This window comes from Prosopis cineraria, unplaced genomic scaffold, assembly GCF_029017545.1.
Source record: "Prosopis cineraria cultivar Desert tree isolate PC_DT_omini unplaced genomic scaffold, ASM2901754v1 PC14, whole genome shotgun sequence".
Lineage (NCBI taxonomy): Eukaryota > Viridiplantae > Streptophyta > Magnoliopsida > Fabales > Fabaceae > Prosopis > Prosopis cineraria.
In genome coordinates, this window is record NW_026555345.1 from 8,339,328 (window position 1) to 8,411,416 (window position 72,089).

The following is a 72,089-nucleotide window of genomic DNA, read 5'->3' on the forward strand; positions in this document are numbered from 1 at the left end:
AATATTTAAGTATCGTTTATGATCCTTTAACTAAAATTCTCACCTTGAAATTCATCTACAAGCTTTTGGCAAAAAAAGAAAAAAGAAAGATATTCATCTACAAGCTCAAGGTTCTTAATTGAAACTAAATTTTAGTTCAATTACTTAAATACCCTTGTTCAATTAGGGGGGGAAACACTTCTCCACCATCGCCACCGCTAGCAGACAGATCACGGCGGGGCGGTGGCTCGACTATTGCTGCCCACTATTGATGGCCAATTCTACGAAGGGACCAATGGGGTTTAAAACCATACCTTTTGGTTTTTCGAAGCATTAAAGACAACTTACCCAATTAAACCTTTTAAGTTTTGTTTCCAAGCTTTTTCATGGGTGGTCGGTTAATTCTATGTATTGTTGTTGAATGACTTGTCAATATTTAAACAGGATTTGTTAATATTTAAAAATAAATTGTCAATTTCCAACCACTGTTATTAGAACCAAATCGAACTGGCCGGTTCAACCGAAAACCGATCACCAATTCGGTCCGTTCATCACCAAAAACCAAAAATTTCAAAAACCGGTTAAAAATAGGCAAAACCGGCCAAAAATCAGGAAAATCGGCCAAAATCGGGTAAGAACTGGTTAAGTTATTTTTTTCATTTTTAATTCATATTTTTAAATTATAATTTATACATATTTATACTTAATAAGCATTATGAAATAAAAAATGCAAAAAATATGTATGAATTATGCATATGTGTATATATTTTAAAGTTATAAATTATGAATTATGAAATATTTATATATATTTTGGAAGAAAATTATGTAATATTAATGAATGTTATATTTTTTGTTGTATATTATTTTGTTTGAAATTTAGACATTCATTTTTGTTACTATATGTGATTATTTCTTTACATTTTAAATATATGATATTATAATATATTAATCTATTTATGATCAGTTGAACCACGGTTCAAACCGCGGTTCGATTATTGAACTGTGAATCAGTGTCTTGACCAGTTTAATGACCGGTCTGATTCTCATAACATTGTTTCCAACAACTAATTTGTTTAATCTTTTACAACTTGTGTCTTAATATTGAAAAATTATCAATATTATGTTAAATATATATATATATATATATATTATAAATTTAGTTTACAAGCATTTTCATAAATCATTGTTAATTCTAAATGAATTGTTGTTAATATCCAAACGATAATTTGATAATCCACAAAAATAACTTATCAATACTTAATAAATAAATTGTCAATTCCTAAACACTAACTTCTTGTTTAAAAATTTTGATAAGTAATCAACATTACATGATATAAAATAATATGTATTATATAAATTTAATTTTCAAGTATTTTCATAACTCATTGTTAACTTTTGATGAGTTGTTAATATCCAAATAATAATTTGTCAATATTCCACATGACTTGTTAGAATTCTGGATGATTTTTAGGAAGTTTGTATGAAAAATAACTTGTCTATGTACATGAAGAAGGATACGGTGAAGTTACACAATCAATCCTTCATATAAAATTGAAAAAAATTAAACACCACAAAAAAGAAGGGTAGAATTACAAAAGTGAAAAGCACATAATCAAAACTCATTTAACGTTATAATGTAAGTTATAAAGTATGTTATTATTTTTTTCTAATTGCATCTTAAATCTTTGCATCGCATAAGGGTCGACGGCTCTACTTATACATGCATGCATATTACAAGTATCTAGATGATAAATTTTATTAATAAAAACGTTTTAGCAACATTCAAGTTTTTTTTTAACCAGCAAAATGCATTTTATTAAACTAAAACGGGAATACAGGAAGCCAAAAAACCAGAAAACGAAAACCAAACTTGTTCAAAAGCAAGAAAAACAAAGAAAGCAGAGCATCTAATAGACAAACAAGAAACTCAACCTATGCCTTCTCGATTCGCTTTCTGGAGGTGCTGGTCATTATCAAGTTGATTCACCTGCTTCTTGAATGCTATATTCAAGCCAATGCAAGGCCTTCCAAAAGCATTTGTGTCAACAATTTAAATGAGATGCCATCCACTAAGCTATAATTAACCATAATGTATCCTTGTATACATATGCTTAAAACAACTTCAAAAAATGAAAAGTACCTGACCCACAATCATATGAGAAAATCATTAACAATATGACAACAATTACAAAAAAGCAGATCCAAGTCAACCCATTACGATCTCCAAAAACAGAAGAAACCATCATCCGTCAAAATCTTGACTCGGCTTCAATATAATGAGATTAAAGACTCTCTCGAGCTCCCTCATTTCATGCTCATACTCATCAACCTCGGCAAGCCGTTGGTCATCAACCAGCTTTGAGGCTCTTTCAATAGCATCCTCAATCTTCTTCTTGTTTGCAGCAGAAAGCCCTGAGCCAATCGCGTCAATATTTACAGCAGCCCTGATTTTGTAGATATAGTCCTCCAAAGCATTCTTTGCTTCAGCTTTCTTCTTGCACCTCTCGTCATCGGCCTTGTATTTCTCCGCTTCTTGAACCATCCTTTCAATGTCTTCCTTTGATAGTCTGTCTTTTCCTTTAATTATTGTCATCTGATTCTTGCTCCCTGATTCAGTTTCCTCAGCCGAGACACTTAAGATACCATTCACATCAATAGAAAAACAAATTCTGAACCTAGGAACACCCTTTGGTTCTGGGGGAATAGTGAGGTAAAACGTATCCAGTAAATTGTTATCCTTTGCCATTGCTCTCTCACCTTGATAAACATTAAAACTGACTGATGTTTGGTTGTCATACACACTAGTATAATTATCAACCCACATCGTTGTAGGAATGCTAGTGTTCCTCGGAATTACTACTACCATGAGACCACCATGTTTCGAAAACCCCAAAGACAATGGGGTGACATCTCTCAAGACAATCCCTTGTAAATCTCCATTTCCTTGCCCACTTAATACAGCAGCTTGAACAGCAGCACCATAAGCAACAGCCTCATCAGGGTTGATGCTCCTGCATAAATCCTTCCCATTAAAGAAGTTCTGCAATAGCTGTTGAATTTTAGGGATTCTTGTAGATCCACCAACCAGGACAACCTCATCAATACACCTCTTGTCCATTTTAGCATCCGAAAGACACTTCTCTGCAATTTCCAAACATTTTGCGAAGAGGTCTTTGTTCAATTCCTCAAACCTGGCACGAGTGATTGTTGAATAAAAATCAATGCCCTCATATAAAGCATCAACTTCAACGATTGTATCAACAACAGATGTGGATGAGAGTACTCTTTTTGCCCCCTCACATGAAGTTCTCAACCTCCTAAGGGCTTTTGGACTATCACTAATGTCCTTCTTATGCTGCTTCTTCAACTCTTCCACAAAGTAATTGACCATTCTATTGTCAATGTCCTCTCCCCCAAGGTGAGTGTCACCGTCAACTGCTTTAACTTTGAAATCACCCTTGTTTATTGCAACAAGAGAGACATCGAAGGTACCACCGCCAAGATCAAACACAAAAATGTTTCTCTCGTAGTCATAACTATCTTTCTTGTCTAGACCATATGCAATTGCTGCGGCAGTGGGCTCATTGATTATTTGCATTACATTAAGGCCAGCAATTGTGCCGGCATCTTTGGTTGCTTGGCGTTGAGAATCATTGAAATATGCAGGCACAGTGACAACTGCATCTTTAACCGTTGAGCCAAGATATTTCTCTGCAATCTCAAGCATCTTTGCTAATACCATGGATGGGATTTCTTCTGGCAAAAATTGCCTTTCTTGTGATTTTAAGTTCACAGCAATTTTGGGCCTATCATTTTCACCGCAAATGACCTTAAACGGCCAAAGGTTTATATCACTCTGAACATGGGTATCACTGAACCTCCGACCAATTAACCTCTTGGCATCTGTGCGAAATGCGCAAAGTATTAATAATTAATAATGTAAATAAAAATACATAGTATTGGCCCCATTTTCTATAAGGAAGTACATAAAGTAAGTTAAATATATGTACTGCACACCATCATCCATAAAAGAAAACGATCCTGTCAGTTGAACTAGAAGTGAATAAATTATATGTAAGAGAGAGCCAAAACGAACTTGCAAAAAAAAAAAAAAATGAAAAACATCATCAAACAGAAAAAAATTAAGGAGATTTCCAAAGATAGTGTTAGTAGGGTTATGTGCAGCCTGGTTTTTTGCAGCATCACCGACCATTCTTTGAGTATCAGTGAAAGCAACATAGGACGGCGTCGTTCTGTTGCCTTGATCGTTCACAATTATCTCTGCTCGACCATGTTGCCATACTGCAACACATGAGTATGTAGTTCCCAGATCGATTCCGATGGCTAGTTTCTGGTGCAACTTATCGCCCATCCTCTTCTCTTTCAAGGCAGTCGAGTTTAGGGAGACTAAATCTGAGAAGAGTTCTTGGAGATTGGGAAGTAGTTGGAACTTGCAAGTTATAAGTGGCTAAGATGCTTATAGTAACAACGCAGCGAAACTGACCATCATGGTAAGTTGTCTGTTCAGTTTTGAAGCTGTTTCGAAAATCGAAGTGGCTGAGATTAAAGCGGGGGAGACGGAGACGTGGGAATCAAAGCGGCGGCAATCAATAAAATAAAAAAAAAAAATTGAAAATACAAGAAAACTATTCGAAGTACCATTCATCCCTTAAAAAATATAAAATATTTTTAATTAAATTTTACTAAAAATAAAATAATTATTTATTTTTTAACTAATTCTATTTTTTTATATTTATTCTTATTTAATGAAATGTTTCACACTAAAAAAATATAAAGTGATCTATTCAATAAGAACATTTAAAAAAAAGTAATTATTATACTTTAAAAGATTAAAAATATTTTATATTTTTTAATATTTAATCCTTCAAAAAATGCCTTACATTTTTGAATGAAGTATAAATTATGATATTGACTTTAATCTTAACATTATTGCAATCTTAAATTAGTTAATTAGCTTCAATATATTATAATCAATCAAATGAATATATTATATTATTATATTAAATGATATTATAAATTAGCATAATTAATAAATTATTATCATTTTAATACATTATTACATAAAATATTATAATCAAAATTAATTATAAATATAGTAATTTATAGTGCTGAATTTAATAATCATCAATATTATTTTAATTTATAAATGATCTTTACATATTAATCACGATATTAATTGTAATTGGACTTAACTAGAGTTAACTATATAAGTTATTATTTATAAATAACGGTAAGATAATAACTATGATATCTTTAGTTAATTAAACTTATCACTGTTATAGTAATTTTTATTTAATTTATATTGGTCAATGTTTGTTTAAAATTGTTTATGTCAACTTATATAATGATGATGATGTTGACGATGATGGTACATTAATTAATTAATTATATTTATAACTACAATAATAGTAATTTCAATTTAATTTAATTTAATAAATCACTTATAGTGATATTCATATAATCATCAAGCATGATATTAATATATGATTATTCATAATTATAAAATTTGTAAATAAATAAAATGATTTTTAAATATAATTGTCAATGGATAATGCTCAAGAGGTTACAGACACTCTCAAAGGTCTAATAATAAAGTTCATATGTTTGCCAAGTCACCTTAATTTATAATAATTAATTAATAATTAATATTTAATCTAAATAAATTAGATAAACATGTTGCATGTGTGTTTGTAGTTTTGTCAACCATTAGCATCCAAAAAGTCAATAGCCTCAATGGTCCATATCCAGAAGACAAGTTATAAAAGGTGTCAGGCAATTTATTTTTCACCTAAACTTTGGGATAAAAAATGTAATAAACACTTACTAATATTGATCAAACACCAATGCTTTAGACTTATTGAACACGCAACAGAGTCAAAATGGCCAACAGGTTTTAAAGATATAATAATCAGATCTACACATATATGAGACATGCTAAAGTAAACAAGCAATGCAGAGACCGTTATATATATGCATCAGGTGTAATGCAGCAAAAAGTTTCCAAAATTACATTCCTTCATTAGCAGAAAGATTTAGAACATTAAAATGCAACAAAACTCAGATCTTTTACGTAAGGTAAGTATTAGAGTCCTAGAACTTGAAAGTTTTTAAACCCAGTTTCTACCATATGCATGCATTATTTTTGGAAAATCATCTACCAAAAATTCACACATCAAAATGCATCGTGTTTAGGTAGAGTGCAATGAGGTGAAATGAACTATGCGATTGCTGATCAATAATATTATAATAAAGATTTGTTTTACAAAATAAAAATAAGAAAAAGATTAAAGATTACTAAAATTAATCGCAAGTGATGAAAAGAATGCTTGATATATATTGAACCAAACCCTCCAAATATCAGATAACTTGAACTAATCCTTCCAAATAACGAGAACCAAAGTAGATTGCTGCGAAGTTCAGTCAAACACCATTTTCAACTTTTTAAGAACCAAAAATTATTATCAGTTATGCCCCATGAGCAGGATAATTAACTCAAATTTGATGGTGATACTTTCTATATGTTTATATATCCTATTTTTTCATAGTTCAATTTTTAAATTTTTAAAATAGATTTTCTATGGTCCTATTATATTTAAATTCCTCTTAAAACTGCTAATATACAAAAACAAAAACAAAGAAAAAGAAAGCTACTTAAAGGTTTTGTCATGTCTTTAAGGAAATGACAGTGTGCTTTGACATTGAAAAGAAAGATATTGCAGCTCATCACTAAGTGGGAAATCGAGGTTAAAGTTATTATTCAAAGTCAAATATGAATATTAATTCCTTTAATCAAATAAGATTTCAAATTAGATTATTTGACAAACTTGTATACACTTGTATGAGTGAGTTGCAACCATCCCATGATTTTATTTGCATGCTTAAAAAATGTGCTGTGTAGAATAAAAGGCTTGTATGTCACTCAGACTTAACCCATCCTAACTCCATTATCGATTTTCCTTCAACCATTATTTATCAACATTGAACTACACCAAGCCTTTTTTTTTTTTTGGGATATTAACTACACCAAGCTTTTGATAGTTTTTAAATGATCAAACACACTCGTCACTTACCCTTCATGTATTATTCCGCTGCACACCTAGACAGAAATAAGGCCCTGTTTGGTTCATCGAAATATTTTGAACGAAATGGAACGAGAAAAGGAATTAGAATTGGAACAAGAAAAGCAACTGGAATCTAGTTTAAAAGTATATTTGATATGACGTAAAATTTGAATGGAATCTCTGTATTGAGTAATCCACAAGTCAAATATCCTCAATTTCTGACACGAGGAAAAGGAACAGGAATTGGAATTGCTGACACAAGAAGCATCCTTGAAAGCAAGGCATAGACTAATCCACTAGTCATATAAATATGCTCAATTTCTAAGGACTCATACATATCGCTAGATGCCCACTTGGTTATCTTCTTAATAATGTTCTATAGGAATAATATCGCTTGATGTGCTATAAATAATATATTATTATGGTTCCCAACAAGAAATTATAACTTACCATTGTGAGAGAAAAGTGGCGATGAAGAACAACTAATTAGTCAAAAAGGAAATAATTGAGACACTAGACCCCCAATCATAGAATTTTATTAATAATGCTCATGACATGGTATATGGGCCGCAAAGAGTTTCTTGTTCAGAAGAGGAAAGAATAAAATGAATATGTAAAAATGCATGGGAATGGGGAAGGAGTTAATCGCAAATGCAGAGTAGTGGGGTCAAGACATGTTTAAATATGACAGTAAGGGACCACCACCATACATTTACACAGTGCTATTTACAAAAACATACTGTATTGTTGGTATTGCCATATGGCCTCCTATAACTCAAGACAGAAATCATGCATCTGGCTTGCTAGATATTAGACACTATACATGCAGAGAAGAAAGGAAAGGCACAAGTTTGGTATATTATGACGAATAAAAAACAATATGTAACATGCTATCCATATTTGTATATTATTATGAAGAACAAAAACCTACCCACCAAAAGAAGCACAAGTGGACCCACGGAGAAAGCTACTAAAAAATGCTTACGGGAACTTCAAAAAGAAAAGGGGATATCAGAATAATCACAGAGCAATACAACCAATCAAAGCAAAAACATAAATAAAACAGAAGATGACATAGCTATCGACAATACAAAGAGCCGAAGAACCCGAATGAAATGGCAAAAATAGATCAGAGTAGCAAATAATCCTACAAGCAACGCCCGAAGCTCAGAACGAAGAAGAGAGTAGACGAAAGGAGAACAACGCAGCACGACGAACAATGAAGGAGGAGAAAGTGAAGTGATGATGGAGACCCAGAATCTAAAAGCTGCCGGCGATTGGCGGGAATGAAGAAAGGGGAGGGAAATTTCTGTAAGAGGGAAAGTATCGGGTTTCAAGGGTTTTGACCAAATACGGGCCAAAAAAAAAAAATTAATTTTAATATAATATAAGTAAAATTGTAAATAATAATTTGGGGAAATGACAATTATAAACTGCACAAAAACATTAATTACTATTATATATACTAAATTTCAAAGTTTTAAAAATTGGACCAATTATTGCACCGAATTAGCTACTGGTTCACAGTTCATTATTTCAACTGTGAAGTCAAACGGTTGATATTAAATTAATATATTTTTAATTTATGTATCATAATTAAATAACAAATATATGTAAATATTTATATTTTTCAAAATAATATTAATAAATGCTTGATAAAATGATATATTGTTGATGAATATATTATTAATATTAATTATTCTTGGTTGTTCTTTGTTTTAATTAATTTTTAAACTAATTCAGATCGGCTTTTAAGGGAATTGGTCTGGTTTTCAATCGGTTTTGTGAGTCATTGACTGGTTTCCTTACTGTCGGTTTTGAGGGTTCAATCGAATCAGACCAAAAGCCATTTCAATTGGTTCAACCGATTGGTTTAATTTGATTTTTAAAACACTACTAAATTCCAAAAACACAAGGGTTCTTACTTGTATTTTTTGTTGATTTGCTTAAAATTTATAATTGATTTTTATAAAATTTAAGGCTTATCATTTATAATTGAGTTTCTTAAATTTTCAACTAATAAATATAATTTAATCTATTTATAAAAACTAGGATCTTTATTTATCTAATAATAAATTTATAAGCCAATTCAATGAAAATAAATTTATGAGAAGATTTGATTATAAAATATCATAATCATGATATGGTTAAGATTAGATTTAGAAAAAATTACATATAAGTCTTATAGAACTAATTTATTTATAAATAAATCTCGTAAAATTTAAAAACTATAACTAAATTCCTTGAAACATGAGTGTAATTTAAAATTAAGATAAAAAGATAATAATGTCCCTATTAAAATTATACACACACACACACACACACACACATTACATCAGTCATAATTTACAACTACTTTATTAACAATTTATAACTATAACTTTAATTTTTTATAATTATAACTTTATATATTTAAGAATTAATGATCAATTTAACCATTAGATATGTGAAATCACAGTTATAAAAAGTTAAAGTTATACTTGTGAATTACTAATAAAATAGATGTAAATTAATTATTTAATTAATGTAAATACTTATTGTCTATAATAAATTGCAGCTTCATCGGTATAAGGATCATGTAGATTTTTCTTTTTTTGTCAAACTTTTTCTTAAAATTTAAAGGGGCATGTGAAGACAAAGGAACGAAACTACGAAAGTCTATAAATTATAATTATTTTTCTTTTTTTCTCTATTATTCTCCTTTTATTTCTTTCTCTGAATTTTGGAATATAGTTATCAAACTTTTGAGTTGACTTTACGAGCTTAACATTTTTACATTTTGAGCTTATAAATTCATGTCAATTTACTCATAAACTTGGACTAGATATAAATTAGGTTAAACTCATAAGTTTACCTTCGAGTTTACTGTTTTTACGTTTCTAACTTACAAAATCGCATCAACTAATTTATAAACTCGGATTAAATGTAAGTTTGATTAAATTTGTTAAACTCATCGATTTTTTTTCTTTTGAGTTGAGCAAGTTAAGTGTATAATATGAAGAATTTAGCTCATAAAAGTTATAATACCTGGTTCAAAAAAAAAACTTAAAATGTAAAAACTAATATTAATAAAAAAGAAAACAAAAATATCAAAAATAAGTTTCCCTATCTTAAAATGTTTATGTCTTGTATGTGATAATTTATCAATGTAAATGTATTTAATTTCAATGATTTATATTTTTAATACATTTAAATTAAATTATAATTATATTTTAATAGCAATTTTTAATACATAATAGTTTGATATACGAGTTTACATTCCTATCATGAATTTACTTAAACTCACAAGCTTAATAATCTTGCTTTGGAGCATTTATATACAGGGGCGGAACCAGCAATGAAACTAAGGGGGCCATATTTTTTAAAAAATATATGTGTATATGATTTTTTCTATTAAAAAATGTAAAGTATTTTTAATCTTTCAAGATGTAATCATTACTTTTTTTTAAACTTTTGGAAAGCTATTATAATCAATGAGTAATAACCAGAAGGCCACTTAGGAAACCAATTAGTTTCCAAGAATAATGAAGATACATGAAAGAGATTTGGCCAAAGCGTGACTTTTGGCGTGGTGAGAAAGTTTTTAGACTTATTTGAGTGGTCTAAATAAATTTAAAATAAAAAAAATTTTAAACTTTTAAATTTAACCTTAAAATATTTGGATTTGTTCAAGCTCAAAGTTCTGAACTTGGCTTGAACTCTCACCTCTACTTTTATATAAACTTTTGGCCAATAATAAAGAACAATTTTATATGTTTTTATTCTTTTAATTTAAATTTTTAAATATTTATTTGAGACTAATTAAGTTTAATTAGATATTATTTAATTTTATTAACCAATATTCAGTTTTAAAATTTTAACTATCTAAATTTATAATTTTAAAATATAAATGATATCTTTAATATTTCTGCACAGGTGCTATTTAATTTAATTTTATTTGTGCAGATTTTCTAAATTTAATTTAAAAAATATTGATAAATAATATTTTGGTTGAGAAAAATCTAGGCATACTTAGAGATAAAATCAAGAATTAAATCTTTAAAATTTTATTTAGATTTATTTTGAATTATTTAGTATAATTTTTAATTAGGGTTATTTAAGATAGTTTTATCTTTTTAATAAATTATTAATTTTTATTAGGAAAGAAAGAAAGGGAGACGCAGGAGAAAAGAAGAAAGACAGAAGCGACGGCAGGAGCGGAGGAGGAGAGAAAACAAAGAATCAGACTTTGTTTTTAGTTCGATGGGGAGCTAAATTTTTGGTGTAATTAATTATAAATTACGATTTTAAATTTTAATAAGAGTCTTAATAAGAGTCTTTATTTAAGAAAGAATTTATTTTAATTTTATTTTAATTTTCTCTTCTTCTCTCTACTTTTAAATTTTATGCTTTAATTGCTATTGCTAATTAGAGTAGTTTTATTGTATAATTTTTGGGTTATAAATTTTATCTAAGGTTTTTACTTACTATAATCGATTGATATAGTAACTTAAAAGTAATTTAGCTTGACTTAAGTGATTACTCATGCTTTATTTTTGATGTGGCTAACATAAAACAGTTGTGAGGTCGTGGGTTAAGAGAAATTTTAATTAATCTATAACTTAATTTCTTATTTGATTCTTGAATGATAATTTGAGAAATATATAATAAAATCAGAAAAATAAAGTTAAATAAAATTAATTTAATTTGTGGATGAGAAAGATTAAGTTTAAGTGACTAGGTTATGATTGATTGCACTGCTTGTGCTTGATAATTTTTTTAGTTAAATTTTCTCTATTTATTTAATTTTAATTTAGTTTTAATTTCATCATAAACCCCTTATTATTTATCTTTTCATAATCATAATTCAAATAGTTACTTTATTAAATTTTAGAGAGATGATATAGGTTGTGCTTTACTGCAAAATCTAGCTTTTATTAATTTTAATACTATTTAACAGTAGTGTCAGTTTAGTTTCGGTGCCACGATTTGGTAAAACACCTCCACAACATAAATATTTACACCGCATGATAAGCCGTTAAAAAAAAAATGGAATTATAAATATATAAATTAGCCATACATGACGAGGCTGATTCTGATATCGTCTTACTTGTGCTCTGCTCAATCCTATCATTTGTTTTTCCAAAAAGAATGAAGATCAGAAGAAAGCTTCAAGATGTTATTTTTCAGATCATTCTCTCCTGTCTCCATATGAAGCCAATGATCGGTTCATCAGTTTCCAACTCAACCGTCTAGTATGGTTGAGTTTTCTCTTGTCATTTCTAAGATCAACTCTACACTCAAACAAATTTCTAGATCTAGACAATGGGCTTATGAATGGAGCATGGCCCTTCAAAGATACTGAATCAAGACTTGACCGTTTAAGACCAATACCAAATTTACTTTCTAACATCAAAGTACACACGCACGCACGCACATATTTAAGATTAATTAACAATCTGATGACAATCGCTCAAAAAGAGAAGTCAACCTACTAGTATCCCCAGAAGAATGCCATTCATGTTGTCACATTACGTTGCTTATCGAGATGTTAAAAAATATAAAATAATGCGACATAAATTAATGTTGATGTGAAGTCTTCAAAGCATGTAGTGTTTATATATGATTAAAATTTTGCTGTGAATCGCCCTATATCAAACTCTTGTACAATATATATAAGACGAAGTTTTATAGATAAAAAAGGCATGCGTTAGGATTATAACAATCATATCCAAATAGTCGCATATATATGAAAGGAATGTAGCAAATCCTATTATCATTACTTTTCAAGCTTCATGCTCTTCAAAACTACATACCCCACTAGATATATATCAAGTCAAGCCCATGCAAAACCTTGCAAAAGCATTTACAACATTCTAAACTGTAATCAACAGAATATCAAAACAATATATTTATTAAGAAAATCAGAAAATGGAGACTAACTAACCCACGTCATGTCAAATCCTTAACAATCGGAAGACATTGGCTCAGAAGCAAAAGCCAACTCACTATACCATTAAAATAGAAACAGCTGCACCTGTCATACATGTCTTTAATTTGGCTCTTCCTTAACAAGATTTTTTTGTTTCTTATTACCTGAAACAGTATCAGTACGGTCTGCAGAAGGATGAACATTGCCAGCATTATCTTCACTTTGCCTCAAAATAATGTCATTATAAATGCTCTCAAGCTTTCTCTTCTCGCCCTCACATACGTCAACTTCAGCAAGCTCCTGGACTTGGACCAGCTTCAAGGCCACCATTTCAATCGCATCCTCAATCATCTTCTTGTATGTTGGGGAAATTTCTGAGTCACTCATCTCATTCTTTACAGCACTCTTGACATTGTATATACAGTCCTCCAAAGCATTCTTAGCTTCAGCTTTCTTCTTGCACCTCTCGTCATCGGCCTTGTATTTCTCCGCTTCTTGAACCATCCTTTCAATGTCTTCCTTTGATAGTCTTTCTTTTCCTTTAATTATTGTCATCTGATTCTTGCTCCCTGATTTAGTTTCCTCAGCCGAGACATTTAAGATACCATTCACATCAATAGAAAAACAAATTCTGAGCTTAGGAACACCCTTTGGTTCTGGGGGAATAGTGAGGTAAAACGTATCCAGAAAATTGTTATCCTTTACCATTGATCTCTCACCCTGAAAAACATTTAAAGGGATTGTTGCTTGGTTGTCACGCACAGTAGTCAAATTATCAACCCACTTCGTTGTAGGCATACTAGTGTTCCTTGGAATCACTACCTTCATGGGACCACCGTATACCTCAAACCCCAGGGACAATGGGGTGACATCTCTCAAGACAATGCCTTGTAAATCATCATTTCCTCGTCCACTTAAGATAGCAGCTTGAACAGCAGCACCATAAGCGACAGCCTCATCGGGGTTAATGCTTCTGCATAGATCCTTCCCATTAAAGAAGTTCTGCAATAGCTGTTGAATTTTAGGAATTCTTGTAGACCCACCAACCAGGACAACCTCATCAATACACCTCTTGTCCATGTTAGCATCCGAAAGACACTTCTCAGTAATTTTTAAACATTTTGCAAAGAGGTCTTTGTTCAATTCCTCAAACATAGCTCGAGTGATAGTTGAATAAAAGTCATCGCCTTCATGCAAAGCATCAACAGCAACGATTGTATCAACAACGGATGTGGATGAGAGTACTCTTTTTGCCTTCTCACAAGAAGTTCTCAACCTCCTAAGGGCCTTTGGATTTCCACTAATGTCCTTCTTATGCTTCTTCTTCAACTCTTCCACAAAGTAATTGACCATTCTATTGTCAATGTCCTCTCCCCCAAGGTGCGTGTCATCGCCAACTGCTTTAACTTGGAAATCACCCTTGTTTATTGCAACAAGAGAGACATCAAAGGTACCCCCGCCAAGATCAAACACAAAAATGTTTCTGTAATGACAAAAAAAAAATTAATTAATAATAATAATAAAATAAAATAATAATAATTAAATTAAATTAATTAAATTATCATAAAGTGTTTAAAGTGTATTTTTATTATTTTTCAAGTAAAAATAGGTCAAGGGGGAATTGTGGTCTAGTGGACTTTATGCAAATTACATAACTAATAGGTATTAAATTCCATTGTTTTTAAAACCGGACCGGACCGGCTGGTGAACCGGTGACCCGGCCATGTGTCCGGTCTGGTTTTTCTTTTTATTGTTATTTAAGTTAACCCGGGTGACCCGGGATTAACCCGAATTAACCCGCCCAACCCCTCGGTTCAGGCGGGTTGGGCGGGTTGAAATTTTAAAAAAAATTGATAATGATTAACTAAAATGTATATTTATTTTTGACATGATAATGATTAATAATAGGTCAATAGGAGTTATAGGGTAAAAAAAATCATACTTATGTCAGATGAGGGGACGAAAGAAGCAAAAAGAAATCAAAAAGTATAAATATATATTATATTATATTATTTTTTAATTTGAATTATTTAATTAAATAATTTTTAAAATATATCACTTTTATTTATTATCTTTTATTTTAAAATAAATTTTTATTTCTATTATTTTAACTCATTGAAATTTTTTTATCATTTAGTTAACCTTATTTTTAAAAAATATAGAAATGTTGTTATACTTTATTATTGTTAGAATTATTGTTATATGTTATATGAGATATTAAGACTTAGATATGTATGAACGTATTGAGAATTAATACATTTTTTATTTAAATTATATTATTTTATTATGACCGGTCTGACTCCGGTTTGACCTCCGGTTGAACCCATGACCCCTGACCCCTGAGTTTGGCCGGTTCAATGACCGGTCCGGTTTTCAGTACCTTGTTAAATTCCAATTTTCATGAGGCCAAGAGTGTCATTTTCATCTTGTAGCTTTGGGTCAAGGCAGAATTACAAAAATGCCATTCTGTTAAAATAAATAAATGGAAGATAGAGAGACAGGAGAGCACGGCTTGTTCATTCTCCCTTGGATTTTTTTCTAGAACTATCGCGAGAGAGCGGGGCAGAGAGGAGCTGAACCAGAAAACACATGCCATCTCCGTCTCTTTCCTCCTCCTTCGTCTTCAACTTAGCCGCTGCGCGTGCGAACGTGTCGTTGCTGTCCTAGTTCATAGCTTCTTCCTTTTCCTCTGTTTCTCACTGTCGGACCCTTCTTTTTCCTTCTCCATTCTGTCTGACGGAGGGTGGCAAGCATGTGAAGATCCGAGCTGTTGTTGGAAGTCCGAGTATGTTTCTTCCACCCCTGCTCGCAGCATCATCCCCTTCTTCCTTCCACTGTCTCTCGCTGCAGAATTTCTGCTTCTCTTGTTCGTTTGTGCTGCTGTAAATTCTCTCCTCCCCTGTTCTGCGATTCCACGTGTTGGTCTGGGTGTGCACGTTGGAGTTTTGATCTTCCACTTCATTCTTTGTTCTTCTGCAGCAGTGTTGATCATGTGAGTGTGGTTGGATCTTACTTCTTCTCCTTTCTTTTCTGCTGTGTGCACGTGATGGTAAGAGGGAGGTTTGAAAATTTTTCTTCTTCCCTCTGTTTTAGTTGCAGCTTAGGAGTGGAGAAAATAAAGATGCATTTTCAAGTTGAAATTAAAGGTTAAGGAGTTCATTTGAGGTAGGTGCCCCACTTAAATTGCTGTAGTTACTGTAAGAGGAAGAGAAAATCGGTGTCCTTTAGGATCAGATTGGTTAGTGGAAAGGAATTAAAGCTGGGAAGCATTATTAAATTTAAATAATGATGATTGACTTGATCTTTTGAGCTGAATTGAAATCAATATTAATTTTGTGAAATTTTTGAAAGATGAAATTAAAAGAGAAAGTAGGAGGGAATAATGGATTAAAGATTATGCCTGTGAAGTATTTGATAAGGTGCTTATTAGGAGAATTAGGCTTATGATGACAAGATATATGTGATAATTATTTTATTATTAATTAGATAATAATTGGAGGAAAATCTCCTTAAATAGATGATGGAAGTTTGATTAGTTCACATATCAATATTGAGAAATTTTGGAAAGGATAGTGAAGAAGAAGAGACTTGGTATTTGTTTAAAATTTGATAAATATAATAAGATATTCGATAAAATGCTTGAAAGGAAGAATCTTATTGGATGGTGGAAGATATATGATGATTTTATTATTGATAATTAAAATTATTATAGGAGGCAGCTATTCTCCATAAAGAAAGTTAGAATTAGAGATAGAGATGTTTTGAAAGAATGTTTCTTTACGTGGTAATCCAAGGACCAATTTGCTATTTAAATATTAGTCTTTGAAATATCTATAAGTGTTGAGAAAGGTTGAATTTAAGAATGTCTACATCATCGTCGTCAATCATTTTGAATTGGTAGTGTTAAAAAAAAAAATAAATAAATAATAAATAATAAATAAAATAAAATCTATGGAAGAAACTAACTATGGTATTAACTTGGTATTAGGATTAAAGAGCAATCATTGTGGCAAAAGGGACCAGTTAGTAGTAAGTTATATATTCGGAAACTTTACAGGTAAGTGGATAGCGTCCCAACTGATATTCTAATAATATTTCTTTTACTGAAATATTACATTTTTTTTATAAATCCTTTTTACAGCAACAATGTAATATTTGGATATTTTGTTGATTAAAGTACTTTATTTTTGTGAAGTTATTTCTACTAGATTTGCTAATTTTAATTTATCAGTAAATACAAGTTTGGATTCTAATTATGAAATTTTTATTTTGAAAATTATTGAATTGTTATGAAAAATGATTCATGCGAGTTTGACTTTGAAATTTTTTTATTATTATTCAATAAATGCAAGCATGAACATTGAATATGAAATTTTATTCTGGCAAGTTTTAATGCTTAAAAGTATTCATGCGAGTTTGATTTTGAGAATGAGAACTGTATCTTGAAAGTGATGATTTTCTCGCATGTTTGAAAATGGTTTTAAAAAAAGGGACTTTATACAGAATACTAGTTGCTAACGGCAGTTCCGTTAGCCCTTGGCACGCCATGGTACACCTAGCTAACAGGGTGTTTATAGGAGGTGCTAGCCCCGTGCGATGACCAACGCACGTGGAATGGAGGGATGGTTACTCGTAAGCATTGTACTCACGTTTGATTTCATGGCTTTGAGCCGCATTTGGTTATCATTACTCTCGTGGATTGTGTGTCCACGTTTGTTTCTTGGCTTCGGTCGCGTTTGGTTACTTACCCTCGTGGATTGTGTGTCCACATTTGTTTTCGTGGCATAAGCCGCGTTTGGTTATTTACTTTCGTGGACTGTGTGTCCACGTTTGTTTATTGTTCTGATAATTTTCTATTATATGAATTTGATTGTTTGGAAATTTTACATGCCATTGGTTTTAAACAATAAATTATTTATAATTATTTATTTATTTTATTGTTTTCTTGCAATCAAGTGATAATATTATTTGATACGATATTTTAATGGTTCGAGATTTTTATTTAAAATTTTATAGAATTCTTTTATTTCAAAAATCTACTAAATTGTTATGAAGATCGTTGTCTCTTTAAATTGCATAATTATTTTAACTTTATTTTTTTTTTCATGTTCAGTTATTTATTGTTGGAACGTTATTCATTGAAAAAATATTTTGATCTCAGATTCATTAGTTGATGCTGAACCTCCTACCAATCATTGAGAGGCTTACCACTATGCTGGGTGACTACTTATTTTTTTTTTAAAAGGTGCCTTTTCTTTTGATGTAAATATTCAATTATATGTTCTATTTTGAGATTATATTTTAAGTGCTCCACATTAACCATAGGTAGGATGTTGATCTGTAAATTTATATCGATTGTCTGTTGTGGAGGGACAGTGCTCCATACTATTGATTTGCATATAAATGGTTGTTGTAGAAATTTCAGGAGGTCTCATTTATAGAGGAAGTTTTGCTAAAATTTTTACAAAAATTTTAGAAACCTTTTGTTTATATGGGAAATGCTATTACAATTCCCAACCTTATTTTAAATGAATTAAGATTTTAAATTAAAATTTTCTAGATTAAGGCTTAAGGAATATGTGCTTGTGTATATATACTGTGTCGGTGACATCTAATTTTGGGACGTGACAGTTTCTCTCATAGTCATACCTATCTTTCTTGTCCAGACCGTATGCAATTGCTGCGGCAGTGGGCTCATTGATTATTTGCATTATGTTAAGGCCAGCAATTGTGCCGGCATCTTTGGTTGCTTGGCGTTGAGAATCATTGAAATATGCAGGCACAGTGACAACTGCATCTTTAACCGTTGAGCCAAGATATTTCTCTGCAATCTCAAGCATCTTTGCTAATGCCATGGATGGGATTTCTTCTGGCAAAAATTGCCTTTCTTGTGATTTTAAGTTCACAGCAATTTTGGGCCTATCATTTTCACCGCAAATGACCTTAAACGGCCAAAGGTTTATATCACTCTGAACATGGGTATCACTGAACCTCCGACCAATTAACCTCTTGGCATCTGTGCAAAATATTAATATTGTCAATAAAAAAAACTAGCATTGCCCCCGTTTTCTAACCGAAATATAAAAAAAAAAAGATAAAGGAAGTTAAAAATATGTACCGTACAACATCATCCACAAAAGAAAACAATCCTATCACTTAAACTAGAAGTGAATAAATTATACGAAAGAGAGAAAACCAAAACAAAATTGACCAAACAGAAAAAATTTAAAGGAGAATTACCAAAGATAGTGTTAGTTGGGTTATGTGCAGCCAGGTTCTTTGCAGCGTCCCCGACCATTCTTTGAGTATCAGTGAAGGCGACATACGACGGCGTCGTTCTGTTGCCTTGATCGTTCACAATGATCTCTGCTCGACCATGTTGCCATACTGCAACACACGAGTATGTGGTTCCGAGATCGACTCCGATTGCTAGTTTCTGGTGCAACTTATCGCCCATCCTCTTCTCTTTCAAGGCAGTGACGTTTAGGGAGACTAAATCTGAGAAGAGTTCTCGGAGATTGGGAAGTAGTTGGAACTTGCAAGTTATAAGCGGCTAAGGTGCTTAAAATAACGCAGTGAAACTGATGATTATTTTCTGTTTAGTTTTGGAGCTCTGTTTCGAAAACCGAAGAGGCTTAGATTAAAGTGGCAGACAATGAAGATCTTCAAATCAAATCTGGAGGGGAAAAAAAATATTGTGATATTTAGAAGGATTCTGGAAAGACTGAGTGCAAATTTAATTATAATATTAATAAATACAATTTGAAATTAATTAATTAGATATGATATCAATTAAAATTAATCACATTAATAAATTCATATAAATTAGTTAATTAGCTTTAATATATTATAATCAATCAAATGAATATATTTTATTGTTATATTGTATGATATTATAAATTGGCATAATTAATTAAAATAATTAAGGTAACTAAATCAAAATTAATTATAAATATAGAAATTTATACTGAATTTAATAATCAGTATTATTTTAATTTATAAATTATTTTTACATATTAATCATGATATTAGTTTTAATTTCAACTAGAATTAATTATAGAATTTTTATTTAATTTATAAACATCAGTAAGATAATAATTATCATATCTTCACTTAATTAAACTTATAATCATAGTTGTAGTAATTTTTATCTAATTTATATTGATTAATATTTGTTTAAATTTATTTATGTCAACTTAGATGATGATGATTATGATTATAGATTTGTAGTACATTAATTAATTATATTTATAACAAGAATAATAGTAATTAAAATTTAATTAATAATTTATAGTTATATTCATATAATCACCAAGCATGACACTAATTATTATTTTAATACTCGATTCCTTTAAATTTTTTTTTGAATTTTTAAATTAAATATATGAAAATAAATAAATTAGACTAAAAATATTAAATATCAATCTATTAAAAGACAATCCTTGTTCGAATTCCCAAAATCAAATCAAATAAATCTAAACAAACTAATCAAGTCTTCTCTAAATATTAATAAAACAATAATCCGAGAATATCAAAAGCATCATTGTGATGATCTTTACCATTATTATTTTTAATATTAATAATATTTGGTTATACTTTGCTATAAGTTGGCTTTTCAGTAGCAAAATATCAAGATTTTCTCTCTCTTTTTTTAAAAAATTAGGCTAGGATTTTATTTTTTAATTTTTTTATATTTGAATCCTCTTCCTCCTCATTTATTCAATACCAATAATTTTTATATAAAAAATATAAATGAGCTTAAATAGGCCAGCTCTCAGTAAGGGGCTAGCCTGTTTATTTTTTAGCTCATTAAGGTCCAATTAAGCATTGTGAGACCTAAAATGCAAGCCCAACCCTTCACTTAAATATGATTAAATGATCTCAACCTGTTTTGTCAGTTTTACTCACATTTAGTAACCAACCGTGTCAAAATTGCCCATAATAGAAGGATAAGAAAATAGTGGACTAGACAATGAACCCAAAAAATCAGTGGGTCATAGCTCTCATTATTTAACTGGTTAGACTAATGGTTAGACTAATGGTTAGACCAGTGGCATAATAATTAAATAAAAAAATTATATTTATATGCATATGTATAAATAAAACATTAAAAATAGTGATAATATCATTCTCAATTTAGAGTTGTTCAGCTTTAACATATTAAATTTAATTTTTTCATTTTTTTTCACATGTATATCTTTTTATTTACCTTATTTTTTCTTTTAAAATAAATGAGTTTTCAATTTTCCGTACACTTTCATTGATATAATACCAATCAACAAATTATACACTCAAGATTTTATTATAATAACCTAAATATAAGTTGACATTAATATCTTAAATTGGATAAAAAAATTTATTATTAAAATAAGAGTAAGAAGAAAAAAATTCAAAATAGTCCAACCATTTTAGATTTAATTTTGAGTTTTTAAAACCTGCCGTGTTCAAGTGGGCCAACCATTAGAATGAGTTAAATGGTTGAACCAAATGGCTTTCTTCAATGGTTGATGGTTCGACTATTCCAACATTAAAGTGTTAATGAAATTGGACAATGTTTGTTCTTTAGGTCCCTAATGATGTTAAATTATAGAGGATGGAGAATGCTGAAAAATTTATAGGGACTAAAAATAAAATTCAATAAAATTATAAGGATCAATTATTATGTTTTTTCATAAATAAATAAGGGATAAAATTAAAAAATATTAATTACTCTAATTTAATTTTTCATTTAAAACAAAAAAAATTCAAGCTTTGATTTATCTTATATTAAGAACAAGAGGAGATAAGTTATAACTACAACTGCCACCCTCTAATGTAAAGTTTCGTCACAATGAACAAAACAATTATTCTGAGTATTTCCTTTACATCCCCTACAATTCTCATTTACCCTTCTCGTCATTGCTAGTTGTCACTATGAAATTTGATAGGAATTGGAGCATAATACTATTAAAAAAATAGAACTATCCGTCCTTGTACTTTTAGCCTATTTTGATATAAGTTCCTATTTTTTTTTATTTACAGTCGCTACATTTTCATCCATATGTAACGTATGTTAATATATACTCTCTCTGTTAAAAAATATAAGGTATATTTTGAGGAGTTGGATATTAAAAAATATAAAATATTTTTAGTCTTTTGAGATGTAATTATTATTATTTTTTTCAAAAGTGCCCTTATTGATAATAATTTTATATTTATTATAGAGTGTTTAATATGGATAAATATGAAAAAATAAGGTTAATTTGAATGTAGGTAACTACTTTATTGAGAGGTGATATTCAATTAAAAATGTCTTACATTTTTTAATGGAAGGAGTATATATATATATATATATATATTATTAAATATGCATGATTCCATAAAAACTTAATGGTTGCTCATTTGTATATAAACTTTATTATTTATTTTGCTTACTTGTTAAAATTATGACAGGTTGTATAAAAATAAGCCAAAGACAAAAAATTTAAAATCAAGTACCACAATAAATCAATTAATGCTGTAAATGTTTTTTTTTTTTTTTTGATGTGGGAATGAAGTGCTGAAAGTTAACGTCTAAATATAGAATTACCAAGAAGGTTGTATTAGTATTATATTTGTTAGTTGTAATGTGAATGTTTTGGAAGTTTTTGTTAGCATCAAAATCATTGACTCCTCCCACATTTGTCTAACCATAAGCTCCTCCCAATTGCCAAGAACCATTGGCTAGCTTGATGCCACTAATACTCCTCCAGTAATACAGGGAAGGAGTGTAAATATAAGTGAGTGAGTGAGTGTCATTGGTCTCTTGCCCCAAAAAAAAAAAAAACAAGAAGAAGAAGAAGCTCTTTCCAATTTCTTTCTTTCTTTTTGTTTTTGTTTTTTTGGCTTTTTGCTTTTACAATGTTGAACTTATCATAATTTTTTGAACTCAATAATAGAATTAACGAAATTATGTACACAACATCAACATAGAATTAACACGATATGACATACTAAACTTCTGAATTGAGAGGACCATGTTTCTCATCTCATTATATACAATCAAGTACACGGTTTCTGTCTTATTTTTTAATTCATAAACCATTAGAAAAATATAATTTAGCAGGACAATTTGATGAGAAATAATGACAAAATTTTCATTAATTTTGGTCATGAGACATGATAATTAGCGACGAAATAAAACAAGTTAGATTAGCTTTTTCTCTTTATACACCGCTATCTGCAAACACCCCGAAAATCTTACATATCAACAAGTTGCGTAAGCTGAAACAAAGAATGAAAAATAGTAAAGGTGTTTTCATATTCTTCTCTCCAATGAAGTCAATTAATGACCGGCCAGTTCATCATTTTTCCAATTGAACCTGACCAGCATGGTTTGATTTTTTCATTATATTAATTATAAGATCTACTAACGTTATCATGAAAATTCTAGCTAAGACTTGGCCTAGGAAAGGAGCATAGCCTACAAAGACAATGAATCTATCACACCCCAAAAATAGAACATGTTTGGCACAGAATATAGAGATAATACCCATATTCTAAAAGTCTTTACTCAAGAAAACTTTAATTTATAAGCCATGAAGACCTTTGATAATAAATTAAGCCATCCTTAATACAAATCATACAAACAAAAGATTTAATATTTTACAAAACAGTAGTAGCAGCAAGGAATTTTCTTCCAATCAGTAAATATCAAAGTATAAATCATAAGGATGAGGACCCTAACTATAGTTTATGTGGAGCACCTGACATAATAAATTTACTTTAAAGAAGTTTGATTTCAGCTTTTCATCTCATCTGAATATTACCGCCCCTCAAAGATTAGCGAAAGACACAACATTAGCTAACGTATCTAAGATCAAAATAATAATTTTCAGTGAATCACGTCCCAACAATAAATAATAGAATATGAATAAAAAGAAAAGTTTGAAATAATTTCATAAATTGAGAGACAAACAATTTTTATAAAAAAAAATTTAATAAACTTCATAATAAAATGGCTCAATAAAATTTCAAATAAACTCTCAAATCATTGAACTATCATAGTAAATAAAAATGTCACTTGATTTCAAGAAAGCACATAAATGAAATAAATATTTATAAATAAATTACTAAAATGCGACTTATATATAAAATCATCAAATAATTGGATTCATAATTACAAGGACTTATTAAAACAATTAACAAACGTTGACACACAGTCCACGAGAGTAAATAACCAAATGCGACTTATGCCACAAAAACAAACGTGGACACACAGTACACAAGGGTAAGTAACCAAACGTGGCTGAAACCACGAAACAAATGTGGACACACAGTCCATGAGGATAATGCTAACCAAACGCAACCGAAGGCATGAAACAAACATGAGTATGATGCTCACGAATAACCATCCCTTTATTCCACGTGCATTGGCCATCACACGGGGCTAGCACCTCTTATAAGCACCCTGTTAGCTAGGTGAACCATGGTGTGCCAAGGGCTAACGGAATTACCGTTAGCAACCAGTGTTCCGTATAAAGTCCCTGTTTTTTTAAAAAAATCATTTTCAAACGTGCGAGAAAATCATCACTTTCAAGATACAGGTCTCATTTTTAAAATCAAACTTGCATGAATACTTTTAAGCATTAAAACTTGCCAGAATAAAATTTCATATCCAATGCTTATGCTCGCATTTATCGAATAATAAAAAAATTCAAAGTTGAACTCGCAAGAATCATTCTTTGTATCAATCCAATATTTGATAAAATAACAATCTCATAATTAAAGTCCAAACTTGATTTAATTGATCAAATAACATTTCAAATTTGGTATAGTTAATTTCTCAAAATAAAGCAATATTAATCAATAAATATTCAATAATCGCATTAATGTTATTAAAATAATTTCTAGAAAAACATAAATTTTAGTAAAGGAAATTTTATGTCACGCCCCAAAAATAGAGGGTGACCGGCATGGGTGTGAACCACTCTCACATTCCCGTAAGCCTCCAAGTGAATATTTATTCCATTTTTCAAGAAAGAACAAAATTCAATCAAATCATATGAGAATTAAAATAACTTCTTTAAATTCCTTATCATAAGAAAGTGTCAATGTTTTTGTAGAAATTTTGGTAGAACCTCCCCTGTAACTAAGATCTCCCGAAAACTCTACAACAAAAATTTCTTTTTACAGATAACAGTATAATTCAGGACCATAGCTCCTTTCAGCCATCAACCAATATACAGACAAAAATTAAGGTTTATCAACCATCTATGTAGAGCATCTACTCTTTTTTTTTTTATCAAATCAAAATGACATACAAATCATATATTTACATTAAAGCAACAATACCAATCAAAAAGGTCCACCCACTGTAGCTAATTGTCCTTTTTGAGATCATTGGTGGAATCAGCATCAGCTAACCAATCTGAGGCCAAATAATTTTATTCAATGAATAGCATTTCCATGATAAAATTTTTTAACTTTAAATTGACAATCTCTAATAATGGTGTCAAGAAATTGAAAGTAATTTCACCAAAATTTATAAGAATGTAAGTCATAATCATATTTGTAAAATAAGAATGAATTGAAAATAATTTATGTTATCATGCTAAAAGAAGTCAATCTGCTCTCATATAACTCAAAACGATACCAATTACTAGTCAAAATTAGGTAAATTTTGAAAACACATATTAATTAATATTTAAATTTTTTAGAACTCAACAGAACAGGTTATAAACGTGAACACACAGTTCACGAGGGTAAATAACCAAATGCGGCTTATGCCACGAAAACAAACGCGGACACATCAGTCCACAAGGGTAAGTAACCAAACGCAACTAAAGCTACGAAACAAACATGGACACACAGCCCACGAGGGTAAGTAACCAAATACGGCTCAGGCCACAGAATCAAACGTAGGTACGAAGCCCATGAACACCAAACGTGAGAATAAAACTCACGAAACAAACTAGATAGTATTTAACCACAGCACGCTATAGGCTAACGAAACTGTCGTTAGCAGTAGTGTTCTGTTTACAGTCCTCTCAAAAATCGTGTTTCAAACATGCGAGAAAATAATTACTTCTAAAATATAATCAACATTTCCAATGCCAAACTCGCATGTATCACTTTAAATTTTAATTTAAGACCTGTTAAAAATGGTCTTTCATAAAATAATATACGAGCTGGCATTATCTAAATAATCAAGAATTTCAAGAGTTTAATAAACCAAATAATTCCATAAATCTTTAAAACATATTCCCTGAGGAAATAAATGCATATATCCTCTTTTAAATATTTCGCATCAATATCACAAAGTTTCAAAACTAATGTAATTCACAAGAATAAAATATCTCAATGAAAATTTGTTAAAAATAAAAATACCAATAAAAATAAATTAAAGGGAATGCTATTTACTTACTTGTTGAAGCTTTAAATTCTCAAAATATTCCTTGCCTTTAATTCTGATCAGGGTCTCGTTCTTCCTCGCGCCCTATCAAAATATATATAAATGAATGAAATTTTTAACATAATTCCAAATCAATTACCATCATATTTAGAGTTAATCCAAGTCTTATCATTAACATCACTAATCCCCACCAATTTGTTTTAGTTAAACCATCCATTCATAATTCCATAGCTTGCACACTTATATACTTCTCCCACCAAACATTATCCTTCATACTTCGCATATATCAACCATTATCATTTAAAATTCAAACCAAATTTCATGCTTTAAGATTATTTCAAACATTCCAACAAGCATCTCGTTAATACCAATATTCAAGTAGAATATTAAAATTATCCTCTTCCAACCTTTCCTTAATAAATTTCTTAGCATAAATCAATCCCAATAAAATCTACGTAGTTCCAAAATGATAGCTCATATATATAGATATGTCTTTATACATGTATACATTATTAGCAAGTTTTAAAATAGATTTCTATCTCAAGTTTGAATATTCTCCCCCTACAACAGCATGGCAACAGCAGTAACAAGGCATAGTTTTTTGCAACTTCACCAATTGATCACATGCATTCATATTAGGAGAGAAATGAAACTTGAAGATCCCTTACCTTATCAACACCACAGACCGAGAAGAAAAGGAATAGGGACGTTGGGTTTATAGCTGAACAGGGGAGAAGACAAATAGCATTTTTACCACGCACAGCAAAGGAAGAAAGCTTAACTCACAGTACCAATACTAGCTCACCGCACAACCTTACCCCAGTTCTGATGCTTTACATTTTCTTGTCTCAGCACGACGCATATGGCACAACAGAGAGGAAAAAACAAAAACAGGGAGCACAGACTAGTGAAGCAACCCACGAAGCCCATGGTTGAGTTCGGAAAGGAAGAACTTATGAGTTAAAACACTCTAGCTCCGACGACCTAGTCCTTCACTCCAACTGCAACTCGAACGTGAAAGGCACAGAGAAGTAACAGATCGAAAAAAAAAGAAAAACAGAGTCTGCATGTATGAAAGAGTGTCTACACGTCACTGAGAAATGGCGAGCCCTCTCCGTCGCCGATAATAGCCAGGAGGAAAGAGGGGAGAGATGGTCAGTTATGGTAGAAGGGTAGAGAGCAATTTCGAACACTCTTGAGTTCTCCCTCAGTCTCTGCGTGCACCCACTGGATAAGGAAGAAATAATAATAATAATAGTAAATTTACCACATGAGGAAGAGGGCATTATAGTAATTACATATAAGCTAGAACCAACAAAACAAAATTCTTCCTTGTGCTCCGGAGGTTTTAAACTTAAGACTTTTTATTTATTTAGGCTATTACATTTTAATAGAAAGAAAAGCAGTTGAGACACTATCCACTTACCTTTAATATGCCCAAGAACCAAAATTCATTTCTTTCGACTTCATCTATGTCTCTCTTCCTCTAAACACCTTATTCAAGGTGATGAACAATTTAATGGCCTTACTCTAGCCAAGTAATATTGATAACACTATAACCAATCGAACTCTAAATCATTATAATTTAATCAACCCAATCTCAGTTTCTTTAATCCTTTCAATACTTTACATGTCTACCTTTCTAAGTCTACCTTTCTATTTGACACTTTGATTAGATTTTAATCTGCCTTCCAATTCTTATACTAAATTTTAATCAAGTGTGTGTGTGTGTGTATATATAAATATAATTTTTTATTAATCACAGTATAACCATCACATATAATTTGCCACAATAATCAAGATTTCTCCCTTACAATAACAAGTTGCTTAAAGCATGATTGTCATTCAAAATAAGCTTTCTAATCCTCAATTCAAACTTACTTCAATACTATTCTTATCCTTGCTCATGCACAGCCACAGAGCAAATGGAAAAGAACAAATTTTTATCCACTCTAATATCTATGTATAGACTGGCTGAGGAGAAGAAGACAGGTGGTATTCACCCATGTATGGAGCATATGAAAATTTAAAAAGGGCAGACTCGAAATATTGTCCAGCCTCATGAGTACGGCAGTGACACTAAAAATAGGGGAGAATGACCGACAATCAATGAAGTTTAAGATTGAAGTTTGAACAACCAACAACAATAAAGAATAAGAGAAGTTAAACTTACCACACACACATACTCGACACCCATGCTGAGAAGAATAAGGAAATTGAAAGCTGAGAACACACGCACAACACGAGCTTGCACGACCAGTAAATAGGAAAGTAGAGGAGAACATAATTCATACAACTCAGCACTTCAAGTTGATGGTGTAGATGGAGGATCTATGTTGAAGATCCAAGATGCACACCGACGGCAAGAATCAGAGAAACAAGTCAGAAATGAAGAGGAAATGGTGAAGCAAAAACCAGACACTCTCTCTCTCCTCGTGCTCTTACTCCTTAACCAGAACAAAGACAGCAAGAACAGGGGAAGATATGGAAGAATCCGACGGCCTTTAACAGCAACAGATCTCCCACTTCACACGAACACTAGCAATAAACAGACGAGAGAGGACGAAAAAGAATCCAGTGGCACACAAACATTCATAGCAAGACGCGAACAAGAATGGTGAAGGCAGAGTGTAATATCTTGATTTTTATATAATAAAGAAATTATGGAATTTAGGTTTTGAGGATAAAAAAAATGATAATAATAGGAATTTATATTATTTGAGGTTATTTAGAAATAATAATATGGTTAGGCATTTAATTATGAATTAAAAATTTAGGTTTAAAATTATATAAGAAATAATTTGTTAAGATGTAATTTTAAGATTTAAAATTAAAAAAATATGTGTGTGTGTGAATTAAAAAAAAAGAAAAGAAAGTAAAAAAAAAGAGTTTAGTCCCATATCGATTAGATGTGGGACAAGGAAAGAATTCCTCACATATAAAAGAAAGTGAGAGCATGCAGAGGAAGGCAAAAAGAAAGTTTATGCAATTTGTAAAAATTGCAACTAATGGCCCAAGATGTAATTTGTGAAAATTGCAACTAATGGCCCAAAAGTTTGAATAATTAAATTCAGACCTATAGTTTTTTTTAATATAATTTTGGGACTCACAATCCCATTTTTATATTATTTTTCTCTCTTCCTCTCACGTTGCTCGGCGTCTTCTCGCAAGGGGGGATTATTTTTTTTTCTTCAGATATGTTCCAACTTTCTCGTTTAGATTAGCATTTAAAAAATTATTTAATTACAAAATTAATTTTTTAGTTATTTTCTAAATAGTATTAGCTTTCTAGTGATATGATTATTTTGTAGAATAGAGCAAACAGATTAGGATTTTTCTATAGAGTAGTTAATCTGATGATATGATGGATTAAAAATATATGTTGAAATTCTTAGAGATATAATAAATATTATAGAATATTTTCTTGAGGTTGAAACTCATGTTTAAGAATTTTTGAGTTAAACTTTAGATCTATATGGTTGAATTTATGTTGAATCTAAGATGTAGGGATGAACTTCTAATTATTAAATATTTATTTAAATATAAATAGGTATTTTTGATATTATAGAAAGGTGATTTGAGGCTTCTGAATAATTTCAAAATTTTTAATTTATTTTTGAATGAATTTTTAGAATATAGATGGATGAAATTGTGATACTAGAAGTGATTTAAGGCTTAAAAATAGTTTATTAGGGTACGGGAATTTTAAAAAAAAATTTGAAAAGTTAAATAAGGCATAAATCTTAAATTAGTGTCAATATGAATTTTAGATCTAAGACTTTCTAACTCTTTAATTTAGAGTTATTTATTAATTTCAATGTAAAATTAATATAGAGTATTGTGAAATAATTATGTAGATTATATTGACAAGGATAGTGGTGAAAAAGGAGTTATGAAGGGGAACTTGTTATTCAAGATACAAGGTAACTATTATTAATGTGTTATGATGAGTGTGTTTGTGAATGGTTATGTGTTGACTTGTTGTTTGAAAAAATTATGAATTATTGAAAATAAATACTGTTATGTACTTGTTTGAAATTATTGCCAAGTGGGTCAAAAATTTATTTTTATTTATCATGATGAGATATTATTGTTCGGATATATTCCTGTTTGAATATTTGAATGATGCATGACTTGTCAGGGTATTTTAATGTATGGTGTTAATGAAAATTTCTGTTCGGTTAATTATTACCACGTGGTAAGCCCTCATTGGACCCAATGAGTGGCGTGTCCCTTAGTCCAACTCACCTTTGGCCAGGTGATTTGGCGTCCGAGCATGACGAAAGGAGGATATAAGGTATAGTCATGCAATTAAATACTTGTTCGGTTTGTTTGGAAATATTGTTCGATTAAATGTTTTTGTGTGCCCACTTAGCAATCGCATGATTAGTTACATCCGCATGCATCATTACATATTAATTTTTGGTTACTGGGACTTTTAAGTCTCATTTCCCATGGTTAATATTTTTACAAGAGAGAGTCCGGCCGAGAAAGCACCAGAGGCATAACTTTGGTGTATCAGACACCATCTTTTACGTTGCCTCTTAATTTGGATTATACAATGTATAAGTTTTTGTGAAGCATATAAACTCTAATCCTTTTTATTAAAAGTATTTATATGATCAAGAGGATTATGTCTGTCCCTTTTGATTTATGATCTGATTTGAATATCATGCCAGGAGGATTATGTCTATCCTTCATGGTTCTAATTGCTTTTTGAGATATTTTAAGACCTGTGATATATTGTCTTGAATGTATCATGGTAGAAATTTTCTACCATGATAAGGGTATGATAAGGGTTCAATGAAAAAAAAATGATTTGTTGAATTAATAATTTATGAAAAATCGGTTTGTAAATTTGAGGGTGTTACACAGAGCAACATGCGAGGAAGACCGAGATAGGGAGCATGACTAAGGACCTGGGCATCGCATGGAGGTGATGAGCTCCCACTTCGCGGCGGTGCTGGAGATGGTGGGCGAAGAAGGAGAAGCCGGGAAAAAGTGGAGAGTTCCAGACTTCTCTTATCTGGTTCTAGAATCGTGATTGGAAGAGAAAAGGAAACATAACGAGAAAAAAAAATCACGAGCTCTCTCTCTTCTGTACACACCACTGACTAAGAAGGTCCAAAGAAAGTCAAATAATATTTCATGGAGAAATTTACAAAATAAGACCCAAAGTTTAATGAGAAAATTTCAAAAGAAAACCCTATCAATTTTTGTTATTATAATATTTCTATAATAAAACTAAGGACTCTTTAGTACTTTTTCATAAAAATAAACTAACATTTGGCTAACATAAAATTTGAACTCTAAACTTCTATATAAATATCCAATATAAATTTTAATATATTATTGCTCTTTCTTTATCATAAAGTTAAAATTAATTAATTATCAATTGAAAGGAAATTTATTTAATTTAAAATTTAGAGTCATTATAGAATCAAGGCTTGAGCATTTAAGACCAAGCATTCTAACGCAAGAAAACGATGTGTTTGTGATTAAAATTTAGCAATGAATCACCCTACATGTTAAAAGTTCTATAACGAAAGCCTCTCGTTTGCTCTGTGTGTGTGTATGTGTGTGTTTCAAGGCTAATTAAGGCACACCATCATCCAAGTCGTCGTATATACATATACAAGGAATAAATGAGCTAAGCTGAAGTTGTGGCAAATCCTGCTAGCAATATTCAAGGCGAATGTTATATACATACCCCCACTCAATATCAACCAATGCAAAATAAAACCTTCCGAGAGCTAACACTTATATATCAACTTAAACTACAAGAGGTCACGCACTGAAACCAGAATGTGGCAAACACATATATATTTTCAAGAAAATCACAAAATTCAAATTCACTATTAACCATTGTCATATATATGATCAAATCCTGAACAATCTGACCACATACATTAATTCAAAAGAAAAAGCCAACCCGATATATATACATTCGATACATCTCCAGAAACAGTAACAGTCGTCCTTATTCTTTATTTCTTATTTCTTGAACCAGAACCGGCAATTTGCTGTGAATCGCCCCATGTTAAAAGTTCTTGTACAATAAGACAAAGTTTTATAGATAAAAAGGCATGCGTTAGGATTGCAGCAATCATATCCAAGTCGCGGTTTATGAAAGGATTATATTACCTTTGTCCCAAATTATAAGACACTTTAGGGAAAGATTCTATGTCCAAAAATATAATACATTTTGACAAAAATAAGATTCCATTAATGATATTTTTTTAATGTTACCCTTATCATATATTCTCTCTATTTAATATTGTTTTAAAAATAGAGTATTAAATAAATAATATTTTTAAAAGTTTATATTTTTATCATGAAAAAGTAATGTTGTAAAGTATATTTAATGAGCTTTATTAATATATGTGATTTTTTTCAAAAGTGTATTATAATTTGGAATGAAGATAGTATTTAATCCTATTTATAAGTCATATTAGCTAGCATAAACCTAATCTTATTTATAAATCATTTCTAGTATTTTCAGTGGAATCAAAAAAAACTTTAAACTTCATTATTTCTGACTAAAAATTCAATAAGTTTTCAACTTTACTTCTATTAAATATACCTACTTTAAAATAAAATATTTTAATATTTAATAAACTTTCCTACATTTAATAGGGGCAAAGAGGTAAAGTTGAACACAATAATTATTAAGGCACCTTATGAATAGGATTGAAACATGGTAAAGATGAACATAATAATTATTAAAATACCTTATAAATAGGATTGAAACAAACATTCTCCTAATAATATTCAAGTTGCTTCGTCATGCTCTTGAAAACTACACACCCCACTTAATATCAAGGCCATGCAAAGCAAAACCTTCCAAAAGTATTTACAACATTCTAAATTGGAGGCCAAGTCAACCACTAAACTTTTATCAACCAGAATATCAAAACAATATAATATATTTAAGAAAATCACAAAATGGAAGTTAACTAACATACGTCATATCATCGAGCAACAGAAACAGCTGCACCTGTGTCATATGTCTTTTGGCTCTTCTTTAACAATATTTTATTGTGTCTTATTACCTAAAACAGTATCAACACGAGCTGCAGAAGGAGGAATATTGCCATCATTACCTTGACCATTCCTCAACATAATGGCATTATAAATGCTCTCAAGCTTTCTCTTCTTGCGCTCATACTCGTCTACTTCGGCAAGCTCTTGGACTTCAACCAGCGTCGGGGCCACCATTTCAGTCGCATCCTCAATCGTCTTCTTGTCTGTTGGGGAAAGTCCTGAGCCACTCATCTCATTCTTTACAGCACTCTTGACATTGTACGTACAGTCCTCCAAAGCATTCTTTGCTTTAACCTTCTTCTCGTGCATCTCATCATCGGCCTTATATTTCTCTGCTTCTTGAACTATCCTCTCAATTTCTTCCTTTGATAGTCTTCTTTTTCCATTATTTATGATTATCTCATTCTTGTTCCGGGATCTTTTTTCCACTACAGGGACATTTAAGATACCATTCTTATCGATGGAAAAGCAAACTTTGAACTTAGGAACACCCTTGGGTTCAGGGGGAATGATTAGGTGAAATGTGTCTAACCAGTTGTTATCCTCTGCCTTTGCTCTCTCACCCTGACAAATATAAAACTCAACTTTTTGTTTTTTTTTTGGTTGTCCTCCACAGTTGTACAATCAGCTGACATCGTTGTAGGAATACTAGTGTTCCTTGGAATTACTACTTTCATGAGACCACCCAGTATCTCAAACCCCAAGGACAATGGGGTCACACCATTCAAAACAATACCTTGTAAATCTTCATTTCCTTGCCCACTTAAAATAGCAGCTTGAATTGCGGCACCATAAGCAACAGCCTCATCAGGATTGATGCTCCTGCATAGATTCTTCCCATTGAAGAAGTCCTGTAGTAGCTGTTGTACTTTAGGAATTCTTGTAGACCCACCAACCAAGACAACCTCATCAATGCTCCTCTTTTCCATCTTAGCATCTGTAAGACAGTTCCCCACAATTTCCAAACACTTTTCAAAGAGGTCTTTGTTCAATTCCTCAAACTTTGCACGATTGATCACTGAATAAAAGTAAATACCCTCGTACAAAGCATCTATCTCAATGGTAGTTTAACAATAGAATATGAAGAAAGTGTTCTTTTCGCCCTCTCACATGCAGTTCTCAACCTCCTAAGGGCCTTTGGATTACCACTAATGTCCTTCTTTTGCTTCCTCTTGAATTCTTCAACAAAGTAGTAGCCCATTCTATTGTCAAAGTCCTCTCCTCCAAGGTGTATGTCACCATCAACGCCCTTAACTTTGAAGTCATCCTTCTTAATTGTTAGAAGAGACACATCAAAGGTACCACCACCAAGATCAAACACAAAAATGTTCTCCTCCTTGTCACAACGAGCTTTCTTTTGAAGACTATATGCAATTGCAGCAGCTGTGGGCTCATTGATTATTTGTATAACATTGAGGCCAGCAATTGCACCTGCGTCTTTGGTAGCTTGACATTGACAAAAGTTAAAATATGCAGGCACAGTGATAACTGCATTCTTCACCATTGAACCAAGATAAGTCTCTGCTATCTCACGCATCTTGGCTAATATCATTGAAGAAATTTCTTCTGGATAAAAGAGTCTTTCTTGAGATTTAAATTGCACAACAATTTTGGGTTGATCATTGGCACCGCAAATGATTTGAAAAGGTCAAAGCTTTATATCACTTTGAACATGGGGATCATTACATCTCCTACCAATCAACCTTTTTGCATCTGCGAAATATAATTGATAGCCAAAAGAAATAAATTAGAAGTTAACAATAAATACTGTACAGCATTCTATAAAAAAATGATCAACTGGCACACTCTTCTTGTGAAGGTCACTTGTTGAACTCAAGCCTTTTAATTTCAAAAACTGTTCTAATTCATCGAAAGTTCTTTGTTTTTTTTTTTTTTATAATCTAGCTCTGCACGGAGCGAGGATGTACACTTACATATATATAATATTCGATATATATATTTAACATTTCATTAATTTGAGTACATTTTAAAAGTAATTTTATAGTCTGAAAGAGGACATTATTAGATGATAGATTTGTAAAACTATATAAATTTTTAAAACGATTATAAAGTGAAATCATTACGTTGACATATTATTCTTAAATAAAATAATGTTAATGTAATTGCTAAATTTTTATAATAATTCGTAGGTGTTCTTCCAAATAATTTTATAAAAAAATGCCATATATGAGTATTGAACGTTGCTTTGATTTTTTTTTTATGGTCACTTGGCCAAAAAAAAATTATGATCAGACATATTGTGGGCTCAAAAAGTTAATTTTAATCATTATCAACAATATTTTAGCTACATAGTACTCCCTCCATCCCTATTTATAAAGCATCCAAGTAATTTTTAGTTCAAAATATTGAACAACTTTATAATTGTATTATTAATTAAAGCTAAGAGTAAAAATAAAATTACATCTCACTTTTTTATGATAAAAAATAATTTTTTAAGACGCGTAAAATGATTAAAAATATCTTATAATAAGGATCAAATGGATATATCATAACTAATAATATATTAGTGTGTGTATTATATTTTTATTCTAATTTAATAATCATATCAATAGCGCACACACGAAACGCACTAATTATTATTATTATTATTGTTATTATTATTATTATTAAGATTAGCCTGGAGAAAAATCGAACTGCTTCGTTCCAGCTTCCTTCTTCCCCTCTTGAAGAAACGTTATTAAAGAATTTTCTTCTGTCTTGTTCGTTTGTTTACATTATGGGCTACTTTGCTGTGTTAGCCAGGATCAGATTCAGAACGGACAAAAGGAAATGAAGAAAGTGATATTACCAAAGATAGCGTTCGTAGGGTTGCGAGCAGCCTGGTTCTTGGCAGCGTCACCCGCCATCCTCTGAGTATCAGTGAAAGCGACATAAGACGGTGTCGTCCTGTTCCCTTGATCGTTGACGATGATCTCCACTTGACCGTTCTGCCTCACTGCGACATACGAGCATGTGGTTCCGAGGTCGATTCCAATGGCTACACTCTGCGATGTCTCACCCATCGTCTTCTCCTTTAATGTTTCAATCAATGCAAGTCTGAAAAAAGAGTACTTGGAGATGGAGAAGGAGATGGAAAGATTACTTGCAGGTTATGACTTATGATATGAGAGGCTCAGAACAAAAGAGAGGTTGCGATTGTGAGAAGCCAAAGGGACATACGCATTTGATGCTTCAGGCAGAGAGAGATGGAAACGTAGTAACCAAAGCCGCCGAAATGTTCAAAGCTTTTGGTTGAAAAAGGGCCGGCCGATCTCGTTCTCCGAGATGTCAAGAGACAAAGGCATTCAAGGTGCACTATTTCCTATACTACTCTAAACTCATGCTCATGCTTCAATTTCACAGGTCACTCTGTGGTAATACTGCCTCCGTATTAAATTATAAAATATTTTTAAATAAAATTTTATATACAATAAAATTCATTAAATATATTTAATAATATTATATTTTTATAATAAAAATATAAATTTTTAAAAATATTAATCGTTTAATATATTAAAAAAAAAGACGAGTATTAATTATAGAGATAGAAATAAAAATATTAAAATTAATATATTTAATGAAATCTTAATCTACTCAAATTATCTTATATTTTGAGATGAAAAAACTCCTTCAAAAGTGCTCTATAATTTGGGGCGGAGGAAATAATAATAATAATAATAATAATAATAATCATAATCATAATAATAATAAAAATTAGTAATTAATTTTTTGTAATTTTATTTTTATAATATTTTAAATAAAAAAGTGTATAGGTAAAAAGTGTTTTAAAAATTACACTTAAAAAATAGAATAAAGTTCAATGATCTCCCTCTTTTGTTAAAATTATATAGACCCCCTCTTTCTTAAACTTTTGCAGTTTAGTTCTATTTTTAAAATTATTAATGTGTCCTTATAATCTAATTATCTATTCTATATGTCAATATTTAAAAAATAATTTAATTTTTTTTAAATTAATGAGATTTAAATAAAAATAATTACAAATTAAAGAGAAATTACATATAAATCTCGTGAAGCAGATTTATTTACAAATAAGTCTTACAAAATTTAAAAACCACAATGAGATTCCTTAGAATCTGAGTGTAATTTGAAATTATGATGAAAAGACAATAATGCCCCTATTAAATATATATACATATATTATATTAGTCAAATAATTTACAATTACTTCATTAATAATTTACAACTATAACTTTAACTCTTTATAATTATAACTTCATATATTTAATAATTAATCTGATCAGTTTAATTATTGAATAGATAAAGTTATAGTTGTAAAAAAGTTATAGTTATAGTTATAAATTACTAACGAAGTAGTTGTGAACAATCAATTGTAAACTTTGTTAGTAGTAAATGATTATTTAACTATTGAAAATGTGAAATTATAATTATAAAAAGTTAAAATTATACTTGTAAATTACTAATAAAATAATTATAAATTAATTATTTGGTTAATGTAACATATGTTAAATAGGGGCATTATTATCTTTACAGCCTAATTTTAAATTACACTTAGATTCTAAGGAACCTGGCTTTGGTTTTCAAATTTTGCAAGACTTATGTAACAATTCTGCTCCACGAGATCTATATGTAATTTTTCTTAAATTATATTGAGTAATTGGTTATATTACATTCTTATTTAATTAAATTTTTAATTGCATAGTTGAATATTATTTTAGAAAATTTATATATTTAATTTTTAAAATCATTACTAAATAAATATGTTTACATAACTAAAAAATTTTAAATATAAATTCCAAATTTAAAAAAATGAGTATCAATTAATTTTTTGGGTAATTTGAATGATTTCTAAACATTTATTATTAAAGAAGGGTATTTTAGTCCAAAAAATTTAAATTAATGATTAACTAATGATTAGGTGAATGAAACTGAAATATTAAAAATAAAGAGAGTATGTGTTTTGTAATTATTTATAGGAGGTTTGTATAGGTTTTAAAAGTAGCTTATTTAAAAATAGAGGTATGATATTATAATTAAGGTAAAATAAAGGAGATGTCGGGATATTTTATTTTTTAAAAATAACTGCTAAATTGATATTCCCTTTATCTCTATATATTAAATATTTTTAATTGAATCTTACAAACTAATAAAAATTATTTATCTAATTAAAAATATAGCAACATTTAATTTTGTCCCTAATTATTGTAAATAAAAATAATTTTTTTAAAGTAAATTAATCAGAGTACTTATCTTTTTTTCTTTTTAGTTTAATAACGGTATAATAGTTTATTCATTAAAAAATATGTTAATACCTTCTTATATTTAAAAATATAAAAAGTTTTAGAAGATCTCTTATGCATATGGACGGATGGGTTAGTTGGTAATGCGAAATGCTTAATATACATTGAACAAAACCCTCCAAATAACGCGTGCGCCACAATAGATTGCTGTTTAAGTTCAGTCAGACACCATCCAATTTCTAAGAACCAAAAATACCAGTTACAACCTAAGAGAAGGGTAATTAAGTCGCCTTTGATGGTAATAATTTCTATAGATTTATATATCTTATTTTTTCATAGTTTAACTTTTTTAACTTTAGAAATTAAATTGAAAAAATGATAATAAAATCTCTTTAAAATATATAAATGACAAGTTGATCCCTTCAAATGCCATAATTTCCCTCAAGTCCTTAGAGACTTCTCTATTATTAATGAATTTATATAAATTATTAAATTACCCTTGTTGAAAATAAATAATTTGCAACTTTGCTTTTTATATTTGCAACTTTTTTTTTAAATTTGCAATAATGCAACAACAAATCACAACTTCACATGTTAAATTTAGTATTTGCTGTTGCATTGTTGTGAATATAAGAAGAAAAATTATGAATTATTTATTTATAATAAGGGCAATTTGATAATTTATATAAATTTATTAATGATAAAAAAATTTTTAAAAACTTTAGAGAAATTTCAGCATTTTGAAGGACCAAGTTATCATTTACGTATTTCAAAAAAAATTATTATTTTTTTTGTTAATTAAATTCTCTATGATCCTATAACATTGCTATTCTTAAAAGTAACAGTGTGCGACCCACAAAATAACAAAAGAAAGCAAGCAATATATACTCAAAAGTTTTGTCCTGTCATTTTGGAAAGGACAGTGTGCTTTGACTTTGACATTGAACAGAACAAGCATTAGCGGGAAAATTTTCAAAGCAGGAGTCATGATTCAAAATCAAGCATAAATCTTCTTGTGCCTCTCATCACTGGTTTTATATTTCTCTGCTTCTTTTTCCATTAGCTATGGTTATCTCATTCTTGTTCCCGGATCTTTTTTCCACTACAGAGACATTGAAGAAACCATTTTCGTCAATGGACAGGCAGACTTTGAACTTAGGAACACACTTAAGTTCTGGGGCAATGACTAGGTGAAATGTGTCCAACCATTTGTTATGCTCTGCCTTCGCTCTCTCACCAGGACAACCATCTTTGCATCTGTAAGACAATTCCCCACAATTTCCAAACACCTTGCAAAGAGGCCTTTGTTCAATTCCTCAAACTCTGCATGAGTGATTACTGAATAAAAGTCAATACCCTCGTATAAAGCATCAACCTCAGCGATAGTTTCAAGTTTCAACAATAAAAGATGATGATAGTGTTCTTTTCGGCCTCTCACATGCAGCTCTCAACCTCCAAAGGGACTTTGGATTACCACTTATGTCCTTCTTATGCTTCCTCTTGAATTCTTCAACAAAGTAGTAGCCCATTCTATTGTCAAAGTCCTCTCCTCCAAGATGTATGTCAAAATGGATGCCCTTAACTTTGAAGTCATCCTTCTTAATTGTTAAAAGAGACACATCAAGGCACCGCCACCAAGATCAAACACAAGAACGTTGGTCTCCCTGTCACAACGAGCTTTCTTTTGAAGACTATAATGCAATTGCTGCAATAATGGGCTTATTGATTATTTGTATAACATTGAGGCCAGCAGTTGTACCTACATCTTTAGTCATTCAATGTAGACAAAAATTAAAATACAAGTCTCTGCAATCGCACACATCTCTACTAACATTATGGAAGAAATTTCTTCTGGCGCAACAATTTTGGGCTGATAATTCGCAATGCAGATGATTTGAAATGGCCAAAGCTTCATATTACTTTGAACAGGTGGATCATTATATCTCCTACCAATCAACCTTTTTGCATCAACGAAATATTATTAATAGCCAAAAGAAATAAGTCAAAAGCTAACCGTATATACCGCACAATATCCTGTAAAAAATGATCAAGAAGAACTGGCCAAAGCCTCTTCTTATGAAAGTCACTTGTTAAACTTTAGCCTTTTAATCTCAAAAACTACTCTTTTAATCAATGGCTAGACGCTGAGCCTGCGATGGCTCGCCATCCTCAATCTTCTCTTTCAAGTCGAAGCGGCCGAAAAGTTCACATTTGTATGGTTGAAAAAGCGGCGACCTTGTACTCTCAGAAGTCAGAAGACAAAGGACAAAGGCATTTAAGATATACTGAAAAATCACATTAAAAAACTTTTTAAAAAATCTATTTACAAACGAGATAATTTTATAAAAAAATAATAATAAAATATTTTTGAATTATGTAAATGACATTTTGATTTTTTAAAATGTTAAAATTTTTTTGAAATTTTTAGTAATTTTTATATCATTAAATTTTTTTTATGTCATTAAGAAATTAAATATAAATGATCAAATTACCTTTAAGTCAAGTATTAAATGCGAACTTATGAATTGTTATTAAATTCTTGCCATTTTAAAAAGAAAAGTTATCAATATTAAAATAAAACTTATGAATAACAATTGATATTAGCAACATTTGAGGAATATCAGGATTTTAGATGTGAATTTGTAAATTGCTATTAAATTTTTATGATTTTAAGAAGAAAAGTTACAAATATTAGAACAAAACTTATGAATGAAAATTGATATTTGATTTAAGGATAATTTAATCATTTATATTAATTTCTTAATAACAGAAAAGTCTCTAAGGACTTTATAAAAAATTATAGCATTTTGAGAGATTAAAATGTTATTTATATAATTTAAAGAAATTTTATTATCATTTTTTCAATTTTATAAGTTGCTCTATATAAAAATACTATTAAATAACTTCTAATTTTATAGTTTACAATTTTTTAAATGAGAGATTGTATATGAGAGAAAAAGTATTTAATTTTTTTCTAGATAACATCAATTGATTAACCACCCATTATTTTGATGAAATAGTTGGAAGACATTTACTCCCTTCACTCCTACATTTAAGTGTCACATTCTAGACTTCATGGTCCTGAATTATTTTATATAAAAAAAGTGAATTATTAGTCATTTTCTTTTAATTGTATTCTTTTATAATTGTCTGAGTAGAGAGTAAAAAAATATTTGAAAATATGATATATTTAACAAGAATAAATTAATTTTTTTTAAATAATATTACTAATTTAGCTATCTCGCCTTAATTTCAAGGATATAGGTAGAACCAACTCACTACCACAGAAAATACCCATACTTGACACTTATTTTTCCCAACACTTGACGGTTTTTAACTGTCACGTAAGGGTGCGACATATATTAAAGAAATAATACTTGACGGTTAAAAACCGTCAAGTATTAATCTTATACTTGACGGTTATTTGAAAACAACCATCAAGTATATGAAGTAAATATGCACTTCCCAGCATAAATACTTGACGCTTGTTTTAAAACAAGCGTCAAGTATTTTGTCAAGTATTTATGGCCAATGTTCTTTTAGCCATAAATACTTGACGCTTGTTTCCTTATAACCGTCAAGTATTTACAAATACTTGACGCTTGTTTTGAAACAAGCGTCAACTATATTGATACTTGACGGTTATTTTGAAATAACCGTCAAGTATTAATGACATAATTTTTTTTATATGGTAGCTGCTTTTAAAGCAGCCCCCTACATAAAGATACAGATAAAGATAAAAAACAGCCAGCCAGCAACAAAAATAATGCAATATAATGAATGTTTGTAATAGTATCTCCTATCTAATTAACATAAAAATTTCTATACATTTAACCTTAAAATCTAAACTTATTTGCAAACTAATGTTTCAAAATTAAGTAGCCTATCCTATAAAAATTGGCCCAAAAATGTCTATATAAATGTAACTAACTATTGTACTGGCCTAACTACTGTTGCTACCCACATATTGAAAACACATTGGGCCACCTCTTCAAGGACCTCTTCTACATGTGCAATCGTATAACGAACGCAATAGACGTCCTCGAAGTACTGTAAGCAAATAGTTACAACAATTTTAAGTTAATAGGTAGCTAATTAAAATTGTTTAAAATTTATAATTGAAGTGTAATTAAATTTTATATATATACCTTGTTAGATAATGTGGTAGGGGCATGAGTGATAATGTCCTTATGAACTTCATCAAGCAATAACCACAGTCATTGCTCTGATCTGGCTGGAATAGACACTATAAAAAAACACATATCAATGAAATTGCAAAATATAATGAGACAATTTCTTGATTAAAAACTTGACCAATTAAATGAATACCTTAACAGTGACCCATTTCTCTGAAGATTTGAATGTCCTCATCTTAGGGGACACAGTCATGTCGGTCGCAGTGCGATACAACACCACAGCTCTAAGAAGGAATTATGGAATGAATGTGAGAAATATATATGAATGAAAACTAAAATTAAAAAGAAATAACAAGTAAAAAAATCTAACTTACTCATTAAAAAGTACCACCATATCTTCCCTGTTGCTTAGCTCTCCATTAAAGGGATCGAGATACCATATTTTTGGAGCAACAGGATTAACCACAATAAGCATCCAGTGTCCCCTAACAAGAAATAGCACATGTTACCAAACAAATAAATATAAAAAAATATTTACTCGTAACAAATATTAACAACTCACCCTTGGCAGTAAGGAGCGAGAAATAAAGTATCCTTCGCTGCTCCCCTTTCTCGAAATTGATCTAAAGCATTCTTGCTTGATTTTCAAGGGCTTCCTTTGTAATATTATTGTGGGGAGAGACATCATGAGGATTAACCAGCTTGATCTTTGACTCGAGGCCACCAGGAACCACGAATGAGGTATAAAGGTGACTTGGGTGAAAAAATATACAAGTTAATATGCTTGCATACTCACACATATAAATAATTCAAGAAATTAACTAATAAATGTTGAAGAATTACCTCATGTAGAAAGTCATCAAACTAGTGCTCGCCATATCGTGCTTGAGGATTTCATTCAAAATTTCATCCCGAACGACTTCAAATGATACTCTACCAAATAGCCCATCGTCAAAATTAATGATATCCCCTATCGGCTCTTGACGAATCATCCTCGTAGCCGAAGCATAGGTCTCAAGAGAGTCACAGAATTTGTTTTCTACAACAGGCATAGGCACTGCATGTTGTGAAACCGTGACTGACTCTTTAGTATGGCCCGACACCTTATCCTTCAATTTGCTTTTCCCCCTTGGCTATACAATGAAAAAGTTAGACATATATATATATATATATATTAAAGATTTTAAATAATTATATAAATCATATATACCTTTTTCTTTGGTGGCAAGGGGTCCTTTGGCGGCTTTGGGTCCTTTGTCGGCTTTGGTGTACCAACCATAACAAGGTGGCTGGGCCATACAACGAAGCTCCCCAACGCATCTCCTACCATCTGCATCTCATCGGTAGGATAAGGTAATGGATACTTGGGGTCGATTGCAACAAGCAAGGAAACCCTAATGCAATCAGGCGGGAGGGGAAGGTTATGGATTGTGTCCCCGGCAATGTTATACACGCGTCCCGTTGCAACTACTTTGTGTGACGGATTGTCTGCTAAATAGTTGCAGTCATTCTCACCCTAAATAAATGAAGAATGTTAGTTGTTTAGATAAAAAATTAGTTGAGCAAATTTAAAAGAGAAAATGCATTACCTCGGGTATTTTGTCTGAAGGGACTGTGCAGCTATCTTTTTCGCTGGGGCTAACGTTACCCAAAAGCCTCCCAGGGATCTGGCCCTTCAATAGCATGTCAATTAACTTTGCTTGGGCTTCTAGCTGTTGTTTCATAATAGCTTGCTCTTCTCTCAACTCTTGGACCTCGGATGAAGAAGCCGATGTTCGCTTCTTAATCTTGCCAAAGTATTGCTTCTTTGTGACACCGAAGCCAACACCCCTAACACGACCAGGGTGGTCAGGGGTCCCCAACGCTCTAGCTAAGATATCCTCATGCTCAGAAAGCTTGCCCTGTGATACTTCTTGAGAGAGGGAATCCTGTGAAAAGTAGAGCTAATTATTATGCCTTTTAATAATCATTTATTAATTGATAGATAAGAATAACACTTACAATTTTTTCAGCAACCTCTTTCACATGAGGGTTGTCAATCACTCTATCTTTATTTGTTCGTGCCAATGCCCAGAGTCTTTGGCAGGATATAGTAACATCCGATCCCTCAGCCTCAACTTCTTTCTGCTCCACGCCCGCATACCCTAACCTCCCTGCTCTGTAAGGGTATTCATTCTTGGCCACTCTCTTCTTATTTTGGGCGCTCAGTTCCTTTAATCAATAACAAAAATATCCTGTTAGTACACATAGATATATTCAATAAAAGGCACTAAAATTTAAATTTTAGAAACATAAATACCTTAAATTCCTTCTCGTGCCGAGAGACAACAAAAGCATCCCAATCTTCTTGCTTTACTAAAGGTTGTAATAGGGGAGGAACTTGGGCTACAAATTCAGCATCAGGGTCTTTCAAATATTTTTGTGTAATAAAATGTCTGAAAGACCATAATGCCCTCCCAGCCTTTTGAAGGACAAAATCCTTCTTGCTCTCGTCTATTTCAAATCCTGACTGTAAAATAAAATAAATATGTTAGGTGCATCAATTTATAATATTATAATAGAATATAACTTAGTCAAATGCAACTTACAGATACAGTCTCTCAAACAATGTCCTTCATGGCTTGATCAACTTTATGCCAAGATTTCTGCGTGATAGGTATAGTTGTCTTTGCACAACCCCAATATAACTTATAAACTTTGCAGATTTGATGGCTTGGCCTTTCTTGTTCCACTGCACTAATATTTTTTCCCTGCTGCTCTTGTTTTTGTGACTTCTTCCATTATTGTTAGGCCTCGCTGGATATTGTAATATTCCTGTTCCAATTTTTTTTGTGACAACGGAGCATCAGTACAAGTTGTAGCGGGATCTGATGGAGGGATTTCAGTGAACTCAGAATCTAAAGCCATTTACCTGTAACATAATAAAATTCTAAAATTAATCAACCATGATTAATTCAAATATAATCGACTATATTAATTCAAACATGAAATAAAAATGGCATAATTAATTCAAAGGTTACATGTTCAAGTTGCTCTTTTTCGTTTCCTTGACTTGAGTTTTTTACTTCCCCCTCCTTGAAATATTTTCTTCTTATGCTGAAATAATTTACCCCTTTTTGAAATCCAAATGCCTTCATTGTGATCATTTCTCATGTATAGAGCTTCTTCAACAGTGTCGTTACTTTGATTTGATGTCCCTTCGAATGGGTCATCTTCAATTGCTACATTTTTATTTCATTTTTTCATGTAACATAAGAATAGACCACCCCTTATTAGCAGGGTTAGGGACATAAAACACTTGTTTGGCTTGTTGTGTTAAAATAAAAGGCTCATCCTTATACCCTTCCTTGTTTAAATTGACTTGTACAAAGCCAAATTGGTAATCAAATTTCAAGCCATTTTTTCAATCAATCCACTTGCACCCAAAGACTGGAACTCGAAAGGATATGTAATCTAAATCCCATATATGCTCAATTACACTAAAGTATGACATGTTTGCATAGATAGGATTTTTATCCTTAGTGCTGGAAATATGCATGGAATGAGCTACAAGAGTTATATCACTATTTTGCATTGTGCTCCTATCATCTTGCTCCCTTGTATAAAATGTGTATCCGTTGACAAGGTAAGCAGTGTAAGAAATGGCCTGTCTGCTTAGACCGTTAGCTAACCATCTCAATTTGTTAGAAACTGAATTGGAATCAACATTTAACTTTTGAAGAATGTGCTCCTTAAACCATCTTGTAAAAGTTTTGTTGTGTTCCCTAGCATACCAAATTTCTGATTTATTGAGATTGTCCCTCCTAAGTTCAGCCATATGCTTGTCTACATACTCTTCAACCTCTTCAGTGTTGTGTAACACATATAAGTGGGCTTGCTCCTACTGTACACTTGACATAGTAATGACTTTGTTTCCCATGATCCCTTCTCCACTTATTCTACCCATATGTTGAGACTTTGGAAGCCCAACATAGCTAATATGACTCAGGTACTCAGTACAAAAGTCAACAGCCTCTTCACAAATATACCGTTCAACAATAGAACTCTCCGGTCGACTTCGATTTTTCACATAGCCTTTCAAAATCTTCATATAGCGCTTAATAGGATACATCCATCTTAAATAAGCAGGCCCGCACATTTGAACCTCTCTAACCAAGTGAACAGTTAGGTGGATCATAATATCAAAGAATGCCGATGGAAAATGCATCTCAAGCTCACACAGTGTTAATACAATTCGAGCTTGCAACCTTGGCAACTTATGTGGGTTAATCACTTTACTGCAAATGGACTTAAAAAACAAACATAACTTAGTGATCGTCCCTCGTACTTTAAGGGGTAAAATTGCACGTATAGCAACTGGAATGAAATCCTCCATTAAAACATGGCAATTGTGAGACTTTAAGCCCTTCAACTTCAAATCTTTCATTGATACAATATTTTTTATATTTGAAGAGTAACCCTCAGGAACTTTAACTACATTAAGGAACTCACAAAATGTAGTTTTCTCTTTTTTAGATAGCGTATAAGCTGCCGAAGGGAGAAAGGTACGGTTCCCCTTATCTTGGGGTGCTAATTCTTCTCTTATTCCTAAAGAGACCATGTCCAACCTTGCTTTTATGTCATCTTTTGTTTTTCGTGACACTTGGAGTAAAGTCCCAATAAGACTCTCACAGACATTTTTTTCAATATGCATGACATCAAGAAAATGCTAAACATCCAAGGTGGTCCAATAAGGGAGTTCAAAGAAAATAGATCTCTTCTTCCATCCGGTTGTCCCAAGGTGCCTTGCAAATGGTTTGCCAAATTCAATATCTAAATCCTTAATCTTCTCAAACAACTCATCACCAGTTAATGGCAAAGGTGTCTTACCTTCTTCTGGATTTCCATTGAACGCTTTTCTCAACCGCCGATAATGATATTCTTGGTGTAAAAACCTACGGTGGCTAAGGTAAACATTCTTCATCCCATGTTAAAGCCTTATAGAATGTGTTCCCTCTTCACAAATAGGGCATCCAAGTTGCCCTTTGATGCTATACCCTGACAGATTACCATAAGCAGGAAAGTCATTGATTGTACCGAAGAGCATAGCTCTTAAATTAAATCTTTCTTCTCTATACCCATCATATACCTCTATACCTAACTCCCACATGATCTTCAAGTCATCAATTAGAGGAGCCAAATATATGTCTATGTCATTCCCAGGTTACTTGGGTCCTGCAATTAGCATGGACAACATCATATACTTGCGCTTCATGCAAAGCCATGGAGGAAGGTTATAAATCACCAAAATGACTAGCCAAGTGCTGTGGCTACTACTTTTAATCCCATGAGGATTCATCCCGTCAGTAGACAATGCAAGGCGTAGATTCCTACTCTCTTCCCCAAATTTAGGGTACTCATAATCAATCTTTCTCCATTGTGGAGAATCAGCACGATGACGAAGCATGCCATCTTTTATCCTTTCATCCGCATGCCATGTTAAGTTTTTCGCAATTTCTGTATTGTTATACATGCGTCTAAATCTAGGCACGATTGAAAAATACCATAGTGCCTTCACGGGACTTGATCCGTTCTGCTTGTAGCGTGAGGCATTATACTTCAGACACTCGGTTAACGACGCATATTCATTCCGAAATAAAAGGCAATCATTAGGGCACGAGTGTATCTTTTCATAACTCATGCCAATTGATCGCAATACTTGTTTTGCATCATATGTTTGACAAGGAAGCTCATTTTCTTTAGGAAGTAATTCTACTTTCAAATACCCAAGCAACTCAGTAAAGCTTGCATTACTCCATCCATGTTTTGCCTTCATGTTGTACAATTTTAACACTACTGACAACTTTGATGCATTACAACCAGCATACAACGGTGTCTCCGCATCACTTTTCAACTTCTCAAACATTTCCGAATAATCATCAAGGTCCTCTTCAACTGCTTTGGCCATCTGTTCAAGACAATCTTCCTCAAGTGTGCATGTGTCAAAATCATCAGGAGATGATGCATAGCTTTCACTATGCTTCTGGCTGCAACCAATATCATCTCTTGTCTCTCCATGCATTATCCAACACTTGTAACTTTGATCCATCCCATTAATCACGAGGTGTTCTTCACAAGTATCTGGACTAACTCACTTCACAAGACCACACTTTAAACATGGGCAAACAATCCTAGTAGGATCCTCCGCATGCTTAACTGCAAGCTTAACAAAATTTGCCACCCCATCCTAATATTCCTTGGATAGAAAATTGACAGACATCCATTCCTTATCCATAATTCCTAGAAAGATTAAGAGGGAAATATGATTAGTGACTTTGACTACTCCTAGATAGTGGGAGAATTAGATACAAAGATCAATTAATCAATAAGTCACTAACCACATGTTTGCACATTCCCTCTTTAATCTTGTGTAAAACTAATAATTATATTTTAATGCTAGCCATTGAAATAATTTCGACAGCATAACAACTTAAAAAAGAGAGTTTCCTGGGCCTTATCCCCTCTTCCTATTAATCTAAATGACAACAACAACATCCACAACAACAAACACATAAAGTTATATTCAAGAATAATTTTAAAAAAAATTGATAGTATATATAACGGCTTAAAATGAGTATTACTAGGTCTTTATGCCTTTAAAAAAATCAAGTTATCCATAATGAGACTATATATGATCCAACAACAATAATAACAACATTAATAAGAAACTCAATTTTAATTAAAATCATATTAAACCACATCAAACACTATATAAATATCAATTTAAAATATTAAAAATATTAAAAACAAGGTAATTAGGTGGTATACTATTTTCATATCCTTAATGAATCTCCTCATATCAACAAAAAAATTGGATGATCCCTTAATTCAATAATTAAGTATCCAAAAACTTAAAACTTCAAACACTCACTGAGAAGAACAACAATGCAGATCAAAATAAATAACACAAAAATTATTTATTATGTATGAAAATCAAAATCAACAACCCATACATTCAAAATGAAGATTAATGATTGGGAAAGCAAGAACCTACCTTAACAAGAAGAGGGAACACTGATTGTGCAAAAAAACAGAGATGAGAGTCTGATGCAGAGTGATAGAGACCGAGAATCCCAACAAACGAGTGCCCACGAGACTTATGGAGGTCGAGAATCAAAAACCCCTCAAGAATCGAGACCGAAAATGTGTTTTTTGGCAGTTAGAGTGACAAAAATGGGTTTCGGTGGCTCTGAATTTGTTTCTGAAGACGAAGGATTTGCAGAATTGGAGAGCGAAAAAGAAATCTGGAGGGAATTTAAAAGACAATACTTGACGGTTATTTCATAATAACCGTCAAGTATTACATATTTGACGCTTATTTTAAAACAACCGTCAAGTATATGGCAGACAAACTTGACGGTTATTTCAAAACAAGCATCAAGTATGTGAAAAAATTTAATTTTTTTTCTACTATTGATTTGACGTTTGTTTATTGAAGACCGATGTGTAAATTTTTGCTTTATATGACGGTTATTTATAAAAAACATCAAATATATATACTTGACGGTTATCTTTAAATAACCGTCAAGTATTTACTTAAATATTTGACGCTTGTTTCGTAGAAACCATCAAGTATTCTCTACCTTTTTTATTTGTCATTTTTTTTAAATAAATGTCAATTATAGGGCGTCAATTATACATCTTTCTGTAGTAGTGACTTCAAAAGAATTACTTCCTTCATTTCAAATTATAGATCACTTGTGAAGGAGTTTTTTCGTCTCAAAATATAAGACACTTTGAGTAAATTAAGATTTCATTAAAAGAACTAATTCTAATATTATCCTTTCTCTCTCTATAATTAATTTCATCCCTTCTCTTTTTTATGTATTAAATGATAGATTTTTTGAAAATTTATATTTTTGTTTTGAAAAGATAAAATTGTTAAGTGTATTTAATAAAATTTATTAATATATAAAATTTTATTTAAAAGTATCTTAGAATAGAGTGTACTGCATTAAGAAAGTAAATTGGTCTGCATGATACGGAAGTCGAGAAGATGGCATTTCAAATGGCATTTTTGGATGCATTATATGCTATTTAATACATATTCAAATTCAAATAAGTCAAAATCAATGTATTAAATGAAAATTTGAAATGGTGGCATTCAACTTTTTTTTTAGCGGCCAAAAAAATGTAATCCCCCTCATTCCCTCAACTTAAAGTCAATTGCATATAACCTCCCTCATATTTAGAGGTTTTTTTTTTTTTACCAACATAAATAAAAGTTTAAATCATACACCCACATCTTATAGATTTTGACCATGAATCCCTTGTTAAAATAACAGTTAAATTTAATGATATGTTTAGATACATATGGATTTGGATTTCAATGTGAATTTGAGCCAAATTAATTGTTTGGATAATTAAAAATGTATGGATTTAGATTTCACTCAAATCCAAATCCAAGTTCTAATGCAATCTTTTTGTAATTTAAAATCATTTCTAAATCCTTATTATTTCAAATTCTAACTCAATTTCTTTTGTAATTTGACCCAAATTCATGAAGGCTTGATTGGCCATAACGGTAATTCGACCAGATTGCTGAAGTTGATGGAAAGAAGTTGCCACTATTGACCAAGACAGGATGGCCGACTTTCACTAGGACCAGGTCGGGAAGGGATAGGCAACTTCCCTTAGGATTGGACTGATGATGACAATGATTGTAATGATGAGAACTAGACGGCCAACTTTCATAAGGACTGGATCAACAACAACGACTAAGACAGGATAGGTGACTTCCATCGAGATTGAATCAACGGCAATAACTGGGATTGAACGATCAACTTTCACCTAGATCGGACCAACAACGACCACTAGGACTAGACAAAAGGCAACGATGAGGATTGGATGGCTAACCTTCTTTGAGATTGGATTGATGACTACTACAAGGATTGGAGGATCAACTTTCATTGGGTCTAGTCTTGATGAAAGTCAGCCATCCGATCCTAGTAGAAGTCAGCCATCCTATCTCGATCATCACCGTTGGTTTGATCCTGATGGTTGTCGTTGGTCCAATCTTGGTTGAAGTTGGCCGTTTGGTCCCAATTGTCGTCATCGACCCATTCTTTGTGGAAGCTGGTATTCCAGTATTGGTCATCGTCGTTAGTTTGATCTTAATGGAAGTTGGCTATCTAGTCCCCGTTGTCGTTATTAGTCTAGTCTAGATAGAAGGTGGCCATTTGGTCCTGGTCTTTGCCGTCGATTTGGTCCTAATAGAAGTCAGTCATCCGGCCCCCCTCGCTATTAGTCAAGTCCAGCTAGAAGTTGGTCATCAGGTCACCATTAGTCAAGTCTCACTGGAAGTTGATTTTTTGATCCCCATCATCACCGTCAATCAAGTTTCGCCGAAATTTGGTTATCCTGTCCTAGTCGTTGCAAGTGTTATAGTCCCAGTCAGATTTGATTGTCTAGCTTCGATGGAAATTGGCCATTTGGACTGTCGATTTTGACCAATTGTTCAAGTTCATTTTAAATTTAAATATATAATTTAAAATTTAAAATTTTATTTTAAATCCAAACAAAGGATTTTGACATTACAATTTGAAATTTTTTTATCATCCAAATAAATAATTTAAAAGTTATGAATTTCAAATGTAAGATTTCAAATATGAAATTTTAAATTTAAATTTTCAACTTAAATTCACTTATCCAAATGTCATCTAATAAAATTTATGCCACATTAGTCTAATTAAGTGTATTTGGTTAACGAGAAATGATTAGGCTGAAATGGGATAAATTACATTAAATTTAGCTGTCACTATATCAGAACGGCATTGGATTTAAACTTTTAAAGATGAATAAGGTTATATACAATTGATCTTTAAATTAAGGGGAATTATGTGTATTTTGGCCTTTTTTTTTTTGCCCCCCAAAATGGTGGTATTCAAATTAAAGGCGAGAACCAATTCTTAAATAATTCAAATTAAAAATTACTAGATTGAAAAATCTAGGACCAAAAATCTTAAAGCTTCAAAAATTTCATACCGTACCGATTAACCTCTTCAGTCCTCACGTCTGCAAATGAGTGCAAATAAAATATAACATGTATTGTACATCTGAAAAAACGCAAAAGCATATTTTCGTCCATTAATTTTGAGGTACGTAAGTTTCACTTTTGTCTATTAAGTTTATTGAATCCAATCATGACATCGTTAAATGAGTTGAAGGAAAACTATTATTTACATATTTGAAATCTATATTATTACTGTTATTATATTTTAATTAATCTAGTAATTATAATTAAAAATAATTTTAATGCTAAAAAAAACTAGTATGAGCTACTAATATTTAAAAAATAAGTAATAAATTTTGAATAAATATTTATAAATAATAAATAATAATATTTAAATTATTGAATATTAAATTAAAATATTTAATATGTTAATAATATTTATTAAATTTTATTTTAGCAAGATCTATGGATGCTCGACACTCCTAGAAATTAAAAAAAAAAAACTTTAGGATGTCTAGCACTCTTAAAAAAGAGTTTAGGAGCAAATTAATATTAAAGAATATAGTCAGATTCTTACCTATCATTGTGCTTAGGTAGAGCCGAGAATAAGGGCCGGACTTGAAAGCTCTGTTTAAATAAGGATTTAAGCTTTAAAAATTAATTTTTTAAAGTAATTAGGCTTGAGAGCCTAGCCTTGATAAGTTTTGTAAAAAAGGACTCGAGCTCGGGTGGCCCTTCAAGTCCTATTATATTATTATTAATTTTTTTTCTTTGGTGGAACACACATTTGAAATCAAAAAGGACCTGTTTACTTGAAACCCTAATGCTACGCATGTTATGTTATTATTAATTTTAATTTATTTTAAAATTAATTTAATATAGTTTAATAAATATTAGTGTACTGTATAAAATTTTTAATATTTTTTTATTTTTCTATAATTATCATGTTTGTGTATTTATGAAAAATAAATTATTTTTTAACCAAGATTTGAATTTTTTTACTAGACATCTAAATATGTGTTGTTTAATTTCTAAAAAATTATAAAAATTTTTTTAATTTTAAAATATTTTAATTAATTTATAATGTTTAATTTTATTTTAATTTTTTAAAATAAGGTTTATAGGCCCGACCCTGAACTCTTCAAATAAGGGTAAGGCCTTAAAAAAAAGAGAAATTGAGCTTAAAGGCTCAGGCCCTTATGGCCTAGACTCATAGTGTTAGAACTATAGGAGCTGAGCTCGCCCGTTTTCTCACCTCTAATCTCTCTCTTGCTTTTAGGTGATAGAAATTTTGACAACTCAGTCTGAGAATGAAGAAAGAATAGTTCTTGAAGATTGATCTAGCCCATAATAATTAAAATCATAAAGGTCGAGCTCACTCATTCTCTCAGCTCTAATCTCTCCCTCTCTTTCAGGTGATAGAGATTTTGACAACACAATCTGAGAACGAATGGAGAATAGTTCTTGAAGATTGGGAAGTAGTTGGATCTTGTAATCAGTAGATTTGGGAGGGTAAGATTCCTTTTATGATAGCGCAGCGAAACGGAGTATCACGAGAGACTTTGTTCAGTTTTGGTAAACTGCTCGAGGACCAAAGAGGCAGATATTAAAGCTGAAGAGACAGAAGGTGGCGGATATCAAGTTTCAAGAGACAATAGCATTAGAGATACTGGGATACTCTATGGTCACACGTACGGGTTCTAAGAAACAACCATGCATTGCGCATGCATCTTTGTTTATTTGCATATACATGTATGCATTGTAATTTTTTATTTTCGAGTACATCTAATTGGACGAGGGAGAGTGACACTTAATTAAGTTCCAAAAGTAATAATTAAGGACAGTTAGGTTTTTTTATTAAATTAAATTAAATTTTTTGAAACATATGTTGTAAATATCAATTAATTTTTTTTCTAATTAACCAGTGTTTTATCAGATAGGATAGTGCTGTGTTGCACAATGAAACAAAACATAAATAAAGTGAAATAACTGAATTTAGTCAAATATAAGAATCAATGTAATGTAATTTAGATTTGAATTTACTAATCAAATTCATTTATCATCCGAGTTTAAAAAGTTTCTGTTGCTAGTGCTATTGCTATTGCTGTTATATGTAAAACAAGTTACAATAAACCTACTTTAAATTGTACTTTCTGTTTTTGCATGTTACTTCTTTAGTTTTCACGACTCTTCCTTCACCATTTTCCGTTAGAAATAACGTGCAAAATATTTTTTATCATGTGATAATTTACATGTTATCTTTTTGTGGACTTTATGAGTCATATGTTGAAATTTACAAATCATGCTAATTGAAAGACGATAATTTTCATATGTTAAAAATTCCCAACCCCACTTGCTTTTTCTATAAAAAGGACCAACTTATAGTAAGAAGAGATTAAAAAAAAAATTCGTCTAAAAATCCCAACACAAAAAATAAAACCTGCAAGAAGCATATAAAAGGGAAAGAGCTTGTAATAATAAAAGAGATATTAGAAAAGAAAGTAGCAATTGAGTACATCCTTTTCTAATGTATTTTCCATTTTCATCTCTTAAGATAAGTTAAGTCTCGAGACTCATTAAAATCAGAACATGTCTCTAAATCTAAAAAATATTTACAAAGATTTACAAATTATTCACTAACAAAATTCTTATATTAAAAGTATTGTTATTGAGAAATTTCTTTTTCATAAAATTGAACTCAGATGAGTGCTACAAAGATTCACATTCCTTGATCCAATTCAAAATCCGTAGGGTGCGATAGAGATTCGCAACCAAAAATACACCCTACTTGCTATAAAAGCATTTAAGATGAGACGTCAACTAAAATATTACTCTCTCCGTCTCAAATTATAAAACATTTTAAGACAATTTCACATATCAATAAAGTTTATTAAATACACTTTACAACCTTACTTTTTTAAAATAAAACTATAAACTTTCAAAAATACTCTTCATTTAATACTCCATTAATGAAAGAATATTAAAGAGAGAGAATATATGAAAAGGATAATTTTGAAAAGATATTTTTAATAAAACCTTATTTTCATTAGTGTCTTATATTTTAAAACATTAAATCTTTTTTAAAAATTTCTTATAATTTAAAACGAAGGGAGTATTAACCTAAATATATCAATAAGTATACATATAATTAATATAATCACAAAATGGAAATTATCCAACCTTATGGTCATATCGTACCAAATCAGTTAACAATCTGACAACAATGACTCAAAAGCATAAGCAACAACACCCTATGTTAATAACTCACCAGTCTAGATCCATTTTTTTGGCTTATCTTTAACAATCCTTTTTTGTTTCTTATTACTTGAACAGGCACCAGTACCAGCGGCAGAAGGACGCGCGTTATCATTCAATTCTTGACTCATCTTCAACCTCATGGGATTAAAGATGCTCTCAAGCTCTCTCCTTCTGAAGCTGATACTCGTCAACTTCAGCAAGCTGCTGCACATCAACCCATGCTAAGGCCCTTTTAATTGCATTGTCAATCTTCTTCTTGTCTGTTGGTGAAAGCCCTGAGCCACTCATCTCATTATTTACAGTGGTCCTGGTTTTGTACAGATAGTCCTCCAGAGCATTCTTTGCTTCTACTTTCTTCTTGAACCTCTCATCTTCGGCCTTGTATTCGTCTGCTTCTTGAATCATCCTTTCAATTTCTGCCTTTGATAGTATTCTTTTTCCGTTATGTGTGGTTATCTCATTCTTGTTTCCTGATCTAGTCTCCTCTGCAAAAACATTTAAAATACCATTCTCATCAATGAAAAAGCAAACTCTGAAATCAGGAACACCCTTTGACTCTGGAGCAATGGTAACTTCAAACGTATCCAACCAGTGGTTGTCCTTAGCTCTTGTTCTCTCATCCTGAAAAATTGGAATACAGACTGATGTTTGATTGTCCTTCTCAGTAGTAAAATCATCAACCCAGACTGTGGCAGGAAAACTAGTGTTTCTTGGGATTACAACTCTCATGAGACCACCCTTTATCTTGAACCCCAAGGACAATGGAGTGACATCCCTCAAGAAAATGTCGGGTAAACTTCCAGTCCTTTGACCACTTAATATGGCAGCTTGAACAGCAGCAACATAAGCAACAGCCTCATCAGGGTTAATACTCCTGCACAGACACTTCCCATTGAAGAAGTTCTGTAGTAGTTCTTGAACTTTGGGAATTCTCGTAGAGCCACCAACAAGCACAACATCATCAATACTGCTCTTGTCCATCTTTGCTTCCAACAGACACTTCTCTACAATTTCCAAACACTTTCCAAAGATATCTTTGTCCATTTCCTCAAACTTGGCACGAGTTATTATTGAGTAAAAGTCAATGCCCTCATATAAAGCATCAACCTCAATGGTTGTATCAATAGGAGTAGATGAGAGTGTTCTTTTCGCCCTCTCACAATCAGTTCTCAACCACCTAATGGCCTTTAGATTCCAACTAATGTCCTTTTTATGCTTCCTCTTGAACTCTTTAACAAAAAAGTCCACCATTCTATTGTCAAAATCCTCTCCTCCAAGGTGTGTGTCACCATCAACTGCTTTAACTTGAAAGTCACCCTTCTTTATTGTTAGAAGAGACACATCAAAGGTACCACCACCAAGATCAAACACAAAAATATTCCTCTCTTGGACATAGCTATATTTCCTACGAAGATCAAATGCAATTGCTGCAGCAGTGGGCTCATTGATTATTTGCATAACATTTAGGCCAGCAATAATACCTGCATCTTTAGTTGCTTGACGTTGACAGAAGTTGAAATATGCAGGTACCGTGATAACTGCATTCTTAACTGGGGAACCAAGATATATCTCTGCAATCTCACGCATCTTTGCTAATATCATGGATGAGATTTCTTCGGGATGAAAGTGCCTTTCTTGATATTTAAAATTTACAACAACTATGGGCTGATCATTCGGTCCACAAATGATTTTAAATGTCCAAAGCTTCATATCACTCTGAACATGAGAATCACTAAATCTCCTACCAATTAACCTCTTTGCATCTGCAAAATATTGATGATTGCAAGTAAAAATAATTAACAAGTAATGATAAAGAAAACCAGCCAAATCCTCTTCATACGAATCAAATTAGTTGCATGTGAACAGATACAACAGCAAAGATCAAAATCCTGAATATAAATGTCGTCATAGACCTTTTCAATTTCAAAAACTAATATAATTTAATAGTACTATTTTCTCTTATGGCCAAGTTCATAGCAACAATTACCAAATATAGTGAACAAAGGAAAAAGAATTACCAAAACAGTGTTAGCAGGGTTAAGTGTGGCTTGATTCTTCGCAGCATCGCCGACCATCCTTTGGGCATCAGTGAAGGCCACATAAGATGGCGTTGTTCTGTTGTCTTGGTCATTGATGATGATCTCTACTTGACCTTGTTGCCATACTGCAACACATGAGCATGTGGTCCCAAGATCGATACCGATGGGCAGTTCCTGTGATTTTTCATTCATTTCCTCATCTTTCAAGTCAATGGAGTTTTGGGAGACAGTCTCTGAAGAAAGAGTTCGCGGGGGCAGTGAAGTAGGGGGAACTTATGAGGTATAAGAGGATAAGATCCTCACAATAACACAGCGAAACTGAGGGATTGTCTGTGCAGTTTCAGTAAACTGTTCAAAGAACAAAGGGGAAGATTAATAAGGATTTATACAGCTTAAAACAGGGCCTGGTTGAAAAGCTGACAGCTACACTTCATAGTTCAGAGGTTTGGCGTTGAGAGGTTTGGCTTTTACTTCCATAAATTTGCTAAACCACTGTTCTTGAGGATTACATCTAAGTCCATGATTAACATTCTATTTTATGTAGGCGATATCTTAATGACAGGCAGTTTAGAATCAGAAATCAAAAGTGTGGTTAGTTCTTTGAACTCAGCTTTAGCCTTAAGGAACTTAGGAAATCTGCACTTTATCTTGGATATTGAAGCTTTGAAAACTAATTATCGAAATTCAGATTAATCGCGGAAAAATATATATCAGACCAGTTTGGCAAAATCAAAATTCAAAACCTTTACCAACTCCTCAGAGGAAATCTTATATCTTGGCTTCCCCCCCCCCCCCCAAAAAAAAGAAGAAGAAGAAGAAGCTGTCTCTAGATCAAGCAGAAGAGTTGTAGCTTTAGTCGCAGAGCTTACCTGGTCATGATTTCTGTCTCACGTGCCTCTGAGACAAGATCTTGATTATAAGTAGATCAGAAACAGAAATTTGCACTGTTTCTCAGGTATTGAGGCTTTCATAACTAATGGAAATTACATTGATCACATGGAAAGTGCATATCAGTCTTGGCGAGCAAAACCAAAATGCAAAATGCAAAACCTAAGCCATCTCCTATAATGAGTTTAGTCAGGCTCACCAGCAGATGATCCTTCTCTGTGACAAGACCAAATATCTCCTACAGTGTAAACAAACTCATTAGTACATGCATGATCCAAAGCTCAGTCATTGGAAGGCATTAAAGAGAATATTAAGTTATCTAAACGGAACAAAACACACTGTGGGTTGACTTTGAGAAATTACGATGCTGATTAGGGATCAGATGTCGATCATAGGACATAAAGTTATTAGGGATTGAACTTTGATTAGAGACGAAGTTATAGAGAAAAGCAAGTTGAAATCTTACACATACCTGTATTCAAAAAGCCGTCGTATTTTTGGTTTATTACGCTTACCCTAATGCTGACTCCATTCTTCATGCAAGAGTGTCTGATTTTTGTACTGCTGCAGGTAGTTGGAAGGTTGATCAGTTACGTAGATATCTTCACCACGATATCATCAAACGAATCACTATTGTTCAACCTCCCAATCCTAATGCTGATGATGATGTTTTATGTTGGAGACCTTTCAATGACGGCAATTTCACTATCAAATCTGCTTACAAGACCATTGAAAATCTTCATGACACTTCTAGATCTAAAATTTGGTCCATGATTTGGAAATGGCCAACATATGAGAAGATTAAAAATTTTCTTTGGAAAGTGGCTTGGGATCGTCTTCAACCTAAATTTACCTATTCTAATTGCGAAAATCCCTGCATTAGGACTTGCCCTTTTGGCTGTAACACTTCAGATTCAACTGCTCATATCCTTAGAGATTGCAAGAAATCAAGAGAGGTTTGGAAAAAATTAATTAAACAATATGAACTTAACACTTTCTTTTCTCTCCCTTTACAGAATTGGATACTTTGGAATGCAAAAAATGATGTGGGCAAACCTTGTGCTAGGAAGATCTCCTGGCAACGACTTTTCTCTCATGTGTGTTGGAATATATGGAAAGAAAGATGTAAAATCATATATTCTGAGGAAGATGCTCCTAACAAAGACATTGCATTCACTAGCATTCAAGATATTCTTAGTGATCAACTCCTCCAATCAAAAATCAACTTCTTAACTCAACAAAGTGATAGATCTAAAGCTAAGTGGTTATCTCCTGAAGACGGATGGATCAGACTTGACATAGATGGCTCCACCAATAATCAAGATGCAACTTCTTGTGGCGTCATAATCCGAGATGGCAAAGGAAATTGGATTAAAGGGTTCTCCAAATACCTTAGTTACCACACAAGTACGGCAGCAGAGCTTATGGGCATCTTGGAAGGACTTAACATTTGCTGGGTGGAAAAATTTGATAAAGTTAACGTCTATTCTGACTCTACAGAAGCTCTCACACTTATACACAATGAATTCTATATGAATCACCCCCTTGCTACTACTATCAACAAAATTAGAGATCTTGTTATGAAAGACTAAATGATCACTTTTGATCATGTTTTTAGAGAAGCAAATAAATGTGCGGATTGGTTGACTCACCAAACTCCTGTCGAAAGCCCTAGAGTTCATATTTTTGATACTCCACCTCTTGGTTGTATAAATATCTTGTACGCTGATATGACATATCATATCACTTAGCACGGTTTACCCGTGGCCTTTTATTCAAACAAAAAAAAAACCGTCGTATTGGGAATAGATTCTGCGAACTCAAACTCGGACATGTTAAGGGAGGATAGTGGCCGTTACTCACCGTTTACATTGGCAAGTGCGTAAAAGCTAACGGAAGCTAACTCTGTTAGGCTGAAGCCTAACAGAAGATAACGGAAGCTAACGTTGTTAGGCTTCAGCCTTGCTATTTTCCAACGCTCAGAAACTATCTCGTTTCTCGTATTGTTCAACGGATAAATGTGTTCTCTGGATATTCTAGGGACCCACTTCATGATGTGAAAATACCAAGGTACGTAAAACCGGACCGGTCATTGAACCGGTTATGGCACTAGGTCACGGGTTAGTGGTTCAATTAGGGTTGAACCGGGGGTTGAACCGGTGGCAAACCGGTCATGATTAAAATAATACAATTTAAATAAAAAGACATTAATTATAAAAATATTTAACTAAATTCAACCACTCAAAAGTCTAACAGTAATAAAATACAATATTTTAAATATCTATCATGATTCATTACACTTACAACTCTTCAATCTCAAAAGTCTAGAGAAGAGATAGAAATAGAATTGGAGAAGAGTTAGAGACTAAGCTGGAAAAGAGATGAAGATAGCAAAGACAGAGATAGAGCTGGAGAAGAGATGGAGATAGAGCTAGAGCCTGAAGAAGAGACGGAGACTAAGCTAGAGAAGAGACACTGATTAGGTTAGGGTGAGAGAGGAGAGACACAGATGAAAGGCCGAAATAAATGCTGTCTGAAAATCTGAATTGAACTTAGCGTGCTCTATCTCTAATTTTTTATTTTTTGACTTTAGTTTTACTTTTTTTTTGTTATCTTATTTCTAAATTCAGCACTCTGAAAAATAAAAAATAAAAAAAATTCAAAAAAAATAACTCGGTTAACCCAGTCAACCCATCGGGTTAACCGGGTTATACCGGGTTGAACCCGGGTTGACCGGATTACACCGATTTATTTCGTCACCGGTTTAGGAGTAAACCCAGACCGGACAAGGGACCGGGTCACCGGTTTTCGAGTTGACCCGGCCGGTCTGGTCCGGGTTTCAATATCATGGAAAATACGCTTTCCAGTTGTACACCCAAACGATGATTACTGATTAGATTGAGTGGCAGAAAATTTTAAAAAATCAATAGTTGGCTCTACTGTTATATTGAATTGACTAATTCTAAAAATCCTCAGCACTCAGAATATAACTACATATAATGTATCAAAAAAGAATATGACTATGCATACACAGACACACGCGTGTATATGTATGAGCAATATATATTTTTTTTTTGATAAAAAATCAACTAACAAAAAGCAATTAGTTTACAGTTGAATTCTAAAGAGAACTGGGGATTGAAGAGTTTTAAATCCTGAGAAATGTTAAAGTAAAACAGAGTTTGCTAGCATTTAAATATCTTACATTAGCTTAAATGGAAGTCCCCATTTGAAGATGTTTCTTTGATCTAAACTTGCATACTTCAATAGCAAAGTAGATTGAAACAATTTGACTAAGTGTAGGTAAATAAAAATATTTTTAGATAAAGCTTTGCATGAACTCAGAATTGAAAAAGATTATAACAACAAAGGAGGTTTCTACAACCTTGTGTGTGAGCAATTATTTTGTCTGATAACAATGTATATGTGCTGGGCAATTTTTTTCATAATGCTTCCTTGGGTTAAGAGGAAAAAATATTTTAAAAATTTTTTAAAAAGAGCATTGGATATTCTTACTTTTTAAAAGAGGTAATGTTGTAAAATCTCCCTTAAATCACAATTAATTCAAAATTAAGGTAATTAAAGGACTAATTCAATTGAATTACTAAGTTTGTAAAATTGCATAAATAGGATCTTAAATTTTCAAACTTTTGAATTACTCCAATATACTTTTATCAATCAAAATCAAAGTAAAAATGCTTGTGAAAGCATATGATACTAATTTATATCAAAATATTTATACAATAGTTAAAAACAATAAAACATGTGAAGGACAAAGGGGTTGCTACACGACCTTGTGTATGAGCAATTATTTTGTTTGGCAACAATGTACATGGGCAGGCCAATTTTTTTTTTTTTCATAATACTTTTTTGGCCTAAGGGCAAAATTATTTTAAAAGATTTTTGAAAAAACACTAAATATCCTTACTTTTTAGAGGATGTAGAGAGCAATTTTATCTTTTTTCCAACGGTTAACTAACGAAAATCTCCCCCCTCCCCCAGTTCAAACCCACAATCCAATCGTGGAAGTCTACTTTGATTTGGCTAAGATCTCTCTTTGACCCCTCCTGCTTTCCAGCACCGATGATTTCACGATCTGGGCCACTGATGAACGAGTAGTGGCCAAATTCTGCACCTGGAAACCCCACACAAGCAAAAATGCCGCCATCGATTTCATCCAAAACTCCACCTCAAAGTGCTTATTGTTCCTAGCGATTTGTGTCAGCAATCGCGTGATCAGTTCGATTTTTATTCGATCCTTCGTAGGGGATGACGAGGCCAGAGCGAAATCTTCAGAAAATTGGGTATGTTTTAGGGTCAAAGCATTGGGGGAAAGGGATTGTGACAAAGGTGGTGAAGGAGGTGGTGGAAATGGCTTTCATTGAATTGCTCGATCCGGGGAGGCTTGAAGCTATGGTTGATGTTGAGAATGTGGTGTGTCAAAGAGTTCCAGATATGCTGGTTTTTTTTTTTTTTTTAAATGCCTTGTCAATTTAGCATTCCATGTAGCTTGTAGGTATTGGTTTCTAACATTTCATTAATCACACGTAGTCAATCATTGAAAAAAAAGGTAAAATTGCTCTGCCTTTTAAACTTTCAGGATAATATTATATTGCCGCTTCCAAAAGATAAAGAAACTCAATCCTTCTTTTCAAAAACTTTAAGAATATTTTTACCCTAGTCCACCTTCTTTCACCCATAACATGGAAATATTTTTGGATCAAGTACAATGAATTTTATAAAGCCAATTTAAATTTAGGCCCTAAAATACTTCTAGAAAATGTAGGACAGTGGAGAACGTAGTCATGATATAAGAATCAATCATGGAGTGAATTTCTAAAGGCAAAATGATAAAAAAGCCTCCCCAAATGACACAGAGGGATTGGGAACTGGGGTAATTATTTCCAAGTATCTAAATATTTGTTTGACATAATTCTTTTAGGAAATTATCATATTACTATTAAGAAAAATAATCCCATAATAGCAAATTTAGTCACATACTATTTTTTTAGGAGTCTCAAATAGCTTAAACTATTAGATAATGCGAAAAAAATTAACTTTGAAAAACAGAGTATCCAATGGCTCACCATTAACTTCAGTTGACGGATGTTATGTGGTGCTTACAATGACACGTGGTACTTTACCGACACTCCACATCAGCATGTGTGAAGGTGCAAATTTAATTACAAATTATTTTTTTGAAGAGTATTGGGTAGCCTCTACTATAAAAAATAATGAACTACCTAACACCTTTCCATCAATTTTGATCAAATACTATTTATTTTCAGACTTATAAGACACACAACACCTCAATCTCTCAAATCTTCTTGACTTCATTTTTAGTCATATTTAAAAATTTTTTATCTAAAGGCATTCATGAAGATGAAGCCAACAAAGTAGAAGAAATAATTCGTGTCTAAATTAAGAGAGAATCAAGCTTTTCTCACACATAGTAAAATCAAAGATTGTACTCCATTGGCATCGTCCTCGTGAATGTCTTTAGATAAGAACTTTTTAAACTTATTTTTCTCGAACGAAGACAAGAAGATTGAAAAGAATAACACATTTTGGGTCTCATAAATATGACAATAAATAGTATTTAGTCAAAATTAATAAAAAAGTGTGAGATGGTTTTTTTTTTTATAGTAGAGGCTACTCAATATTTTTCAAAAAATAGTTTGCGGCCATTGTGGGTCTCATATAACGCTTGTTGATTGAAATTAACGGTAAGCTATTGAATACTCTATTTTTGAAAGTTGATGATTTATTTCACACCTCCTAATAATTTATGCTATTAGATGCTCTTGAAAAAATAATACATGACTAAATTTACTACTTTACCCACTGTTGATCACCAGGCTATAGCTTTGTCAACTAGTAAGAGATTCGATATCTAGCTGCCAAAGCTCTGCCGATGATAAGAAAATTATAGATCTCCGGCGCTGAATGGCGATGAAGGTTAAGGCAAGATCACTACTTTGCATCTACAAATGACGAAAAACACTTAGCCAACAACAGCTAATATCTCCAAATTTATTTTTTCAATATTCATGTTTATTGGTTGTGAGAGCTAATTAAATGGCTATAATGGCTAAGCTAATGACTATTTTGTTTCAGCAAATGACCAAAAATGCTGAGCCTATGATAAATTATTTTCACAAAATTATTGCATCAATGCCTCCAAGTTTATTGGTGCCTAGAATTAAAATGACTTATATATAATGGTTAAAACAGTGACTACTTTATTTCAGTTAAAGACAAATAACACTTGGCCAATGATAACTAATTTCTCTAAATTTATTTTATCAATCTACGAGTTTATTGATCCCTGAAACTCAGTGAATATAATGATTAAAGTAATTGACTACTTTGTTTCAATGAAAGGCATAAAACCTATTAACGACTAACTATTTCAAATTTATTTTGGGGTGAAAGAACAAATTGATCACTAAATTATAGGTCTAAGAATGTCTAAAATTTTAAACTCATTTTTGATATAATGTTTTCTTTTAACTTTTAAAAACAATATAATTCAACTCCTATTGTTAACAAAATTGAACTCTAACAGTTAGTTGACCACAAAATGATAAAAAATGACTCAAAAAGGATATAAAAGGATAAAAAAATACAAAAAAAAGATACATAAATTTTTCTTGGCCCTTTTCTATAATTATTTGGGTCCTTTATTGTAATTTTTTTGTAATTTAGAAGGTCCTTTTGTATTATTTTTTAGTCAATTAATAGCTAAAGTTAATTTTGCTAATGGTGGGATTGGATTGTATCGTTTTTAAAAGTTAAAAGAAAATATTAAATTAAAAATGAGTTTTGAATCCTAAATGCTTTTAAATTTATAATTTAAGAGCCAATTTTATTTTTTATAATTTATTTTATTACCTTACAAGTTTATTGATCTTAGGAGCTAAATGACTATATATATAATCATTAAGATAGTGACCATTCTTTGTTCAAGCTAATAACAAATTAAAAAATGCTTCTTCAGCTACAACAATTTCCAAACAAAAAACACAAGCCTTCAATTGTTTGGTTGATTCTGTTAGCATTTAGCAACTTTCTAGACATGTCTAGCATAATTTATTTTATGGTTTCTATCTTTTTTTATTAATATACCATTAGAAAAATGTAATTTAGCAAGAATATTTAATGAAAAATAACTCTTCTATATAATACCATATTAGTGAGAAATTTAATGAAAAAGTTACTTTTTTGTCACAAATCACGAGGGTTAAGTATAGTACAAAGAGAAGAACATTAACAAGAAAATGATAAACCTTCATTAATCATCTAACAAAAAAATAAGGATAACAAATCCTCTAAGATGATTTACGGACAAATGAAAAATACAACTCTTCCTTCACTTGAAGGATTACACGTTCTTCTCTCCAATGAAGTCAATGACCAGCAAATTCATCAGTTTTCTAATTGAACTTGTCCAACATGGTTTGATATTTTCTTTTTCATTCCTAAGACCTACTTCGTTGTCAAGAAAATTCTAGGTAAGACGGGCTAGCTAAGAATGGAGCACAGCCCAAAACCAAACTTAAATTCTAACACAAGAAAACAAGTGTTTATGATTAAAATTTGGCTGTGATTGCAAGCTGTGATTGCAAATCCTCCTAGAAATATTCAAGTTGCATTGCTTCATCTTGTTCTTGAATGTTAAATATACCCCACTCAACATCTGTTGAATTATTGTGATAGTGTGTCAAAAGATAAGTCTCTCATTTCCCACATGAGATGAGAGATCTCAGCAATTTTTGTGAAAATATTTTTGACAAAAATTTAAAAATATTTATTTAAAAGTGTTTTTTTAAAAAAAACCTTCATTTACTTTACTTTAAATTCAAATTCAAATAATAAATTTATTTCCCTTAATTACCTTGCCAGACAACATTACTCCCATTTAACTTCTAATTATCAAATCTTAATATGCTAATTAACTTACTTGCAACATCCAGAAACATCCAATTTTAATGCCATTTTATTTTGTCCAAATGGTGAAGTAATAGTAATTCATTTCCTTAATGCGCTGGAAATGTGAGGTTTGTCTTCAAGACTATTATTTATCATATTAGATTACCATGTAATTCATACCTTCAGCGTCCAAAACCGTCCCATCAATGATTTTTTTAATAATTTTATTTCTTTGAATGGTGGGTTAATGTTCCTTCATTTTGGCTTCAACGGTATTGTGGAGTATATATCTATAAATATCAGTGTGTGTGCATGAGACTTGTGCATAGCATTTTGAGTTATTGGCAACTCTTTTCCTCTCTTGTGTTTTGCTTCCTAAATTCAATTTTCATTTTGAATTATTTTTACTATTCTGCTGCCTTATTATTTTTACAGGAGGGTTCCTCTTAATCTTAGGGAGTTCTGACAATTATATCAAAATTTCTCTTAAAGACAATATCTTTAGGCATGACTTAGAACAAATTTTGCATAGCTACCACCAACAATATCAACCAACGCAGAACCTTCCAAAAGCTTACCATTTATGTATCAATTTAAACAAGAGGTCTGCTGAAACCAGAGTGTGAAGTATACATATATTTAAGAAAAACACAAAATGTAAATTGACTAACCATTGTCGTATCAAATCCTTAACAAACCTGACACTCATAAGCAATCCAACAACCCAATTTACTGTCCTTCTTATGCTTCCTCAATAACTCTTCAACAAAGAAGTCCACCATTCTATTGACAAAGTCCTCTGCCCCAAGGTGTGTGTCTCCATCAACTGCAATAACTTTGAAGCAGCCGTTCTTTATTCTTAGAAGAGACACATCGAAGGTACCACCACCAAGATCAAACACCAAAATGTTCCGCCCCTGGTCCTAGCTATCTTTCTTGCGAAGACCATATGCAATTGTTACAATAACAGTGGGCTCTTTGATTATTTGCTTATTTGAATAACACTAAGGCCAGCAATTGTGCCTGCATCTTTGGTCACTTGGCATTGATGGAAGTTGGAATATGCAGATACAGTAATAACTGCATTCTTAACTTGGTGAACCAAGATATGTTTCTGTAATCTTACGAATCTTTGCTAATATCATGGATGTGATTTCTTCAGCTGGATGAAAGTGTCGTTCTTGAGATTTAAGTCTTACAATAATTTTGGGCTGATCATTGGCACCACAAATAATTTTAACTGGCCACAGCTTCATATCACTTTGAACCTGGGAATCACTAAATCTCCTACCAATTAACCTCTTCGCATCTGCAAAATATTGACAATTGCAAGTAATGATAATGAAAAACTGGCCAGAGCCTCTTCATATGAACAAAATTAATTGAAGGTGACCTAAATATGCTGTCATGATCTAAATGTTCTGCAGTAAAGTTTTCATCGTAGACCCTTCAATAGTTCTATTTTCCCTCGTTGCCAAGTTCAGAGCAACAATTAGGGGAAAGTAGTAAGCTAAGAAAGATAATTACCAAAGACAGTGTTAGCAGGGTTACGTGCAGCTTGGTTCTTGGCAGCATCACCGACCATCCTCCGAGTATCAGTGAAGGCAACGTAAGACGGCGTCGTTCTGTTACCTTGGTCATTGATGATGATCTCCACTTGATTGTGTTGGCACACTGCAACGCACGAGTATGCGGTTCCAAGATCGATTCCAATGGCTAATTCCGGGGATCTCTCACTCATTCGCTTCTCCTTGAATTGATGGGATCTTGGGAGACAGTCTAAGAAGAAAGGTAGTTCTTGGACATAGGGAAGCGATTGGAAGTTGCAAGTCATAAGAGAACAAGATCCTTATAGTAAGGCTGCAAAACTGCGAGATTTCGTTTGTTCAGTTTTAGCAAAGAGTTTGAAAATCAAAGAGGCAGATGAATAATGCTAAACAGGGCCTGGTTTGAAAAGCTGAACACAACACTCCAGAGGTTTGGCTTTTATTGACATTCTAGTATATGTACAGGACACCTTACAATTACATGTTGTTTAGAAACAGAAATCAAAAGTCTAGTCAGTTCTTTCATTCTTTGAACTCATCTTTAGCATTGAAAAACTTGGGATATTTACACTATTTCTCGGGTGTCGAGGCTTTGAAATCTAAAATGGAAATTAACATTGATCACATGGGATATGCATATCAGACTCGTACGGAAAACCCAAAATACAAATCCTTTGCCAACTCCTATTAAGAGTTTAGCCAAGCTCTCAGCAAAAGGAAGCTCATCAGCAAAATGATCCTTCTCTGAGACAAGACCAAATATCTCCTACAGAGTAAACAAACTCTATCAGTACATGTATGGTCCAAAGCACAGTCATTGGAAGGCATTAAAGAGAATGTTGAGTTATCTCAAGGGAGCAAAAAAACACTATGGATCGATTTTGAGAAATTGCGATGTTGATAAGGGATCAGATGTCGATCATATAAGAGATAGAGTTAGTAGGGATTGAACTTCGATTAAAGACGAAGTTATACAGAAGAGCAAGTTGAAATTTTACACATACCTGGATTCAACCAAGATTTAATGTCAGTAACGAAACCGTTGTCTGCAAATCGCTTCTCGGAACTCAGACAAAAAACTCACAGTCGAGATTGCTCGGACGGCGAGTTTACATGGGAGGGTTAAGCGAGTAAACTTGCCGTTAGTCACCGTTTAGCTTGGCAAGTTTATTGAGGCTGACGGAACATAACGCTGTTAGGATTCAGCCTATTGTCCAACGGTCAGAAGCTACCTCGTTTGAATGTGTCCTCTGCATATTCTGGGGATTCAAGCCATGATGTTAAGTACTTTTTTTTTTTTTCCCGACCAACTCATGATGGCAAGTACTTGAGTGTCCAAAAATACGTTTTCAAGTTTTACAATTTATCCAGTCAAACCAATGGACGTAGACTTGCTAAGGGTTATTACCGACAATTTTTAGGACAAAACTTCAAATTTTAAAAAGTGACAGCCGTAATAATTAAAATGACCTAAAGGAGGTGTCCCAATAGTACTTGTAACCATCATATAATCTCTAATATAAGGTTCCAAATTTAAGTTGAGGCGGACAATTAACCTAAAATATTAAGCAGTCTAGTATCAAAAAATAAATTTATTCAGTAAAACAAAAACAAAAACAAAAGTTTTACAATTTACACACAAAAATTCACAATGAACAAATACAATTTAATTAAATGACTAGATTGAGTGACTGAAATTTTTTTCCTGAAAAAAAAAAAACTAATAGTTGACTCCACTGTTTGATTGAGTTGAGCAATTTGAATTAGAAAAACTTTATACCCTTAATATTGTATATATTTAAAGTGTTTATTTTCAATTAAATTAAAATATATAAAATTTTTTATATTATTTATTCAATAATAAATTTTTTATTAAAATTATTAACACGTCAAAATTTAATTATTTTAATTTAATTGAATAAAAATACATTATTAATTGATAAATCAAAACAATTATAGCCCCTAAAAATCAAATTTGTATAGAGAAACACATGGTGACAAAAGATCTGAGTCATATTATTGAAGAATGAACAATAATACTTCGATCAATCCAAATCCAAACCAAGCATGGATGATGATCTTGAATGCAGAAGAAGCTAAACTTTTTTGGGCAATGCATAGGAAGCAAGAATAGACGATGTAGCTGTGAACAGAAATCCAGCAAGGAGAAGGCTGGCTGAAGCATTTGCTTTGTTAAAGAAACTGTCGAAATGAACGTTTAAAAATTCAGTGAAGGTACTGTGCACATCTAGGGTTGCACCAAATCCGGCCGCAGCACCGGTCGCTAATAAGTATGATATGATCTGCACAAGAATTTATACAAATTAAGGTTATTTAACAAGCAATGCTCAATTAGATCTAGTAATGTTTAATCATAATTTTCTTTTGTTGTCCTCTTTTGTTTGGTTGCTACTATACTTTATTTTCATTTAGAAGAAAATTTAACAAAAATAATATTTCATTAAATATATTTTTCAATCTTACCATTCACTTCTAATTATAGATACACTCTGTCTCTAATGTTTCATTAAATTATAGGTATTTTTAAAAATTTATATTTTTTATTTTGAAAAAATAATATTGTAAAGTATATTTAATTAGTTTTATTTATATACATAATTTTATTTAAAATTATCTTATAAAATGGACGGACGGAGCTCGAGTATGATACTGCCAAATGTTTTGCCCCAAAAAAAAAAACAAAGAAAAAGAATCACAAAACCAAATTATATTTAGCTCGTAGGGGCAAGAAAGAAATAAAATAAACATTAATCCAATAATATTATAAATGATTCGATCACAATTCACAGCCAATAATATATCTAATGATTCCACAATTGATGTATTTTAAAATAATTGTGCTCTCTGTGTGTGTCATGAGATTCCATGCAGAGATTCACATTGCTTTTATTAACGTACCTTTTTTTTTTGGCCAAATTAACGTACCTTTGAAATTGTAATATTTTTATCTCTTTTATAATCATTGCATTTAATTTATCATCACAATCACAACTAAAACCACGGTTTAAAATTACGGAAAAAAGGCGTTTATAGAAAAGACTAATGGTTAATAGGTTAAATTTATGCACATTTTTTCAAGTGTTGTTAACTTAAATCATGAAACAAAAAAAGTCTCAGCCGAACTACGATACAATTCATACTTTACTATTGACTCTATTAAAACAGTTTCCTTTCAGTTACATATCATATATAGTTTTATTGAACACTTAACAGCAAACACTGAAAATATATAATCGTACATGTTGGCTGGAAAAAGTCATATATTTAACTTGAATAGCACCTAAGAATTTCACTAATTAGAAGTTTTTTTATCCATTAATAATTAATAATGGCATGATCAGCTGTACCTCGTCACCAGAAAAATCAAGTAGATAGCCAAAATCACCACTTATAAGACGTTTTCCTGAGACCACATGGAAGATTGAGAGAGCCATTTGAAAGAAGTTATACGCAAACCCGATGATTATTGTTACCATCATATATCTGCAATTAAAAAAAAATTATTATCATAATTATACTTGTTCATTACAACAATGTACATTGAATGGGATATTAACTAAATCTACATATAATGCTTGCCTCGAGTTTCAGGTTCTCAGGCGTCTGCGTAATTTAAAATGATTATGTAATTTCTTCTTTACCTTTTGTAGAGGCATGTCTGAATTTTACA

The 72,089-nt window shown here is 31.7% G+C and overlaps 4 protein-coding genes, 1 long non-coding RNA gene and 2 pseudogenes across 5 annotated transcripts in view; 1 reads left to right on the forward strand and 6 right to left on the reverse strand.

The window, feature by feature from the left end:
- Positions 1-2,221: 2,221 nt before the first annotated feature.
- Positions 2,222-4,351, reverse strand: LOC129292304 (heat shock cognate 70 kDa protein-like). The gene is made up of 2 exons (XM_054929881.1): positions 4,136-4,351; positions 2,222-3,883 (listed from the first exon to the last, which is right to left on the reverse strand). The coding sequence occupies exons 1-2, from the start codon at positions 4,349-4,351 to the stop codon at positions 2,222-2,224; spliced, it is 1,878 nt and encodes a 625-aa protein (XP_054785856.1).
- A 3,691-nt stretch (positions 4,352-8,042) lies between these two features.
- Positions 8,043-19,429, reverse strand: LOC129292305 (heat shock cognate 70 kDa protein-like). The gene is made up of 5 exons (XM_054929882.1): positions 19,213-19,429; positions 18,622-18,988; positions 13,137-14,455; positions 8,168-8,370; positions 8,043-8,051 (listed from the first exon to the last, which is right to left on the reverse strand). The coding sequence occupies exons 1-5, from the start codon at positions 19,427-19,429 to the stop codon at positions 8,043-8,045; spliced, it is 2,115 nt and encodes a 704-aa protein (XP_054785857.1).
- LOC129292964 (uncharacterized) lies at positions 15,508-17,110 on the forward strand. The gene is made up of 3 exons (XR_008589061.1): positions 15,508-15,964; positions 16,066-16,137; positions 16,961-17,110. It is a non-coding gene; the product is annotated as an uncharacterized LOC129292964 (long non-coding RNA).
- Positions 19,430-33,379: 13,950 nt separating the features above from the next.
- Positions 33,380-36,411, reverse strand: LOC129292306 (heat shock cognate 70 kDa protein-like; annotated as a pseudogene).
- Positions 36,412-39,793: 3,382 nt separating this feature from the next.
- LOC129292307 (heat shock cognate 70 kDa protein 1-like) lies at positions 39,794-40,570 on the reverse strand (annotated as a pseudogene).
- A 15,541-nt stretch (positions 40,571-56,111) lies between these two features.
- Positions 56,112-69,602, reverse strand: LOC129292824 (heat shock 70 kDa protein 18-like). Its single transcript, XM_054930476.1, has 3 exons — positions 69,403-69,602; positions 68,379-69,164; positions 56,112-57,755 (listed from the first exon to the last, which is right to left on the reverse strand). Exons 2-3 carry the CDS (start codon positions 68,683-68,685, stop codon positions 56,149-56,151), a joined length of 1,914 nt encoding a protein of 637 aa, XP_054786451.1. The 5' UTR covers positions 68,686-69,164; positions 69,403-69,602; the 3' UTR covers positions 56,112-56,148.
- An 892-nt stretch (positions 69,603-70,494) lies between these two features.
- Positions 70,495-72,089, reverse strand: part of LOC129292308 (CASP-like protein 4D1) — a 2,238-nt gene continuing 643 nt past the window's right edge. Inside the window, exons 2-3 of the mRNA XM_054929884.1 lie at positions 71,767-71,902; positions 70,495-70,701 (exon numbers count right to left, since the gene is read on the reverse strand). Coding sequence (XP_054785859.1) covers positions 70,495-70,701; positions 71,767-71,902 — 343 coding nt within the window. The remainder of the gene's footprint in view (positions 70,702-71,766; positions 71,903-72,089) is intronic.

Excerpts from the sequence above, each read along its gene's own strand:
- LOC129292304 (XM_054929881.1), bottom strand. The coding sequence starts at position 4,351 with ATGGGCGATAAGTTGCACCAGAAACTAGCCATCGGAATCGATCTGGGA. Across the intron at positions 3,884-4,135 it reads ACCCTACTAACACTATCTTT|GATGCCAAGAGGTTAATTGG; the intron begins GGAAATCTCCTT and ends GCATTTCGCACA.
- LOC129292824 (XM_054930476.1), bottom strand. The coding sequence starts at position 68,685 with ATGACTTGCAACTTCCAATCGCTTCCCTATGTCCAAGAACTACCTTTC. Across the intron at positions 57,756-68,378 it reads CCCTGCTAACACTGTCTTTG|ATGCAAAGAGGTTAATTGGT; the intron begins GTAATTATCTTT and ends AATATTTTGCAG.
- LOC129292305 (XM_054929882.1), bottom strand. The coding sequence starts at position 19,429 with ATGGGCGATAAGTTGCACCAGAAACTAGCAATCGGAGTCGATCTCGGA. Across the intron at positions 18,989-19,212 it reads CCCAACTAACACTATCTTTG|ATGCCAAGAGGTTAATTGGT; the intron begins GTAATTCTCCTT and ends TATTTTGCACAG. Across the intron at positions 8,371-13,136 it reads CCGTACTGATACTGTTTCAG|AAATTTCCCTCCCCTTTCTT; the intron begins GTAATAAGAAAC and ends TCCCTCTTACAG.